A 65,389-nucleotide genomic window follows, 5' to 3' on the forward strand; every position below is an offset into this window, starting at 1 on the left:
TGAACCACGCACACAATGACTGTACTGTATGTACAGTGAGTCCAACATGTGCGATTTGTGCATGAACAATAGCCACTTTTCCATGAAAATGCCGGGAACTGTTTCCTATATATAGGTTGTAGGATAGATAATATTTCCCATGTTACATGGGAAATGATACAGTGTTTAGGATGTTTGGTTACCCTAGCATCTGCTAATGCATATTGACAGTTTTTCCATATTGAGAGCTTGGGCTGAAGTCTTACAACCACTGATCTTACTTTATAGGCACCGATCCTGTAAGCTTTCCTCCTGCAGTAATCTTGCATAGTTTGAATTTCATTTAATACACCATATTTCCTGCTCCTGCTTCCCAAAGAATTTCAAAGCAGTATGCCAAACATACTAAACAACACGTGGATACCCAGAATTGTATCTCCCCTCTATTAGTTATGATCAACACCAACAGGCAAAAGTATAGACCAATATGCAGACAGTTTGGGGAAGCTGCTATTGAAAGAACCGTTTGGTATAAGACTAAATTGATGATGGCATTGATGAAAGAACTATCTCCTGAAATCAGATATACTACAAAATTTTGTAATTCAAAAAGTGAGCTGACTATGTTCAACAGACTACAGTTTTACATTTTATGTATGGATTTTTCTAAGGGTGAAAGACTAATGAGAACTTAATTCAGAGGATAGACACAGGACTCTATTATCAACATACTACAAAATATATTACAAAGTCAGACATGGAAGTCACTGAAAACACAAAGAGGCTACATTCTCGTTTTTTCTAAGCATTTTCTTATTTCACAAAAAAACCCCAAACAAACCTTAAACTAAACCAAAACCCCAAACACCTATTCAGAGAGTGCTAGTCTGTGGTCCTGTTCTGGCCTAAAACCCTGCGGAGTCTTCTGTAAAACAGTAAGCTACAGTAAAGTGTAAAACAGTATAGGGGGTATACAATGATAACCCCAACACGCTGATTCCACAAGGTACTGATTTTTATGCAGTATTTTAATCCTGGCAAAACTTGCCACTACTCTGTTCTACTCCCCCAAACCCCTTTCTATATCTATCTTTTACCAAAGAGAAAATTAACACAGTAAATGGTGAATATGAAACAACTGTGAGACAAGTTAAAGATGCCTATTTAAGGACAAGGGGAAGGAGTGGGGTATACTATGGAAAAGAGATACAGTAATTCATAATAATTTGATTTGCTTTTTGCAGTAACAGACTCTGACATTTGTAATTCAAATGAGCCCATGAAAATGAACCTAGATACAAACAAAGCAAAATCATTGCCCTTTACTGTGGCTGTTACTGGATGTCTACTACCTATAACATATAAGCATACTCACAGGAACACAAAGGATTCTGACACGTGATAAAGGTCATGTTTTCCACTCCATCCAGAGCAAAATCTGAATATTAGAAGCTCAGCTTCTTTCTATGAGCTGTCTGAAAAGACATAAGGCATTTAACCCGGAGATTTTATGTACTACCTTTATAATTTTTGTGTATAGTACTCAATCGAAGCTCAGCACACCATAAACCTAACTTTCATCAGTGAGCTCTAAAAGGCGGAGAAGAGTTATTACCTTTATTTTACAGGTGAGATCCTAAGGCACAGAGAAGCCACGGCCTACCTCCTCAAAGGGAACTTAAGACACATCAGTGGGACTTAGATGTCTAAATTATTTTGAAGGCCCAAGATCACACTAGAAGTCATTAAAAAGAAATCAGGCCTAATGCAAAATGGTCCTTCTCAAAAAGGTGCTGAAAACCTCAGCTGAAAAACTGCATTGTGTATTGCATTAAAAAGAAGTTTCGGTCTGAAGACGACCTAATTCGATGAACGGATGGCACATGGTACAACATTCTTGCAGGAAAATGGACTTTTTCCAGTCAAACCACAGGGGAAGAGCAAACATGCATAGAAAAAGGACTGTATGCACCTGTATACAGTTGCCAGTTGGTTTTTTTTATCAGTTGGGACTATACTTTCTTTACTGTGTATATAATAGTCAAAATGCTATGTATACTAATGGAGATAAATAAACAGTACTTGCAGATGACAGCCATACCAGAAGTAGACATTTGTTGAGATAAGTATCTATGTTGTACATTGTCCTGCACTGCACCGTTAAGAGGAGGCACTATAAAATCCTTCTATAGACCTTAATGTCTTGAAAGCCTCTAGTTCCTGAATAAACAACAGTTGTAAATGCAATCTCATATTCCCCTCTGAAAATCTATCTACGATCTTCCATTCCATACCATATTTTGTGCACCTCAGGCTCGCAGGGATGGTTACTGGTATCCTATTTTAGATTTCTGGACAGAGAAACATCTGTGGCTTGCCGTTTGCTTCGGTGATAAAATGTAACAGTCCATTAGACAGGATTGACGTTCACCTTTTACTCTACTTTTAAAATCTTGTAGCAGAAGCCATAAAAAGAAACAGTGTCTTACACTGCCTCCTCAGAGTTGCCTGCTCCTAGGCCTGCCGGGCCTGCAAGTTCCCCCCCTGTCCGGTGTGAGGAGGCAGCAGCGTCCCCAAGGGAAGAGCGAGGGCGGGAAGAGGGCAAGTAGCTGGGCCAGGAGAGAGATGTGTAAGGAACTGCAGTTTTCTCCAGGGAGTATAAGGGGAAAAAAAAAAACCCAAACACATGGGAACTGCTGTATGGGCAGGTCGAGCAGATCCTCAAGGCATGTGAACCCCCGCCTCCCCGGTTATTTTTGCTCGGGGACTCCACCAGAAGACGTGTCAGCTGCTCCTTGCGCCAGCTGTTTCCTCAGGGACACCTCGGACTTTCCCCCTGCTACCTCGGCCCGACCCCCGGCCCAGCCCTCCCGAGGGCACTCCTTCAACCCTCTTCCCCGGCCCGCTGCCTCAGGGCTCCCCCCTGCTGCGCGCTGCGGGCACAAGGCCGGGCCGGGCCGGGGAGGCCGGGAGGGCCGCGCCGCCCGCGGCGGGAGCCGTGACAACACAACCGCCTTAACGCTGCCCCGGGGCCCGCCAGCGGCGCGGGGCGGCGGCAGGGCTCTGCCTGCAGACTTTTCTCCTCACGCTCTCGCCAGGCGCCGCCGGGAACCCGCCCGGCCCATGACACGGCGAGCGGCGGCAGACAGGTGTCTGCCGGGGCGGGCGGCGAGCGGGAAGAAATCGCCGCGCCTCCTCAGAAGGCGGCGGCGGCATCCTTCCCTCGGGGGCAGCGGCGAGGAGGAGACCGATAGCGGAGGCCGATAGCGCATGCCGCCGCCCCTGCCGGCCGGCACTCGACCCCCACCGTCGGGGAGCACCGATGCCCGCTCCGCTCCGCGCACACGGCGGCCCCTCCTGAGCGGCGGCGGCAGCGGCGGCAGCAGAACCGGCTGCCCTAGCGCGCATGCTCGGCGCGGGCGCCATTTTGGTGGGGCCGGGAGTTATCCAGCGAGAGCGGCGGCGGAGCTCGCTGGGCCCGGCTCGGAGGCAGCGGCGAGTGGGTGCTCGCTGCAGAGATGGCTAACATCGCGGTGCAGAGGATCAAGCGGGAGTTCAAGGAGGTGCTGAAGAGCGAGGAGGTTAGAGCCTCTCCCCCCCCCCCACGCCCCCCTCCCCCTGCGTCCCGCCGCCACCCTTTCCCGTGTGTGTGTATGTGAGTGAGTGTGGGCAGCGGGGGAAGGTGCGGGCGCCCCGCCGGCCTGCGCGGGGACCCCGCTTCCCCCTCGGCCCCACCTCCCCGCGCTGGGGGTGGGCCCGTCCCACGGCCTCGGGGAGGGGAATGGCGATTCCCGGGGAGACGGGACCCGCCAGCCGCCGGGAGGGGGGGGAGGAGGGGGGCCGCGGAGCCCCTCCCCCAGCGGGCAGCGGGAGCCGCCGGCGGTACGAGGAGGGGAGCGGGGCCGGCGGGCCGGGCCCAGGAAGTGCAGTGGCGGCGGCGGGGGGGCGCGGCCCGAGGAGGCCGGGCAGGCGGGCCCTCGGCGGGGGTCCCCGCCGCCCGCGGCGGGCGGCCGGAGCCCGGGAGCGCGCTGCCAGGCCGGAGGGTGCGGGGCGGGGCGGGGCCTGCCCGGCGCGGGGCGCCCGCGGCCCCCGGCCCGCGCCCTCCCGCGGCCCGCCGCACGCGCCTGAGTGCCGCCGCCCGCGCGCGGCCGGGCCCACGCGCCTCTCCGCCGGGGAGAGGCTTCTCCGAGCGGGCCGGGGGGTGATGAAGCGAATCGGTGAGGCTGAGATGGGGGGGACGTGATCTCGCACGTCCCCTTTAAGTCACCCCTCCGGTCAGCCAGTGCCTGAGGCCGAGAGTGTGGTTTTATTTATTATTTTTTTCAAAGGGTTGCAAGTAAACCCCTGTTCGTTTAGGTTACTTTAATACAGAACTTCCTTTATCCCACGGCAGGCTTACTCCCCTTCAGGTGGGTGCTTTTAAAGCCTCACTCGTTTCAGTCATGGTACCTCATTTTCTGAACTGTACGTTCTGAGGTACGTGGTGGTCAGTAAGAGAAGCTGGCTGCTTTCAGGGGGACATTAAAGAAGTTCTGATCAGTTTGGGGGAATGTACGGCAGCGTTTGCAGGGTTGCATCAGTACAGCCTTTGCTGTGTCTGTATCCGAGTTGGTGGACGTCAGCCAGATAGGTTTTAATGGTTGTGTCGTCATTGTCGTCCTACTTGGGATGATGTTGCAGGTTAGATGCTTGTGAGATGTTAATGTGAATATGTAACTCTTAAAGCTGTCTTTTTAGAAATCTGGACATATTCACAGAGAAAAAATAGAGAGGATAATTTTTGATACATACTAATGACTGAAGGAAGATATGTTTGAGGTAGCAGTAGTTGATGTGCTTTTAAATTGTGTGCTAACAGCATTGTTGCTATGCAGCTTGAACTAGCCCCTAGAAAAATGTAAGGGCCTTGTTTTACAGCTGCTTTCAGACCCCAGGCTGATTTTGTATTTGCTGTGCAATAGCTTGGCAGAATTGCATGTAAACTAAGAGAAATTTCTAGGTGGATACCATTATACCAAAGCTAGAAAATCTAGACCTTGTACCCCATATAACCAGCTGATATTGTGGGAACAAAGAAGTCTTTATTTGAAAGTGCTGTCTAAAGGCTTCAAGACCCTTTCCCTTTGCTTTATGTAGAAAAAAACCAAACGTTAACTTACATAGGTTTTGGGGGAGATCCATGCTAAATTTTCTTACTGTAAAGGTTGGATCTAGTGAGCACACTTTTCACTATTCCCGTTTGTTTAGTTTATACATTGAAGGGCTCAGTACAGAATGTTGGAAATAAATAACATTATTAAATAGGCTTTAAGCTGCCTAAAGCGTCCCAGAAATAAGATCACAATTCTTATGAAACTAAAATTATGGAATTTTAAAGTTACAATACAGAAGAGTTTGATATTTCTTCTGTTTCCTGCCATTAGCAAGCTACATATGAGTGTTATACTGATATAGCAGTATGTATAAAACTACTCTTTACAGAATATACTATCTCCCCTGTCTTGAATGCAAAACTTAAGCATTACTCAATGGTTGTCTAAGTTGCAAGCAAAGTTTTTTGTGAATGTTTGTACATTCAAAGGCAGTCAAACTACGGTGTTAGTACTACTGAGCATGAAAACATGGAGTGAGATGGTGAATGGAGCTATAACTAAATACTACAAATCACAGAGAAAAAAAATGTGGGTTTTTTTTCTGTGATTTGTGTACTAAAATGATTATTAAACTTTGTTTCTTTAAAAAAAACCCAACCTTTTTCATGAATAGTGATGCTAAATATGTCATTTAGAAGTTTTAAGTCCCTCTCTGAAGGCAAAGTGGTTCACATTATCTGCACTTATATTATTCTTGATTTGATGGTTTGATCTACACCTGAACATGAAGAGCATCCCCCCTGCTTCCTTGCAGATGCACTATGAGCACAAATGCCTGGGGGAGGGGGCAGGCACACTTGGAAAAAGTACATAGGAAGTTTGTTCTCTGTCATCTTCTACTGCTCACCTTTGGGCTGAAATAGAGTGGTGGAACCAGAAATATTTTTAAAAGGGGAAGTATGTATTGGAAGCACCAAATTTCACTTCTAAATATCTGTGAAGAAAGAGTTCTGAAAAGGGTGTTTATCCTTGCTATGGACAAGGATCTATGGATCCTTGGACAAGGATGCTATGGATCCTTGCTATGCGTATGACTAAATATACTTTTCATATTACTTAGCGCTTTCTGTTTCCTTGACTTAAATGACATTTCTGGAAAATCACTAAAATGTGAATTTTAGACTGTCTTGTGGTCTGGCTTACAGATAAGAGGTGAAGGATTTTTAATATTTTTTTTTAAGTTGAGTCTGGGGCTTCTTGTGTATTTGTGTATTTTGAAAAAGCATTTAAAGTCTTTTAACACTTTAGCAACAGAAGCGTTTTTGCTCTGCTTGCTTTATTATTTCTAGTTTTAGTAAAAGCTCTACACATTGACTTAAGAAATGGGATATTGTGTATTTAACAGAGATCTTTGTAACTTTGTATCTCTTTAATATTTGAAGGAAATAGATGAATCTAACAACAATTTCTTTGTCAGGAGTGCTCTCCAAAGTATGATTTAAATAAAACTTTTTACCTTTGTGTGTGGAAAAAGCTTTAAAATTCTAAGGTACATGAGGTGCTGCATCTTTAACAAAGATGAAGCTGTTAAGTTAGTCTAGGGAGTAACTTGACTGGTTAAATATGTGTTAAGGGTACTGTACTATGCTTGTATTAAAATTCTAAAATGAATAAGCAGTACATGAAATCAGATCATACTCCGAATCCTAGTCTAGGCAAGGCATCAGTTGCTCCACTTTATCTCTTTTCTTGTTCTGTCATTTCATTAATCTGTTATCCTGTTGGTTTTACGGGCTGAAATTCTGTATGAGGCTGCAGCATGATGGAGAAACCAATAAATAGGTGGAGGGAGAATAGTATCCCACTTTTGATAAGTGGGAGGAGGCTTTGGTGAAGGTTAGCTGGTATTACTTCAGAATAGAGTTACTGGAATGCTGCAGTGGGTGACCAAATCCTTACCCGCTCTCTGTTTATAAGCAGCTGTCTTATGAGAGGAAGAATCTGTCTAGCATTTAACAATGAATAGAAACATGTTGAAAAATCTTGTGGTCACTTAGAGTGATGCTGAGAAGCGGTTGTACTTCATCAGGTATATTAAACAATGTGTGACTTACTTTCATATTTTAGTAGAGCACTGGTGTTATGCTTTAAAGAAATTGTGTTATGATAGCATTGAAGGATTCAATGATTAATTGGCCATCCAGTTTCTTTTATCATGTAGAAATGTAAGGTGTTTTCAGGCCATCTGTAAGTCAGAGGCTGATAGATGCCTTATAGTGAAACCACTGCTATGGTACTGAAGGTAACACACTGGGGAAACATAGCTTCCTCCTAGCAAAAAGAGAGTTGCTGGTATCTCTACCACAAAATGTTCTTGTCTTACGATTATCAAGAGGCAGGGGTTTATCTGCGTGGGAGGTAAACCCTGATAGAGCTGAGAATAAATTAAACTGAACTGCAGTTATGGAATATGAATATCTGCATGAGCAGATATCTGAAGTAGCAGTTAAAATTTGTAACTTGCTTGAATCCAAAATAGCATACAAGCAGAGACAGTAGGTTAATGGCAAAATTTGAAGTACTTAATTTCCGAGAAGGAAGTGGGTATTTGTCTTGGAGTCTGCTATGTGTTTTTGTGATTTACAGGAGAAAGGAAGAAGGGAAAAGTAATGGTAGCCTGCCATACAGTGTCCCTTCTTAGGCTTTTAGAGTTTTAGTGAGTAGCTCTGCTGTTTGCTTTTATCATTGCCTGTAGTGGTCTTGTGATTTGTGTCAGTTCATAGTAAGATGCTAAGTGGCATCTCTGAAATTTTCTTGCTATTTGGAAAAGCCGTAAGCATTTAATCTTCAGGCTTAGAAAAACTTCATTACTTTGGTTTGTTTATATTTGGGCAGTCTTGGGTGCTAGAAGTTGAATTCACTAAGATGGAAACTTTTAGTAGTAATTGTGCTTTAGTGTAATTAGAAGGGCTTGTTGGAAATTGTGGATGCTTGTTTTTCTTCCCATTTATCATGTAGAACCAATGCAGATAGATAAGAATGAGATGTCTTCTATTATGGCTCCTGAATCAGCAACAGATTTTTTTAAAACAGTGTCATTTTCTGCTAATACATATGCTTAACATTTGATTCATAAGAATAGTCTCACTGAAGTCAGTAGAGGTTTAGTGAGTGCAGTGTGAATAAAGCTAGAACTTGCCTAGTTAATTAAAAGGCGTAAAGTTAAAAAAGGCACTAAGTTAAAAAAGGCATAAAGATGAGAACTTCTAAACCGACTCTTGTGGTTTAACCCCAGCCAGCAACTAAGCACCATGCAGCCACTTGCTCTTTCCTCCCCCCTCCCAGCGGGATGGGGGAGGGAATCAAAAGAAGTAAAACTTGTGGGTTGAGATAAGAACAGTTTAATAACTAAAGTAAAATAAAATATAATAATAATAATAAAAAATATAATAATAATAGTAATGAAAGGGAATATAACAAAAAAAAAAAAAGAGAGAGAGAGAAATAAAAACCAAGAAAAGACAAGTGATGCACAGTGCAACTGCTCACCACCCATGGACCAATGCCCGAGCAGCGATCAGCCCCTCCTGGCCGACTCCCCCCAGTTTATATACTGAACATGACATGATGTTCTATGGTATGGAATATCCCTTTGGCTAGTTTGGGTCAGCTATGCTCCCTCCCAGCTTCTTGTAGACCTGCTTGCTGGCAGAGCATGGGAAACTGAAAAATCCTTAACTTAGGATAAGCGCTACTTAGCAACAGCTAAAACATCAGTGTGTTATCAACATTATTCTCACACTAAATCCAAAACACACTGTACCAGCTACTAAGAAGAAAATTAACTCTATTCCAGCTGAAACCAGGACACTGACATTATTATATTGGTACCAATCTCTGTTCAGCCGCTCGGAAGGCTTGCACATGATAAAAAAGTGGTGGGGATGGGAGGTGTCAGTGCATTAGAGTGCAGGGCTGCTATGCAAAGGGATCTTAGTAGGCTGGAGAAATGAATGGGCTGACAGGAGCCTTTTGAAGTTCAACAGAGGTAGGTAGCAAGTCCTGCATCTGGAAGGAAATAATGCCATGCATCAGTACATACAGACTGGAGACTGACTAGAAACAAAGCAGGCTAGCAGAAAAAGACCTGCATTACCTAGCGGAGAGCAAGGTGAACATGATTCAGCAGTGCTCTTGTGGCAAAGAAGTCCAACCACATACTGGATTGCATTAGCAAGAATGTAGTCAGTGGTTTGTAAGAAGTGATTCTTCACTTCTGTTCTGTGCTTATGAGAGCATATTTGGTGTACTGTGTCCAGTTTTGGGCTTTCCAGTGTATGACACTGATATACTGGAGTGAGCCAAGCTGAACACCGTCAAGGTGGTTAAGGGGCTGGAGTACATGATGTGTGAGGAGAGGGTTAGAGAACTGTTCAAAGGGACATCTTCCTGTCATCCACAAACACCTAACGTGAGGCGCTGAAGAAGAGCCAGACTTGTTTCAGAAGTGCATGGGGATAGGGTGAGAGGCAACAGACGCAAGCTGGAACATGGGAAATTCTAAGTAGACACTGGGGAAAAAAAATTATCATGATGGTTGTCAGACATTTAAACAGATTGACCAGTGAGATTGTGGAATCTCTATCCTTGGAGATATTAAAAACTCCCAAGTTCTTGAGCAACCTGCTCTCATTGGACCTGCTTTGAACAGGAGGTAGGACTAGAGGCCACCCAGGTGTCTCTTCCTACATGATTCTATACTTCTAGTATAATTTTGTTTTTTCATTACTGTGTTTTTTCTGTTTGTGAAAGAAAACATACAGACAGAGGCTCCAACTCTGTTGCCACACCTGGTAAAACTTTCCCCTGTAAACAAATTGAAGAATTTTAAAGTAAACTTTTTAGTTCAGATGTTTCCACTATTGTAAGACAATAATGAATCCTCTTCCTCTTTAAATCAGAGGCTGGGTTTTTCTGGTAGATGCAAAGCTGTGAGGGTATTTAGGTTGAACAATTTCTGTGTTGGAACCCTGAAGGTAGAACAGATATGAGATCCATAATGCTTCTTTAAGCTGCATTTCTTTGAAATGTGAAGATTATCTTAACTTTAAAATAGTTGTTTGTGAGATCCTTTGTACATTGCCAAAAAGAACTTTGTCTACTATGTATTTCAAGCCATGCCTATGATTTTAGGCAAGACAAGGTTTAGACCAGTTTCCTAATTATTATATAAAAGGATACTGAAATGCCATTACTATGCATCTGGTTTCCCTAATTCTGTCTATGGTGTGTTTGGTTATATCTTCCAGTTTGTACTGGAAAATAATGCAGAATGGATCTGTAGATCTTTGCCTTCAAATGAGTTTGTCTGTAAGTCACTTTTTTGGTAACTAAAGAATAGTTGACTCAAAACAAAATGCATTTACTAGGAAGTTTTAAGAAAACTGCTTATTATTCTCACTTCTAAGGTGATCTCTTTGAATTATTAGTTTACTTGTAGTTTTATGTCTGTTTATCTGAACCATGTGGCTGTTTTTCAAGTTCTATGAATATAATACCGTTGCACTTTTAAGATCAGTATTGCGTAGATACTAATAAGCACTAGTATTATGAATATTACTTAAATCTGTGACTTGAAATACTTAACATATAATGTTAGTGTTCATTTGACTAGACCTATGAGTTGGCCAAGTATTGGTAGTGGGAATATTTGTACAGGAAAGACAAAGTCTATTGCTCATTCCTGTATTCAGTTAGTGGCATTTTTTCATGTTAACATGTATCCAGTTCAGTCCAGATCTCTAGTGAATGGTCTACATATCAGTTGGCAGAATCCTAAAGATTTTGGGAGTAAGTGGAAAACAGAAAAAAACTTTGTCTCCATTGGAGTCAGGCTCATTTGGTTGTCTCTGGTAATCTCTTAAAAACCTGAGGAAAGAGAGCAGTCACTGGTTACAGGACTGGGTTAGTCAGTTTAGGATTAGGGGTTAGGCCACAGCTACCAGATGGTACCCTCTGACCACAACTCTTTGTGGACCTAAGGGGGATACTAGGAATTAGCCCATCCTTTAATCTTCCCAGTCTCCCATTCATTCTTCTATGCTTGTTTCCAGGAGTTTGGCTTTAGTAGGAAAGAAGTGTACAAGTCCCAAGGTTAGTTCACTTTATGAAATTTAAATAAAGTTAACGTTTTATCATAGTAGATTTGTGTAACTATAAACTGCAAGAAAGTGCTGGTTAACAGTCCAATCCTGAGTTGTCTAATGGTCTTTCAGTTGCATTAAACTTGTTAAACTAGTGCAAGTACTTAGTGTAGTTCTTTAATTTTTTTACCTGTTAAATGGTTTCTAGCTTGTTTCATAATCCTGGTAAGGATTGTTGTTGTTACTATACTTCATCACTTTTACACTAATAACTGCTGCTGGCATTAAATTGAGAAAATGCTTTTGGTTAAACCTAATCATTAATATGCAGACTACTTTTTGTCTCTGACAAACTAGGTAAAAATTTGCTGCAATTTAGATAAGGAAAATAAGCAATTTAGTTCTTTTATGGCAAAGAGTGTGAATTTTGAGAGGTAGTATTCCATAAGGCACTCTAGGGATGTAGTCCACTTTTGCACTCCTGACTTACCTAGCACTTTCCCTTCAGATTATATCAGTGTTAATACTTGTAATGTTTGAACTGAGAGCACTTGAATATGCTTGCCATGAGTATTTCATAAAATAGTATCTGCATGATAAATAAAGTACCTCTGTGAGCAGCAAAAATAACCTTGTTTGAGGACCAGATCTGTGTCTGTTATTCTAGTATGTTGTAACAGAATTGTACTAAGGCCATGGATTGCTCCTCTCTAGTCTTCAAAGTGTCTGCACAGGAGAGCAATGTTATGAATATCCCTGACTACAGAAGAAGCTTCATTCAGCGCTTATGCTTTATTGGACACCATAAAACTCAGTTGTATGGTATAACTCCAGTTTGGCTATGCTTATGTCTAAGAGAGCTGAGCTCATACTGTGTATCATTCTTCTGTTGGAATGCTAATAGGGCCTATCCTGTCTACCTTTGTCTGTTGTCATGAGACATGAAGGAAATGAATTCGTGTTCATTATTTCATCATTTCTATTCGTTATTAACCAGTAAGATAAACAGTTGATTGGGAAAGACTAGTGATTGTTTAAGTCTAGTTAGTTTAGAATATGAAGGTTTAAGGTGACATGCCTTCAGATTCTAAATATGTTTGTACAGTGTTTTATGAGGAGGGGGCAGAAACAAACCCACAAATGCATTAGTACATGTTTTACTTAAATAGGTAGTTTAGTTCAAGCAAAACATATATCACTTTTTATTTTTAGCTGAAAGTGAGCTGTGAGAAAGTCGTCTTAAGTTTTTGCCATGTTAGGATGTGTTTAAGTACAGGAGGCTATTATGAAATAAGGTAGCATATACAAATGGAAATCATGGTAGCTGTTTTGTATTTGCTTCCTTTCTGCAAACTCTTAGAACCTTCATGGTGTTTAGGTAAGCACTTCCACTTTGGAATAAGGGTGTCCATATGGGAAGCTAGTACAGAAAAACTGTTCTGAGCTATTTCTGCAAGTCTTCAGTCTCTGGGACTGTGAGTGAATTAGCACAATTGATTTAAAATGAGCTGAATCCTGTTGATTCCTTCATACATAGAATTACTAGCAACCAAGTAGGGTAGACTTACAGAATTGACTGCAGAATCTGCATCAAATGGTTTTTGTGTTTATAGAATGATTAATTCAAAGTATGGTTCAAACTGATTATTAAAGCATACTTTTATCTGCATGGTTTTTCAGTTGTTTTGCGTCAAAGACAGAACTGTGCATAAAAAGATAAGGAAAATGCATCTTGCATTCCTGCAAAATTGCTTGTCCATTTAGGCTTTCGTGAACAGGGTTATCTGAAACAGGAGTCCCTTACACTGTGCCCATTCTGATGTTGAGTATCTCAGTGGCACTCAGATTAGGTTTGGGCAGCTCCTGCCCATGTTTAATGCTCCTAGGTACTGTAAATATCTTGTGTAGTTAGACATAGCCTATGACTGTGTAGGGATACTTACACCAGCATGGGAGTGTAAGTATGCTGTTATGTACGCAGCTTTCATGGCATAGCTTTACCAGTTTAACCACACTATCCCTTAGTGAGACAAGCAATGATTGTATAACTGCACTTAGGGCTTATGCCAGCATAGCTGTGTCAGTTACACCTCTGCGTGTCCGTGACTGACGCAACAATTTTGTCAGAAATAGTTTAGACACTAGAGCTGAAGTTTCAAAATTCTTTTAAGTTGTCCTAAGGTAGTGCCAAGAAGCAGTGTCACGTTCCTCCTGCAGCCTGGTCTCCTCTTCCAGTGTCACGTTCCTCCTGCAGTCTCGTCTCCTCTTCCCACTTTTGTGCTCCTTCTCTTACTTGCAATGTTTGTGGTGAATCAAATTAGGGAGTTGGGTTAAAATTAAGGAACCTTCTTACTAAGATAGTTTTAATTCATATGTTTGCTGTGCAGTTGTATGAACACTTGCACAAAATCCTGTCCCCTCCTTTACATTAGTTCTACCAGGACCAGGAGGAAAGTAGGACCTTGGCAGCTGTTAGACTGGCTTAAGTTGCCATGGAAATACAGTCTTATGTTTTTTGGTAGAGTGATGTTTTAACAGTGTAACATTAGCGAGAATAGGTATTTAGATACCTTAAATAAAAAAAGTTTAGTAAAACTTGGTGATGTTCCAGGTCTAACTCTTGCAAAATGAAGATGTTTTTAATATTTGAGATGTTTTGTGTTCTGACAGGAAAAAAAATCCCTCTCAGTATTGCTCTCATATGTAAACATGTGTAATAATACAGAATTTTAAGGTTGGCATGGGTTTACTCCCTTGTTAAGACATTATTTTATTAAAGAATCTTATCAAGATGCATTTAATATGTATAACTGTGATAAATATGGAAATTCTAGTCTGAGTCCATTACCATTACTATAGAATTCACACAGTATAAATATTTGTAGCTCCTTAGATATATTAAAATACAAGTTACATATTAGTAACATAGTATATTGATCAGTAAATGAAAAAATTAGTATGCAAAAATAATGTCACAGTTTTACTAAAACAAGCATAACTCTAGAAAATACGTCTGAAGACAGTGAGATGAAATAGAATGTGAAATGTGGAGAACTTCAAGACTGAAATTGATAGTAGGGTCAAAGAACGTGGGAGCGTTTTAAGAAAATGCATTTCTCTGTATTGACCTTTTATTATCTAGGGGAACTGCTCTTTATTGTGCCTCAGACAGACTTGTTTTCTCTCTTCTCCTTGCCCTGCCCCAAACATCTGATTGTTGCACAGTTGCTCTGTGCAGTGAAGGTCAGCTCTCTCTGAGAATGCAAATGTGATCTGCTGATCTCAACTGATAGTGCAGTGTGTATACTTCATAGTCGTGACTGTGGTAATTATGTGACATTTCTGCTTTTCTTCTTAATAACAACAAGCTCAGGCTCTGGAGATGCACTTGATTCTGGGTCTTAAGCTGGAGTGTTTCTGAAGGAATACTGCCAAAATATTGAACTATTATTTGCTCTTGCTTTGGTAGCTCCTTGTGACTGGGGCGGGGGGGAATCAACAATTTTACAGACCTCAATATTTTTGAAGTTGAATTTGCCATTTTGCTGCAGGACAGTGTCCTGTACTTTGCTTCCTAGTAGAGTGATATATCCTGCCTTTTTGCTGTTTTCCCATTTCTTGCAAAAGAGTGAGCTAAGTGGATGCAATGTACTTATCCTGAGCTACTCTGAGGTAACAACACGTTAAGAAGGTAGAGTGTTGGTTTCAAAAGAAGTAAGGCCAGGGAGATGAGAGGAGAGGCTGGCAGCTGACTTCCTAGACAGCAGCCTTAGAGGTGAGCTTTTGTTAGGATCCTCTCTTTCTGGCACACCAGTGAAGGGGATGGAGCTGAATCACTTGGACTAAGTTGAGAGAGTTAATGGTAATGTAGCAAAAGATTATAAGAAAACAACATGGCAATTGTGGCAAAACAAAATTACCTTAAATACTTACCCACAGATTTGCATGGGATTGGTAAATAGGATAAGAATGAACTTGGTTTTGTTTTTTAAGTTATTAAGTCATTGTTTAATGGAGTAAACTGCTACTGAAAAGTTGGAGTTTTCTGCTCAACACTTATTGACTCACAGTACTCACGGCCTTTTGCAAAAGTAGCATATGGATTTCATTATGATAGTTGATCAGATGATCGTTTTCTATAACTCTCTTGAGATATGTTCATGCCAGATTTTGGTGTATAGTAGGACTGTTGTGGTAGAATATAAAATGGGGGGCAGGGTAAGAAGAGTTTTATGAGACACTAGTAACTTTGTAGTACCATAGATTAATTTTGCTAGCATGGCTTCAGACTAGGGTGAAGTATTTCTTACTTAATTTGGCTTATTAAATATCGATCCTTATAGCATCAGGATAAAATGTTTGTATGTTCAAAAGTACCTACTTTACATTTGTAAATCGCAGCTGTATTAAAGAAGTAACTAAATTTTTATTAATTTTAGGTAGGTTAAAAAGTATTTACTGCCAGTTTACCTCATAGAGTAATCAAAAAATAATTTAAAAATTCTCTTTGAAAGGTAAATAAAAAAAGTAATTTTTCTTGTTGGTGTGATTCAGAAATAATTAGTGATAGAAAACATTTTATTTTAAATGCACACCCTCTCTCACAACCTAGTGGACTTTGTCCTAGGTTGGGAAAATTCTGGAGAAATTTTTCAAATTTATTCCTTAATCTTTGCTGAAATCTTGGCAGGTACATTCTTTAACATTTTTGTCACTTATTAAAACTTTTCCTTAATGTGTAAGTTGCTAGTCCTAAACCACTGAATGGTTACAGAGTTTTAATACTTAGCTGCTTTTATTGCAACTAGACTTGTTTATCTATACACATAATTTATCATTTATATGTGTGTCTTTTCAGGTTAGGGTTTTTCCTGTTGTTTTTTATATATGTATGTTTCTAGAGTTTTCTATGAGTTATTTTCTGTAAAACCAAAGTAAATTAACAGAAAATAGTAGTAGTTTATCTGTTACAGAGTATGTTCCCCTTAAGATGGAGGAAAGTCATGTTACAGGATGTATAAAATCACAGACTGCAGATAGTGAATTGCTGTATGGAATAGCAGGATTTTGTGGTGTGGTTTTTGCTTTTTTTGGGGGGGGGGTGTGTCCCCCCCCCCCCCCCCCCCCCCCCCCGAGTTACTCAGAAATAACCATTGGGTTTTGAATTCCAAATCTAATTCTGTTTAAAGTAGGGTGTTTTTCAGTTCTTGTGTGTGTGTTGTATTTTGTTTTTATAAATCCTTATTTACCATCTCAACATTTATATCCAAAGATACCTGATACGAATTTTGCACGTGGTATCTGAATACGTAGGGTGAAACAGATACACTTGGAACATACAAGTAATAAATCATTTTGACACTACTTTATTCTTTTTAAGAAAGTGATGTGCTGAATTGAAGCTATTGATATTGCTAATAAACAGAATTTCTTCTCCTTTTTTGTTCTGACCACAACAGTTTAAAACATAGTATGTATACTAATGGATGCATAGTGGAGATTTTGGCCTGTTACATTTCTTTAGAGTAATTTTATTATGCAGGGATCAAAGGTCTAATGTTAAGATAATGTCATGGGGGGGAGTAAGTAGAGCTAGTTGGTTGTAGAATAACCTCACTCAAAATTTCTTTTTTGTATGCCATCAGTTGGTATTAAGTTTTGTAGCCATGGCTGACGTGGAAACATGAGGGATTTTTTGGGTTTTTGGGTTTGGGTTTTTTTCCTTCCACTCAGGAGGGTTCAACATAGATGTCTGTCATGGTTTAACCCCAGCCGGCAACTAAGCACCACGCAGCCGCTCACTCGCTGCTCCCCTGCCCCAGTGGGGTGGGGGAGAGAATCAGAAAAAAGTAAAACTCATGGGTTGAGATAAAGACAGTTTAATAGAACAGAATGGATTAAATGACAATAATAATAATAATAATAATAATAGAATATACAAAACAAGTGATGCACAATGCAGTTGCTCACCACTCGCTGACCGATGCCCAGTTAGTTCTCAAGCAGTGATCTGCCCCTCCTGGCCAACTCCCTCCAGTTTCTATACTGGGCATGATGTCACATGGTATAGAATACCCCTTTTGGCCAGTTTGGGTCAGCTGCCCTGGCTGTGTCCCCTCCCAACGTCTTGTGCCCCTCCAGCCTTCTTGCTGGCTGGGCATGAGAAGCTGAAAAATCCTTGACTTAGTCTGAACACTACTGAGCAACAACTGAAGACATCAGTGTGTTATCAACATTCTCCTCATACTGAATCCAAGATATAACACTATACCAGCTACTAGAAAGAAAATTAACTCTATCCCAGCTGAAGCTAGGACAACGTCAAAAACTGCTGGCCATGTAGTAATAACAAAAGAAAAATATTTAAAAACATCTTATTCTTGCATTTTTGGTTAAACCTACCAGTATCTATCCATACATTAACAGCTCTGATAATAGGCATTTTTACGCTGATTACTTGATTTTTTGATAGCCTACTTATCAAAATAGCTGTAGAATTTGGAGGTTTTTTAGGAAGCATAAAAAATTCCGATGCACTTTTAATTCCTACTTCTAAAAAAAAAAAAAGCCATTTCATCTGCTGTCAGTCTTCAGGAAATAGACTTATCTCAAGATCGAACTTGGAATATGGTGGTTTGGTTTTTTTTTGGTAAACGTAGTAAAGAGTATTTTGTACTTGGGAAAGAAATGTTTAGAAGAACAGTGCAATTTTTATCATCTTGTCTTAATGTGCTCCTGTGATGTTGATATGTTATAGTTTTGTCTTGGCTCTCTTTTTGCCTCTTATCTTCTGTGAAGGAAAACTTGATTTTTTTTTTTTTTTTTTTTTTTTTTTTAAAGAGTGGAGGTACTGGACTAATGAAGAGGATAATAGGCCATGAATAACACATAAATAAAAGAGTTTTTTAAAGGCAGATTGGAGAAGAAAGAAGGAGATAGCATGGAAGGCTCAGGAGAAAGGGTTGATTAACTGCAGAAAGAAGGCAGACCCCTCTAATGAGGGACTCCTCGTTAAGGCCTGTAGAGTATGATGAATAAAAAGAACAGAAGAGCTGCTTGTCTGCTGAGAGTAATATTACAGGGTCCAGAGCTGCTCTCTAAAAGGATTTTAGTGGAAGTGGAGATGATGTGTGTGATAAAGCCTTCACAGTGGCAGAACTTACTCTTCAAAGTTTCTGCTGGAGTGGATTGTGTGTTCTATACAAGGAAGATATTCAGATATAAAACTAGACAGTGTAGTTCTGGATTATTTTTTTTTTAAAGAGGAGGCAGGCAAAGACAAATCAAAATATTATCAATCAGTAACTACTGTGATAAATGTGATTGAGTGTCCAGTCTTCAGGAGATGCTCACAGGATGACTCTTCATGAAGGATTGATTCCTTTGGGTTTCTTTTTAGAGATAAGGCTTTTGTAATGGATGAAAGTGCCTTATATGCATCTTCCCCAACTTTTCTGCCTCATGCTTAGTTTAATCTCAACGCTTGGTTTTAATCTCCACAAGGCAGAAGAAAATTGAATAAGCATGACTATAGCAATGCATAAAGAGTCTCACCAGTTGTGATCGTCTAAAAGACAACAAATCTTTTGACTAGAGCCCTAGTGTGAAGCAGGGGATGCATTTAAGAAGAAAAAAAGGCTATGCATAATCCAACTAGAATATGAAGGAAAAAAGATGAGGGAATGGCATCATGCATTGTGTAATATGTTGCATTAATGCTCCTTTATCTTTTTTTTTTTTTTTTTTCAGTCTTGATCAAAATCATTTTCAGGTGTGGTGATGGGAAGTTCTGCTGGTATAGTGTTTGACTTTTAGATTCCTAGAAAAGGATTTTGGTGTTGGTGGAGTGTTTTCATGTTGGTGAGAAATGCTGGTAGGAATTGTATTGTTACAGAATTTAACTTCTTTGAGATTATGGAAATAAATGTTGCTAGTGATGTCATGACTCATATTTCAGGAATTGCTAGCCCAGTGATTTAGTCACCAAATTGTTACTGAATCAACAGGAGGTGATCCTATTTTAGACTTGGTATGGAAACGTAATGAGGTCTTTGTAGAAGAACTGCTTCTGGAAAATCAACTTGAGTTGTGAGATCACAAGTTGATTCATAAATTCTGTGCTAAGATCATTGGTGTCAGAGGCATGCTTTTGGAGAACTCTGGTAACATTTTAGAGACAGCTCAGTTGATCATGGTGGAGGCCAGGGATTTATTCTGTTAGAGCTGCTACAATTAAGTAATTTTATGCTATGTGATCCTCATTAAGGGGAAATATTGTAGGAAAACACTCCAGATTTAATTGGATGAATAATCAGTACAGTTAAATATTAGTTATTGCTCCAGGGATGAAGGAAGAAGCAAGAATTGGCAAGGTCAAGCTGAGTTGCACCTTGAAAAAGTCTTATCAGAATAGTGTGGAAAAGGTTCTTCAGCTATGTAAATAAAAAAATGCATTTGTTTTATGGAGGGCATGGTAGAATTTAAGCATGAACCTGAAATTAAGTTAATCCTTACGCTGAAACAGTGTAATACAGCCTGCCATTTTTCCTCAAGGTTCTATACAAAGGAAATAAGGGTATGGAGCTGTAGTAATAAAAGCAGTCATCTCATATGGGGGAACCAGAATCACTGACTCTTGAAAGAAACTGGGTTTAGCAATAGGGTGTTTGTTTGTTCTGCCAAATTTATGGAGTCAGGAAGGATTTGTTGTGAAAAACAGCTAGTGTGGTACTAATTGAAATTGAATATGAAGGTGAATATCCAGGCTGACAGTGTGCAGCGTGCTGAAGAAAAACAAAATGCTAAGTAGAAAATTAAGCAAGCTGCAGCATGGGTTAACCATAGATTGTATCATTGAAATTTGTCCCTTTTGCTGTTGCTTTAGTCCTCAAGGTGGAAAGTGGTGGGTTTACTTGCAAAGAACAAGAACTCCTGCAGTCAACTTGAGTTTACCAGGTGAAGCTGACACCTTACTAGTTGACAGAGCGAGAGCAGGAGAACCTGAATGACTGCATTACCTGAGCAGGTAGTTTTGGTGACTCGTTAACTGTATTGGTTATTTAAACCAATGTGCTGCTTTGTGATCTAAGAGGTAACACACAGGGGCAGTACCTCTGAGAAGGCACAGTGCAGTCACTGAAGAGGACAAAAACTTCTATAGGAAGCCTTGGTGGGACACTGTTGCTTGATCTAAGCCTCGTGCCTTACTGCCACAGAAGGCGACAAATTTGATCTTAGGTTATGCTGGTTGTGATGTATTTTCAGTGAGTGCAACAGAGTGTTCGTGGCACTGATCCTGAGACTTCCATCTAAATTAGTTTATGAGGGCTAGTTAAGTGATCGTGGGATGTAGAGTGGAGAAATTTAAAAAATAAAAACCCAGTGTGGCAAGATTAGAATTTCAGCTTGTTTAGAGCAAAATTAATGCTGAAAAGGGAAATAGGTATAAATACCGTATATTTTGTGAGGGCAATACTAGAGATACAAAGAAACTTGTTGAAGCTGGGAAACAATGCTGTCACAGGCGGGCATAAATAGATTGATTATAACTTTACCTAAACTGTAGTTTAGAAAGCTTTTAACAATTGTGAGGTTGTGGAATGAGCTGCCAGTTGGAATAGTGAGAGCAAAAAACGTAAAAGGGGGGGGGGGGGTTGGAAAGCTTGCAAGAGGAATGTGTTGCCTATGATCAAGTTTGGATTTGCAGAGGGAATTTCTTACAGTGCCTGGCTGTTGGGGAGGGCTGTCTTGCTGGGATGGGCTGTCCTGCTGCTGCTCAGTATTATGGAAACAAAGCTTTGAAAGAAAACTGTTTCAGTTGCTCTCTGGTCAGGCAACTTATATGAACAGTAGCAGGAAAGAAAATAAATCTAAAATATGTTTTAAAAAGTAATTTAATCAGTTCTATTAACTTCCTTTCTCTGATATCTTAGCTAAGGTCATGAAAGATGACACAAGATCTGATGCTGAGCTTTATCTATAAACTATGTTTTTATTTTTACATTAGTAAACCAGAACCATTACATTTAGTATTTAACTGGCTTTTGACTTTGGGGGTGCACGGTGCGTTCTTAATTTGTAGTGTGGTTGAATCTTTGTATTTTGAAGTGTAGTACTTGGCATCAACTATGCAGTTGCAGATGCTGCCTCATTTGTGTTGGTTGAAGGGTTTTTACCCAAGTTTTAAAGACAAATGTGTGTAAATAGAGACATAAAAAAAAGCTCTCAAATCACCATTGGATTAATTTAGTCTAACTTGTAATTAGGGTCTTTGGCATGGTGAAGCTTTTACTTAAACTTTGATCTTTCTTTGTATCGGTGAGCATCTGTAGTCAGAAGAGCACCCTCTTTGGTGCAGGGGGACTGAATCCATAGAACATTTGGAAATGTTTCTTCTTTTCCTTCTTTTCAGGAAGGAAATAGAGGTGATCTCCCAGCTGTTGTTCAGTGAATTCTGCATCCTTAAGGGTTCACATCATTGGTAGATCCAAGAACCAATTGATGGCAACCATCAGCTTTATCTGACTTAACTCCTCTGTCATAGCTGTCAGCAACCAGGTTTACTCTGAGGAAGAAGAGAAGCGCAGCTGTACAGGGCTTTTTGGTGTAGAACTAGTTGAAACAATTTAAAAAGATTTGGGAAGATGATACAAGTTCTTGAAAAAAATAACATAGGATTCAAGAAATCTGTGTTGCAGTCAGCGAGCATGGTATACAGAAGTAGCAGAATGGACAAACCTGTAATTACTTACCTCTAAATACTTTGTGGTATATCTTTCTAAAAGGAGATTCTGCTTTGCATCCCCCCCCCCCCCCGAAAAGTTACTGGCTGGAAGATCTGTGTGATTTTCACTAACATTGCTCTCTGGACTTGAAAAGCAAGTTCAACGGAATGAGTAGCTCTGGCTAAACACTTCTGAGAATCAGGTTCTAGAAAACATATGGTTTTTTCAGTATCAAAATACAGTGTTTTTCTGTTGTAAGCAAGTTGATGTGGAGTGTGAAAATGTTGAGGAGGTGACAATGAAATTCAAGTGTATAAATAAATTGTACCTTACGCCTAAATATTAAAGATAAACATGATCTTAAGCAAGACTACAGTGTTCTGTTTAGATCATTGTATTGTTTAAAAATAGTGAGCACTCCATTTGGGGAAGTGTTTGTGTATTCCAGTGAAGGTTACAATCATGTCTATTATTAATTAAATTGCTCTAAACAAGAAAAAAAACAATGTATAACTCGGTCAATTTAATCTTGTAGTTTAAGATATGTGGAATTAATAGCTGATTTGAAAGCTTGTAGTCTTTTTAAAATGTATTCAGCTTAAAAATATAACTTTAGATATTATATTGCTGGGTTGCTTTGCTTATTTTAATGATAGTATAAATAATATTACTGAAGTTTCTAATGCTTCACAAATAGTCTATTTTCAATGAAATAAAATTCCAACTGGAAGATAGCTGTTCACTTTAGGTTACTATATATTTTAAATTTTTATTTATATATATTTTTTAAAACTATTCTAAAAATTTAAAATACCATATTTGGGGGGGAAATCTGTATGTCAAATGCTTACTTACAATTCTTTTTCTCTGTTTATTTTTAAGACGAGCAAAAATCAAATTAAAGTAGATCTTGTAGATGAGAATTTTACAGAACTAAGAGGAGAAATAGCAGGACCTCCGGACACACCATATGAAGGCAAGTAACGTTTTTGTGTATGCAGTCATTGTACATTTCAAATCATGTGTCTTGAGATGCTTTGTTTGTAAAATTAATTTACAGCATAAAAATGTAGAGCTAAGTGTTTTAAAATAGTCTGATTTTTTAAAAAAATACAAATTTTAAGCTTGAAAAATATTTAAATTCAACTTCTGTGTTGCCTGAAGACAGATCTGTTCTACAGTAGGACAGAATAACCCATATCTAAGGTTAATTTACAGGTATAAGCTGTGCAGTGTAATTGGTATAATTCTCACTTTCAGTTGTTTGTTTACCATCTTGAAAGTTTAAGCTCCTGTCGTGGTTTAACCCCAGCCAGCAACTAAGCACCACGCAGCCGCTCACTCACTCCCCACCCAGTGGGAGGGGGGGGAGAAAATCGGGAAAAGGAGTAAAACTTGTGGGTTGAGATAAGAACAGTTTAATAACAGAAAAGAAGAAACTAATAATAATAATGATAACACTAATAAAATCACAACAGTAATAATAAAAGGATTGGAATATACAAATGATGCACAGTGCAATTGCTCACCACCCGCCGATCGACACCCAGTTAGATCCTGAGCAGCGATCCACCCCCTAGGCCAACTCACTCCAGTTTCTATACTGGGCATGATGTCACATGGTATGGGATACCCCTTTGACCAGTTTGGGTCAGCTGCCCTGGCTGTGTTCCCTTCCAACTTCTTGTGCCCCTCCAGCCTTCTCGCTGGCTGGGCATGAGAAGCTGAAAAATCCTTGACTTTAGTCTAAACTCTACTCAGCAACAACTGAAGACATCAGTGTGTTATCAACATTCTTCTCATACTGAACCCAAAACATAGCACTATACCAGTTACTAGGAAGACAATTAATTCTATCCCAGCTGAAACCAGGACAGCTCCTTAGCCATGAAACATCAAAAAACTGTGCTTCAGAATCTAATGTAACTGTACATGTATTTCTGTGATCTAATGTGGTGGTCATTCAAAAACACGTTGTATTTTTCTATCTCAAGGAGAGATGCCATTGCAAGTTAAATTTGGGATTAATCTCGGGCATCCATGTGTCCCAATATTTCTCTCTCTTCAATAATTACGCCTTAGTGACTTTCTTGTTTATTAAAGCTGGTATCAGTAATTGTGCAGCTCTTCAATCTGTAAAAAGCAAGATAACTTACTACATGTATTAGCTTCTGTTAGAGCTTCTATAGCATAATTCATCAGAGATACCAAATTACTCAATAGTGCTGGTACTTGTAAACTTTCTGTTTGCGGATGATATATGGAGCTGGCAAGGAACTTGTTAAAGTTCCTCGATGATAAATGAGGATGTTTGGTTTTAGGTTTGGTTGGTTTTTTAAAAAATTTTTGGTTACTTTTAAATGGTGTTTTATTCAAATTTTCCATGACAGGTATCTACTTGGAATTGAATTTGAACTTCCAGTAAAGAAAAAAAAAGTCTCAAGGAATGTTACAGGCAAATAAATTGTTTGTTGGAAACTAAAACAGTTTTCCAAGTTTTCAGTTGCTCTAGTTGCTCCATGCATTGGAGCTAAGAGTGGGACTTGAGTATTGTCCAGAGACCAGACGCCTGCCGTTTGTCATTATTTTGAAAAATAAATTCTCATCAAGTGGGGAAAATACCTGAAAATTGTTGTGTAGGTATAGGTGTATACGTACTTGAGAGTGTTAGTGGCTACTGATGAAAATCTGGTTGTTGCATCTTCACTAAGGAGGACATCCCTTGTGATTTCTTCTCTGGGCTAGGAGCTGCTGGTGCAGCAGCATTGAACTTGAGAGCAGGCAGTCTCCCTAATGCTCGCTCCCCCACACCCCCTCCCTGCTGGGGCCCAGGGCAGGTAAAGGATGAGGAAACAGCCTAACAGAGGTTGACATTGGAGAGTATTGGGCAGGTGTGGAAGGTGTCAGAAGCTGAGAAGAAAGGAAATGAGCCTGGAAGGGAGAGGACAGAAGAGTAGAAGCATCTGTACTGGTAAGGATGCTCCCATCCAGAACTTGAGACCCAGAGTTCCTCTGCTGTCTAGCAAATAATGGTGGTTGCATCCCCCCTGCCGCCCCTTCCCCCATGTGTCTCTATCCTCATCTCATCAGCCACTAGTGTTTAGTTGATAGAAGATAATGTCTGGAACGAAGGTAGTTTCTTCCAGTTATAATACGTGCCTTCAATTTAAAAGGAGAGCTATGCTGTGGACCTAAAATACATAGTCGTGCTGGTGATGTATTTGGAAGTGGATCGTTCTGTTTAGTGTAATAGTCCCTTTGCAAATATAGTTGGTCTTGTAAAACCAAGTGTTACATACAGATGTTAAGATGTTGCAAAATTAAGTAATTGGATGCTAGGAAGCATCTGAAAGGCACAGGGAGGGTGTTGTTTTGGGGGTCTTTGGTTTTTCTTCTGCTCAAACAGAATTAATCCTCTTTGGGTGAGTTGGTTTGTCACAGCTTGCCTTCCCCCCCCCCCCCCCCCCTTTCCTGGTCAGCATTATCTCCACTTATAGAATGACCTTTTTTCGAGAATGTATTGAGAGTTACTTGAAATGAAAGATGTATTGATGTGTCACAAAAGTTAAAAACTGTATAGCAGTTCATGAAGAGGGTAAAAAAAGATTTGAATGCCTGTTTGCAGAACTGGGTTCTGTGTGATGCTCAATAATTCAGCTAGACCAAAATTTCAAAAGCTGAGCACTGTGTGTTCACATATTCAGCATACCCTACTAATGAAAATCAGCAATATGTGTTTAGTGCAGAATTTATTCATGTGAAATGCATGCATGCATACTTACATACATATGAGTACATTTAATGATGAGGATATAGTGAATATCCCTTTTGGGGGGCTAAAACTATTATGTATTCTGATCTCATGGAAAAGCAATGTGATCGTATGCTTACTTTAATCTAGAAGGCATATGCACCAAGGAGTAAAACAAAAGTTACCGGCAGTCCAATTTCTGGCGTTTCCTGACACTTTGAGTAATGTACTTTGGAATGTTAATATTTCTATAACATAGTTTTATGCATTTATTCCCTTATGTAATTACAAAGGGCTTGCCAGTGTGTGTAGTTTCCATTTTATGACTAATGCAGTAATGCATGCTGCATAATTACTGACTGGTCTCCTGTCATCTATAATCTGAACAATGACACAGCAAGAAGTGCTTTATGAAGAAATGCTAATTAATGCAGTAGTTCAGGTCAGACAATTCCATGATACAGGAGGGAATGCTAGGACCATTGCTAAGTGAAAGAGCAGCAATATTTATTGTTGACCACAGTTGGTGAGGTATCTGAAAGCAAACTGCTGCTGCAAAATTCTTTTATGTGGTGTCGGGATATTGGTTTAAGTATGACTGAGAGGAAGAATGCCGTCTATTGTTGGTAAATTTTACAGCTTTTATTTTTCTGTCAGTAGTGCCAACTCATATTGATCAATTTTCAGAATATTGCAAGACACAGCTTCAGCTGAAACATGTTTGCATCCCACATCAAAACATGTATGTTTGGAGAGAGGACCTTTGAAAGTCTAGATTAATGGCTCCTGGGTTTTACTTGATTCAAGAGCTTTTCAATAGATAGGTTGGGTTTTGGGTTCTTTTTGGTTTTTTTTTTTTTTAAACCCTGTGTAACCATGGTATTAATTTCAGGCCAAGTTTGCATGTGAGCCACAGTAAGTGCAAAATTTATAATAGGGTATTTCTTCAAGGAAAATAGTTAAAACTTGCTCTAACTCTATTGTGAGACATATGCTCCACTAGGAGTACAGAAGGAATATTCTGCCATTACTGTTTAATTTGATCTCAAGTATTAAATAGCTATGAAAAAGCCATACATATGTATACTCCTTAAAAAAAAAAAATCCACAGAAATATTGGAATGCAGATGTTAGTATGTTAGTCACTTGCATTTTAAATGTAGTTTTAAGGAAATTAATATCCATATTTGTTCAGTTTAAGTCTTCAAGCCTATATTTTTAGTTGTAAACTTCAGTGCACGACAACAATCTGTATAAATAATATTACCAACTCATTAGTGCCTGCAGTTTTAAAATCTTTTGGACTTGTACATTCCAGGTGGAAAAAATTGGTGGCTGAATAGCCTGTTATGCAGAAGGCTGTAATAGTCTGTCTTTTAAAGGCAAGTTTTAATGGTAAGCAGAAGAAATGGTAATACCTAAGGATAGGTTTTATATTACCTTACTAAATGGTGTGGCAGTAAGATCATACAGGGACTGATGAATTTTTGCAATCCAGGAACAGTGTAATTGTTCTGTTTCTTAGGAAAAATTGCTGCTGAATTATGCTTCAATTCAGACAAAAAGAAAAGCAAACTTAAGGTCTGTTGTTAATGTATGTGTTTTCAAAAATATTTCGCCTGTGCTGTCCTGTAAACAGACAAGCAAACAACTTAGACATTAACTATTATAATTTTGGATTTATTGGCCTTTCTTCTATTGTATTTTCTGTTAAATCTTCTCAAGTTACTGTAGTATTAAGTGAGAAAAAACAGCTGTAGAAAGTAGTGTAAAATACCAAACTAATATTAACTGGTTTCAGGTGTAGTGTATTAGACTGAATTACATTTTAAAAGTGAGAGGTTTTAGTAGCTGCCAAACTGCATTTTGGCACAGATAAAAAGGTGCTATAGACTATAACTGTTCAGAGTATTCCTTTGAGGTTTTTTTCCCTACATGTGAATCTTGCTGCCTATACTGAGACTACTTGAGAGCTGGTTTTGTATAGTGATTTGCAACAGAATAACTCACTCTTGAAATCCCAAAGGAAATAGATTGCAGATGCTTCCACTTTAATTCAAAGAAATTTATAAATTGTAACAAAGTATATTGAGGGAGGGAAAAGGTTTGTTTCTGGAAAAACAGCAGTAGGATGAGGAAAAAAAACTGTGAGTAGAAATGCTTTCAGTTTCTATAAAAATTAAATGTCTAAATTGGTGTGTATGTTTTGTTATACTCTGTTCTTTTTGTCATTAAACTGCCTGGCAAATGAGCTTCAGTGGGCAGGCAGAGGTAGTTTGAAATTGCTTCAGAAGACGTAAGTTGATAGTAAACTTGAATGTTAACAAAACTATAATTGAAATAGACATAGGTAGTGACACTGTAACAGGGAGAGAAAAATGAGAAATGTTTAGAAAAGGGCAGTAGAAGGTGGTTCTGTCCACCAAGCTCATACTATCTGTTATGGCATGCTGTAATCCTGCAAACTATATTAATAGTACTAGTGTGTCAAAGTGTTTGCAGATTTGGAATAGAAGTAACTACTTCAGACAGTAATGCAGAACATAGTGGAAGTAACATTAGAGCCTCTTTCTTTTGTTTGTTTTTTTTTTGGTTTTTTTTGTTGAAGTGTGGGAACTTTTCTTAAATGACTTAGATGAACATTCTTCAGTTCCAGAAAGTTTAAAATGAAATACAGTTAATTTCAATTGTGTAATCTGAAGAAAATTTATTGGCATGAGGTCTCAGAAAAGAGTCAAAATAATGTAATATGCCACGTTCAGCCTATTATTTCATCTGTTTGGGGGATATTTGGTTCATATTTTGGTATATTTTACTAAAATAGAGCATGGAAATTACAGTGTTTGAAACAAGAAACTATAGGAGAATGTACACATTAAATATACTTAAGAAATACAGATTCCGATTTACACAAGCAAATATGACTTCATTAGATTGACTTTATATGCATTTATTTATAAAAATATATGAAATCTAGAAGTATCTTCCAGCTAATACTTCTGAATAAATGTGAATTACTTGAAAATCTGTCCATTCAGAAACATAAGCTTTATTATTGTGAAATACTAAGCTTGAGTAATGTTCTTTTGTTTTAATTTCTTCTAACTTAATTTCTAACTGCAGGTGGAAGGTATCAACTAGAGATAAAAATTCCAGAAACATATCCGTTTAATCCTCCTAAGGTACTGTAAACACTTTTTTTGATAAAATAATTCAGCGAACAAGTTGATTTTGAGTATTCTTATTTATTTGCTTGCGTATGTAGTCTCTTTGTAGTAGCCATCTTCCATTTTTTTAGTCTCCTCTAGACAGGCACTGGAGCTGTCGTCTTTAGGTAGAAATAATGCAGGATGCATAGCTGTATCCAATCAGAAATACACTCTGATTATTCCTTAAAGTCCAAACTGGCAAATTCTGGGACAAGCTTGTGCCTTATTATTGACCCTCATGTCATTTCTTTTTGGCAAGATAAATACAGTTTTCAGATAGCCATACTCTCTACATCAAGTAAAACTGTCTTCCCCCCCCTTCTCAGTATCACTGAAGAAATGCTGTAATAGACAATTATTGATTCTTTTAACTTCTTGGGCTCCCTAAGTTACATTTAGTAGAGTCTTGGGTCTAACCTACCAAGTTTCTAGTAATAATTAGTGAGGTGTACAGTTGTGTGACTTGAAGAACCAATAGAGAAATATAATGGTCTTACCGCAACTCTGTTGAAGGAATTCATAAAATGTGCACATGGATGAGATGAGAAATGGCTGTGGTAAAGTCGCTCATACATTTTTCACAACTTACTGCCCTTTCAACTTTACTGTATCTTTCTAGCACTTTAAATTTGTGATTCCACTTCCCTCCAAAATGGATCAATTTCAATAGTGTTCTCCTCAGCCATGTACAGCTGGAACTGTATATTCCTGTGCCCTGATTTAGTCCCTTCTTCAGTGGCTTTTGATGAATCAGCAGACTCCTGAGTTGTCTGACTCAGCTTCTTGATTGGTTTTCTGTTTGTTTGAAAGATGTCTTTGAACTAAGAACGTGTCCTAGATCCTGATTATGTTCATCCTGGTATGTAATACTGGGGAAGAAGAGGAAGGGAGAGGTGCCAGTAGCTCATAGCTCCTTGGCTCTTGTCCTTTGAATGACTTCCTTGAGGCTGGAATGAAAGACACGGAAAGTCTTAATGAAATGTCTGTTGGTTTCAGTTCTTTCATCTGCATGTGTTCTGGCAGGAGCTAAAATGAGAGCTGAAACAGGTTGTAGACACTGAAAGATGGGTCTGTGGACTGTGGTTTAATTGCTGCTTTAGGGCTTGGTGGTTTCCATTTCCAAAGCTTATAGACAGCTGTTAGAAGCTCAGTGCACTGTAGCATAGTACTGCTTATTCTGGAGTCTGTAGTCTTGAATTGGAGGCCTTTTGCTTGTGTCTAGTCCTGCATTTCATCTGAAAGATTTCTTTATCTTGTTCAGTATGTGCTTTGACAGCCATTGTTAGTTGTCATTCGCTGTGAGAAACTACCTAGTATTTACATGGCTTTTTACATTTTCAAAGTGATTTAGAGAGTTGAGCTAGTTAATAAGTGGCTCAGCTGACATGATCTCTTATTTTCTGTCCTGGAAAGCAGAACTGTTATGGTCTTGCCTATTTATACACCATGATTGCACTGATTTTATTATAGCCCTGTATGTACATTCTTTTGCGGTAGTGCCTGACAAATAATGTGTTCGCTCCACTGATGCACTGATTTGCTTGCAGATCGGGGCAAAAGTTGAAAGATTGCTGCTATATGTAAAATGTTTGCCAGGAGTTTGGGATGAGGAGGTAGAGATGAGAAACAGAGAGACAGGTCAAAGTCACTAGAAGGCAGTTAAAGTGCAACCTGAAACAAGGGGTTTGAAGAGAATGAAGAAGTTTCTAAAGGCACGCATATATTCCTTTCAGAGGACAGCTTTGGGTTTTCAGACTTGTAAAAGAAAATGCTGCTTTTAACTTTCTCAGTGTCTTTTTTAAAAAAAAAAAACAACAAACTGATTTTATTTATGCTTTGTGAGTGTGAATACGCTTTAGTGTAAAAATAGGGACATGATCAATGCATGAATGCTGGGACTAGATCCTTTCAACAGCAAAGAAAAATAATTGTAATCTAGTTAGGTTTTGGTTTGTTGAAAAGCTTTCTGCATATGGGTAGTGAGACTGCGTGGTTGTAGAAGTAGTAGTATCCACTAAGGAAATTTTTATAATGCTTCTGTAGCTACTAACAATTTAGCTGAACAGTGAGATCCAATGCCTATGTTAAGAGTTCAGGGACTTGGTTCAGTTTATTAAAAGTGGACTTTCTAGCATTTACAATGTTGGAAGCTTTAAGTCTGTATTTGACCATCTGCTTACATCAAAACACTGGTACTGCTGGAGGATATTTCTAAATGGCTGTGTGATGCAAGGATGTACACGCATACAGTGTATGGGAGAGCAGTTAGGGATGAGTTTGGTGTCCTCAAACAGGCAGTAGTCTGTCCTTGAGTAAAGCAAGACACTGTCTAACAAATGGCCTTGCAAACTTGAAGCCTCCTGAAATAAGTGGTGTCAAATATCTTAGTTCTGTATTTTAGCTTGATACTTCCTAAATTAGTATTTCTTTAAAATATTATTAGAAATGGTGCATTTTAAATGTTTATGTAATATACTGCAATTAATAACCATTTTTGTTTTCAAAAATTGTCTTGTCTTCTAGGTGCGGTTTATCACCAAAATATGGCATCCTAATATTAGCTCAGTCACTGGGGCCATTTGTTTGGATATTCTGAAAGATCAATGGTAAGATTCCGTATGGATTTAAATGTGCAAAATTGAATATACCAGTGTCCTCAATAGGAGGCAACAGCTCATGTTGCTTTTCACTTTGCATTTGTAATTTGAGATGTCCTTAAAGCTTACAATGTTACAGTATAGTATTTTGAGTTGAAGGTGCAAATGAAATGATTGGGTGGTAATTTTGGGAAGTATTAAGAAGATATTATATGCATAGAGAGCTTTTCAAAAAATTTTTACACTGGGGTTAGGGTGAACATTTCGTTGTTGATGTTTTGGGTGTTTTTGTAGGAGTTTAATTTTTTAATTTATTTAGTTCTTTTCCATTTAATAAATGCTATCTATTGCCTCCTGAATTTTGTCCTTTCAGCCTCCTGAGGTGTAAGCAGAAAAAACCCCAAGTGCTTATCTTCATTCTGATTCTTGACTTCTGCTTCCAAATAAAAAATGGTTCTGACAGAGCTAAAACAATGTATGAAGTGAGTCTGAGAGTATAGAAGGTAACAGGTCAGCAATAGGAAAGGGAGAAGAATAGACTGGCCGTACTGATTTTGTCTCATAGTTAACACTGATAAAACTTGATTTGCACCTCTGCCATTTGCCTTTTAGTTGCTGGTCAGTTCCTGACTTTTGATTACTTAATGTTACTGTAAAAGTTTTAATAGCCAAAAATCTGTGGAATAGACCTGTAAGTGTCAAACTGTTAACAGCTGAACTCATTGTTGATTTGTTTTTGCAAGTGATAACTTTTCATGTGGTTTGAAGATCATTTGCACCAATTGTATGGTAGACATGATATCTAACATGAATGGAATTCATCTTTGTTATTTTCCTCCATGTTTGCCCCAAAAGTAAGACTCTAATTCCCCAGCAAATAATATCTAATCCATACAAGCTTCAAATGCTTGTAAATTCAACAACTTCATCAAGACTGCTATTGGCCAAGCAGACATCAGTTGGGTTTGAAAGAGAAACTCTAGAGCAAAAAGCTTGAATTGAGGTCTTGCAGGTGACACATCCAGTGTATTCATCTTTTACAGTGAGAAGATTATGCAAATCATGTGGCACAGGATAGTGTAAATTACTAAAACAAAATCATAATAATCATAAGTTATTGTCTTGTTCATTTCTGGAACTGCATATTTTTTTCTTACAGTCTCAAAGCACTTGATACTCTTTCAGGCAGTAGAATCTTTCAACATACATGCTGTGGTACATGGTATAATTTTTCTATCAGTAAAGCTAGTGCACTTTCGTACCTGCATGTAGTTATTCATACCACCCTACAATTATATTGGACATTAATGACTCTCTGCAAGTACAGTTTCCTGAGAGATCATACTCTAAACCAGATTAGTGAATGGGCATGAGGTTGGCTGGTTGGTTTGTGTTGGGATTTTTTTTTTTAAATTTTGGTTGTTTGGTTTTGGGTTGTTTGGGTTTTTTGGCAAAACAAATTTTGGAGGGTGTTTTTAATGGGGATCACTTCACGATTTGAACTAGAGCACATAAACCTGCTCTCCCAGCTAGGCTTATTTCACTTGGGACAAGGCTTAAGTAGTGAGGATATGGGAAGGCAAAAACTCTTTATTTCTGGCAGCAAAGGTACTTAACATGGAACTGCATGCCAGTGTCATTAACACTCCCCTGGGAAGAATTTATCCAAAGTTTTTAAGCTTGGGTTTGTTTTTTTCTTCCATCTTTTGGTACTGTTTTATGCACTGTCTAATGGCTTTACTCATAGTATAAAGGTCTGTGGCTTTTAACAAGTGTCTTCAAGGATAATCTTTCCGTACTGAAGCCCCTAAACATCATGTTTCTCAAAAACAATACTTATCTAGCATTTTCCCCTAGAAGCTTTGAGGAAAGACAGTCCCTAGCAGAAGTCATGCTTATTTATTGCATTCTGAATTAAAACCAAAGTAATTTAACAGCTGCTTTTTTTAACATTTTCTTGTTATCTTTGTATTACTTTAATATATTCCCTAATTAGTATTTTCTGTGGAGAAGGATGGATGATCTTGCTTCTGTAGCAATGGACTGGGATTCAGGAGACCGCATTTTGGTTTCCAGCCCTGGGACAGGTCTTCTGTTGTCTTTCAGCATTGCCAAACATTGTGACTTGAAATAGTCTCACAAAATTCAGTCACATCCCAAAACTGCCGCTTTAAGAGTGAAGCAGTTAATAGCTTTAAGATGAAAGTTTCTGGCCTTTTCAGTGGCTGATCAAGCTAAAAAATATAAAATACCAAAAGGCAACAAAGACCTAAAGAAATCATGACCTTCAATTTTTTTTTTTTTTTTGTCAAAACCATTGAGATTTGGAAGGGAAGAACAGGAGAGGAGATTTGACTTCTGTTCTTGTAATCTTTGAAAGTTAGGTCTTGCACAGATAACTTAATCTGTGTCTTAGTTCTGCCTGACGAAAAAAAAACATTAATACCTTCCTTCACCAAGATGTATACAAAATAGAAGTATTGGAACAAGAACTTGCCTTCTGTGTATTTAAACTGGCTGGCACATGGAGCATCAGTATTATGCCACTTACATACTGTTAAACTCTTCCTTTGAAACACTGTCTTCATCTGGAAGCGCTAAGGAAAGAATTTCACAGAACTTGGTGGTGGTGGTAGACGGAGGCTTCCTGTATACTATAATCCCTTTTCAAATAATTCTTAATGTAGTGATCCCTTCATTTTCTAGTGGTGCTCTTTGTAAGTTTTGTTTGTTTTTTAATCATAAAATGGTAAATGAAAATCACTTAAGCATTGTTGAAGTGCTTTTCAAAGCCTCTGGTCCTTTTGAGAAGAGGAAACTTGTGGCTACCTCCATCCTTTCTTGTTTGAAGGATTTCAGTATTGTCATAGATAACGCTTTTTTCTGAGTAGCTTCCTAAAACTTCCTAAGCCATATGAATGGTTAATATTGTTTAAATAAGTTGTTTATTGTTCTTCAGTATATGCTGGTTTAGTTGTTTAAACTGAGAAATGCCCGTGTCACCATGTTTAAGTTTTCTGCACATGTAGGTTGAACAATGGTTTGAATAAAATGATAGCTTCATTAGAAAGCAAACAAAAAACCCAAGCAATGCCTCCCCAACCTTGATAATTTAATGGATTTCACCAGGTATTCAAAGCTAAATGGGACAAATGCAATTCTGAGATATTCTAATGGCTGTGTTCTAGAAAATATATTTAGTTTTACAGTCTCTCTTGTCAAATCTTTTAGTAACAAGCTCTGTTTCTGAAGTGTCACTTCATTGACTTGTAATGTTCTTAACTGAGTAATGCTCTTCTTGTTGCTGTGTTTAAATGTAAGTCTTAAAAACACAGATATGCATTGGAATTTCAGTGAGGTCAGTGGGAGCTGAAGGACAGAATTTGGGCCTGTGGGACTTAGGATTTCTTAGAGTTAATAAATGATAAAATACTCATATATGGTGAATACAAATACAAAGATTTTAATGTGTTTGTATATTAAAAAAAAAAGTGTCTTCCCTACTTACCCATCCCATGATAATGATTTTCTATTCTAATGAGCATAGTTGAGATATTGTTCTGCATATTGGCAGGAGATTTTATCAGTTTGCTAAGTAATGTCTTTAAATGATTATTTTTTTTTTAATGAGTTTAATGAAATTTTTTCTCCACAGTATATGCTTGATGCTGAAATTCTTGGCAGATGTGGATTTTCATCATGTTTAGATTTGTAAATACCTGTTATGCCAGTTTGTTTGCAAAACAGCTACTGTTTGCTGGTAGAATTAAAATAGGGATATGACTTTGTAGAAGGAATACTGTTTATACTGATCTGATATGACTTTTGTTATGTGGTTTCACTTACTGTAGCCTATATTTATCTTCCAGGCTAGTATTCTGTCTCAAAATTTTATTCTTAAATATAAAATGAATCTAATACTGTTCATTGAAACCTGAGAACTGAATTACTTGAAAGCTGTTCTGCATAAATCCCTCAAGCAGTGATTATTGAGCAAATGTGTTGTGGCTGTATGTTTGGCTACAAAAAACTCTTGGCTGTTGTGGTTTTGACCATCAAAATAAAGAATAATAAGAATTTTTTTTCATAGTGGCTGTACTGGAGGATTCACACTTCAGTTTTAGTTGAGATGCAGAAATCATTATTATAAGAGAGAATACAATTTTAATAGATAACATAAGCAACAGCCAGCTTGTAGTAATCATCTTCTTGGGCATCTAAAACTGCTGGGTTTTGAGGAGCACTGAGCCTCTTTAAAGCTTTGAGAAAAATGCAGAGAATATTAACATTGTTTGAGGGAACTCTTTAGCAAACAGGCTGTCTTTCCCCCCCCTGCACTATGTCAAAGCTATTCTATTACTCTCTTTTATTTCTTTGCCTAATGGGTGCCCAGTCTTGTATTTCTCCTGTAAATAGTGACTATACAATGGGCTTCCACTCAAAGGCCTTATTCATTTCCTCCCTCCTTCCAGATTCCATAAGCCCTTGGTACAAGTTCCCAGAGCTTTTCTCTTAGATTAACAAGCTTAGTTATTTCACAAATGGAATAAATATTGCAGATTATTTTTTAAAATAAAAATAAATACATTAAAAAAATTGTTCCCAGTGGCCATGTTTGGTTGACAGAGTGGAGCAGCAATCTGCTGGCTACAGCTGTTCCTGTTGTTCTCCTGGGTTACCTCTTGGAGTAACTAGAGAGATTGTTTCCGGAGAGGAATATATAGAATACAAGTAAAAACTTCCTAAATGGAAAATTACTTAGCCTTTAAAAATGAAGAATTAAAACTGGCAGTGTTTCATAATCCTCTTAGGACTCTTTCAGCTCATCGAAAGGTAAGAGATTTCTTACCTCAGGCATTCTGGGCACAGCTGGCTTGCCGTGCTTTTTTATGTTAGCACTATATTCACCCCAACTAGGGGTGTTCTTTTTTTTAATGGAAATGCCCCAAGATATTACCTAAAAAAAAAAAAAAAAAAAAAAAAGTGTAAGTGAATAAAATATATATCAGCTTTCTTTATTCTGATTCACTCCAAGTTTCCCTTGATGTTTAACAGCTGTAATGCCAATAGAAAGCCTGTTTTTTGGTTAGGATGTCTGGAGTGGAGGCTTTTAGTCTGAAGTTCTCAGAGGGACAGTGCTTCCCTGTAGTGACCCCTCTGCAGCTCACTGGTAGATGTTACTGGCCTTTCCTCCCATTTTGTAGACGTCAAACTTGCAAGCCTGCATAGTGGCTAAGCAGCATTTTGGGATGGGGGTGGGAGTCAAGGGTTATTGTAAACTTCAGGAGAAAACAGGAGCCAGTAATGTCATGGAACAAAGGCAATGTAATGTCATGTGCAAGGTGATTAGGATGCTGGGATGTAGGAAGTTTTACCTGCAAAACTCATGATATAAGCTGCCTGCTTTTTATTTATCATTGGTCAGACTTCCATCGGAGTAATGTACCCACTTTGAGTGTTGTATTCCAAGAAAGATGGGAACCATAGGAAAAATCCAGAGTAAAATAGCAAGAATGATGGTCTAAGCAAATACAACCTATAATGAAAGATTGGAAAGCCATTTTAGCATGCAGAATATCAAGCATGGTGAAGCATTGAAATAGATTTTCCAAGAAACTTGTGAGGCTCCAGTTAAGAACAGATTAGACAGAAGTCTGTCAGGAATGATAAAAACCCTTGCCTTTGGCAAGGAGGAGAGAAAAAACTTAAAACCCCAAGCAGGCAGCTAGCTTGAGTTACCAAAGGGAATTGCTTGAACTCCATGAGATGTGCATAAATCCACACCTAGAAATAAACTTCAAATATAAGAAGAGTTGGAAATATTTTTTTTTTCAGGATTCTATTCTGGAAAAATAAACCCTTGAGGAGCACCTGAAAATGCAGAAGACATGTATCTTTCCACTGGAAGTTCATTTTAAGAGAAATACAACTTTTTTTGTAGCACAATCTTCTCTAGCTTGTGGGAATGTCACGTGGGGGGTGTGTGTTGGGTTTTTGCAATTTGTGCCCCTATCAGCATAGATTTTCCTCCACAATTGATGGTGAGAATTGGTTTTGGTCTTTGCTGATGAAGAACGGGTCCTGCCTTACTAGTGTCTGTAAATGTAGTTCTGGGCAGTCATTTCCATTCACTTTATTCTCCCAAAAGAAGGTAACGGGAAGGAAGAAGACCTTTTTAAGGTACTTGGGGAAATGAGAATCTGTTTTTAGCTGTCCCTCCAGTTTCTTCTGGGAATCTTAATTTATGTCTGAAAAATTAAGACTAAGCTACTTAGAAAATAACAAGACTTTTTTACTTTCTTTGATCAGGAAAGCTATTGGTCTCTTAAAAGTAAAAAATGTTACATGAGCATACAATAGTTACATGAAGTATGTCAGATTTTCTTTACCTTTAATCACAAACTTTAATTTTCTTTTTTTTAATATAAACAGTAGCTGAAGCTGTAACAGGTTTTCTTTTATGATTTAAGGATACCTCTTCTTTAAACATTTGCGTCCAATGAAGACTTTGTCTTATTATGCATGAGATGTGAAAGCCATTTTGAGATGTGAGGCTTGAAAATAAGTTGTAAACTACATTTTTAAACCTTTTTACATATGTGGCTTAACTAGTCTTGTCTATAAACTTATTATTTTAGAGTTTGAGTTCTCTGAGCATATAGCCATCTGTATATCCAAATGGATGAGGTATTTATTTTTATTACTCATTTTGAAATTGGAATGTCAGAACAGAAGTTCAAGTCCCAGTATGCTTTATATAAAAATGTACAAACGTAACAGATGAACAGGGACTGAAAGGGTCTAGCAGTCTTGAAAGCCAGAGACAGCTGGAGCCAGCACAGAACTTGTGTTCTAGGCGTCCATGGCACCTTTGGTCCTTAGTAATGCCCCCTGCTCCCCAAGGTATATTTTCCACTTTTAGAAGGTACAGTGTAAATGGAAGTAAATTGCATGTAGAAGCAGCACAAGTGGCCGCGACCCCTTTCATGTCATTTTCTCTACTTTAAATAATGGCAGTATTTTCAGATGTCTCTGAAGTAGAAGGATTTCTGTAAAGGAAAGTGCAGAACAGCTTTTATTTGGTGAAAGTAACTACACCATCAGTTACAGTTGATAGATATTTCATGTTTTTAAAGTCTGTCATTAAAACTACAGTAAATAGCATAATAAAATTACTTAAGTGGGGAAAAAAGACTTTAGGTTTTATAGCGTGTGGTGGATGTGGTAGTTCCTGAAATTCACTGCATAAAAATAAAAATGGGTAAATTCATTCGAGCATAGTAAGGCCTGAAAGACTTGGCATTTAGGTGTCACAGAATGCTGGAATAGTAAACATGCTGCATTACATTTACTTAATGTTAGCAGATACCACAGTGACTTACGTCATCAATGCATACATTAAACAGATTAATTTCAAGACAGTATAAACCAGTAGAGATCACAAAGAACAGGAAATTATAAGAGTGAAATAGAGTAAGTACATGTAAAGCAAAAATATTTCTATGTTCTTTCAGTGAGGTTTTTGTGTGTGTGATTTAGGTGTGGAAAAATGATGCTTTTTTGTACTCTTCAGTTTACTATGTTAGCTAGGCTGTCATCACGCAACTGGGGATGTTTCAGTAACTAGGTGTTCTTTATCTTATTAAATATAATCTTACTAGTTAATCCCCAGCTTTGTTAAAGAAACATTCTTTGGCTTGGAAGAAACATTCAGCTTGGAACCTGAAATCCTTAAATTTAACTGGAAGAGAATCTGAAATTCTAAAGAAAAAAAAAATGTTTAGTTAAGAAGGAATAGGTTTGGAAAAGGAGGCTTATATGTTGTGAAGGTTTTGTGATTTGTCAGAATTCAGATCTAAAAGCATGAGGGTTTTTTGAAGATGTAAGTCTGCAAAGTTCAGCTTGAGGGACTTCAAGCTGATGTGGCAGTTGGAATGAGACAATATGTGCTAATTAAAATCTCTGTCGCTTGGGATGTTTCTCACTTGCATTTTGATGTACAACACTGCACTGTGAAAGCTCAGTGGTGATTATCAAGCTAAAAAAAAGTAAGTTTCTAGGAAAAATCTTCTAGAATTAGAAACAATTAGGGAAGAATGCTGTATTTGGATGGTTAGTGACATAGCAGGAAAGCTGTAAATGTGAGCATCTAGGAATATAATATTCATGTATCACAAATGTAGCTCTGACATTTTACCAGCACCTGTTCTCTGTTCGTCGGTACACTCTGCTAGAGTACCTCAATGCAGTGCCTCAGTGCTGGAAAATACATAAATTTCTGAAATCTGAGACTGGAAATAAACTTGCAGACTGTTTCCTTTTGATTCTGGACCATCAGGTCAAACTCTTCCCCATGCACTGTAACAGACACTCTGCATTTACTTGCAGTCTTCTGAAAAGAAGAAACTATTTTCTGTTGATTGAAAATTGAACAGTTTGTCGGTAAGAAATTGGATGCCTGTGTTTCACAACTTTCCTCTGGCATCTCATGTGCTATAACCATTTTGCTCAAATCTAAGATGTCACATTTTCCCTGCTTACTTTTCTACTAGTACTTAAGCAGAGTAAGCATTTTTGTGTGTTAGCTTGAACATCTGTCTTTGCCACAACAATTAAAAGTCTACTTAACTCTTCGAATCATCTGAAATACCGAAATGTCACAGATTCTGTGGGGTCCTTATTTGGTTTCCAGTGTGTGCCAGCTGAAATGGTAGATCAGAGATGGTATTCATGATCAAAATCTAATTAAACTGTATATTTTAAATGTTACAACTTTCCAGACTTACAGTGTATAACAATTTCATACTTTTACTTTTCTGAGTGTTTATTGACTTCTATAAACATACTTGGTTTTCCTTACTAAATTATTGAAATCAGTATTCTAAATATACTTTGAGAACAGGATAAATGATGAGAACTTAGAACCTTAGAAGTTCTAACTCTAGAACTATGCTACCTTCAACAGGGTTTTTCTACAGGGGCAAAAGAGTGAGTTTAAAGCACCATCATGACTACAGAATGTTTTCCTGCTTCTGACAGTCATGTTGGGTTGAAATGAGAGGAAGCTGAGATAATATTTTCAATTGCACATTCTGTACTAGCCAAACCTTTTTATTTTTATGGTAGTAATTCGCTATGTAAGTTGTTAAATTTTATTGAAAAATGTCACATTAAAACTGATGCAATGTGAAAGATATCTAATGTATAAAATTCCTTATCTGTTACAAGTGTTTGAAATATAGGTCACTATTTCTGTATATGCTATTTCACTATGAAGAGTGCCAGCAGAGGGAGCACACGTGGGCTACCAGTTCAGTACCTACAGTTCAGTACCTAGACCTTATGCAAGGTGCTGTTACTGGTAGTAAGGAAGGACGACACAAACTTCAAATTGACTGCTTTTTTTTTTTCTTTTTTTTTTTTTTTTTTTTTCTTCCCCAGATGAAATGAATTCTGTTAAGTGGGCATGGTCAAATGTGTAGGTCAGTCAAGGACTGTATTTTCCAAAGGCTTAAGAAAGCATTGTTAATAAGAAAGTCCACATTTAAAACCCTATTTAAATATATATATATATATTGAATGGTATTCTAATACCTATAAGCTGCAGCAGTTTAAAATTATGATTCTTAGACTTACAATCTGTATGTGTACTCTTATATCATCTGTTATACTAGTGCAGTAGCAAGGATGAGTACAGGTGTGGGATTTGGTATAGTCATTTTCAAATTTTTAATTTTAGGGCAGCAGCAATGACTCTAAGAACAGTGTTGTTATCGCTGCAAGCATTGTTGGCAGCTGCAGAACCAGATGATCCACAAGATGCAGTAGTGGCAAACCAGGTAAGATACTCAGTTGACTGTGAATTTGTAACACTTTTGTAACCTTGCTAACTCAGATTAGGTCCCAAACCTCGGGGGAGATAAAGATTTTAAAGAATATATTGGAAAATTGCCATACACTAAGTGAATTACTATGGTGTTTTGTGCTCTCTACGGTTTGGATTCCAGAGTAAGCAGCAGTTATTTTACAGTGTCAGGAGGTTTATTTTGTTAGTTTTGTTTCTTATTTAGCTTGTCAGAAATGTCAGAAGGTAACAGCATAGTAAAATGAATTCCAGTATAACTTGCCTTTTAAAATCAAAGGCTTCTAGTATAAGAAAAACAATGTTGTATTGGTTTAAAATGAGTTTTAACTTGATGGTGTTCATTGGATTTGGCTTGGTGTGTAGCTCCTCTTCCAGATTAATACGAATATTGTTGAGCATTGTATTTGTTTCATGTCAAAATTGTATGAATAGTGACTTTAGATAAATTACTGTTGCATTTAATCCTGAGGAGTAATTTATCTGAATGAAGCATCCTATGTATTTTACCTTTGCAAGTACTTGGGATAAATATTTTAATCACTGGTTGAATTGGTGTCAGTAGAATTCTGTAATCGGCAGGGTTTGTTACTTTTCAGACAGTAGTAGTAACTTATAAAAAGTAATAACAATAAAATGTCAACTGGATCTTATGCCATACCAGGACCGACATGGTTCTATTTAAAGTGTTGATGAAAGATAGGAACAGTCATTCCATAACTTAATAGTCTGACAATTTTCAACAAAGTCCCAAGTATGTGCGTTTTGTTTTCCTTTTTACTCTGGGGAGAGAGAGAGGAGGAGAAAGAGAAGGCTTGGCTTCCCCACTGACTGGTAGTAAGGGTATATTTCAGTAACAAAAGACAAAGCAAGTAGAAGGCTCTTCCAGCATCTATATCTCCTATAAGTCAGGACCCTCCGGGATAGGGTGGCAAAGCGTGCACTCCTTCCCTCTCAAAATCTGTGTAGGATGATAGATAAACTGCTTATCAAACCTCTCAGGATTTGGAGGGAAACATGGAGATCAGAGGTAGCCCAGTGCACTACTGGGTGAGGGAGAGCTGTTTGCTACTAGTATACTCAGGAGTAAGTACAGAAGGCTTTCTCGTGGGATTCTGCAATACTGTGAGGCTGCTCTGAACAAATGTCCCCGAACAGTTCTGTCAGACTGAATTGCTCTATGCAGGGAGAATTGTTGTAAAGGGCAGCAAGGCCACCAGGCATGTCCCTGCACCGTTTTTTTTCTTGCCAGATGCATGCCCTTGCTGTCACACTCTCTCTTTATTAAACAAAACCAGTTTTTCCTTTTTTACAAAGAATAAAAATAGTGTTTCCTGTTCTGGCCCCAGTGGTAGATTTTTATGTGGGAATCGTAACAGTCTCGTAGAAGCATTTGAGCTGGAAAGAGTTTTTTCTCAGGCAAAAAACTTCATGAGACTTCCTAGATTCTGAAGAGCAATTTTCCAGGCTGCCTCTCAGGTGCTTGTGGGGATGTGTCCAGTGGGACTGTGGCATGGCTGATGCAGGGAGGATTCAGTTTCTCCTGTTCCTTGCAAATACCTGCATGAAAACTGTACTGGGGTTTGGCCTTTAGTTACAAGCATGTGTATGTAACTAGAAAGTGATTATAACATCTTTGAGAGATGTGGTGGTAAACACCCAGTTCCTTCCTGTGTTTTATTTGGTGGTGGTGTCTTTCTTAGTTTGTTTGGTGGTGGTGGTGGTTTTGTTTTTTGTTTTTTTTTTTTTTTTTTCCAAAACAAAAATTCACCAGGAGTTAGTTACCCTCCACATTCATTTTTCATTATGTTACTTTACTAAACTATGTGTTAGACTACTAAGCTGTCCAGGTAAATGTCAGTGTCCTACAAACTCTTGAGCTGAATCCCAGGGAGAACACAGGGAGAAATCCTGTTTGAATAATGGTAGTATTTTGAGACACCAGCTGTCTGGTGTCAAAACTACTTCAACTAGTTGCTGGTTTTTTAAGTACAGCAACATTAACTGCCTCAGATTCCTGATATAGAGACATGAGTAAAAGGTGCCTTAGGCTTTTCTCAATTCAGTGAAAAGCTAGATTATTTACGGATACCTAAGTAAAGGAATTTTATTTATAGAACACTGAAAGCTAGTTCTGAATAAAATGCAGTTATGACTAATCCTTTGCACTTCAGCTAGTTGCTTTCTAGGCTTGGCAGTGTTCTCAAAAACATAAAAAAAAAAACAGTAAAAAAATTGGGGGAAGTTCTCTTAAGAACAGAAGAATGTAGTACTTCAGGATGCTGCTGATGCTTAACTTAATCCTTCCTCTTTTCTAGTCATTACAACCAAATAAATTTATTACAGACCATTGTATTTATAACACAGTGAGTTATTTCCGACAATAGATTGTCTCCCATGTTTGTTTTAATGCCATTAATAATTGGATAGTAAATACGCAAATTACTTCATGTGGAGCAGAATTAGTGGGAAGTGTACAAAGAACACAATGCACTGTAGTTGGTCTGTGTTGCTGTAGGAGAGGTAGGATGAAATGTACAGCAGTAAAAAGTACTGTATTCACTTTGACAGTGCTTTATAGATTTAATGCATCTAAATATTTGAATAATATATTTCCCAATATGTTGTCTTACTATTTAATGGTAAAATTTATTATATATTTAAAGATGGGAATACCTACTTTTTTAAAGTGTAATGACTAAAGGAAAGAGTCTTGGGGTTTTTTTTGTTTTTTTATATAAAAAAACCTTAACTTGATGTTACATATAAAAGTTGCTAAAATAGGAAGCTCATCTTGCTTTTCTGAGTACAATTTATCACAGATGACCCACTTTCTTGGCTTTTGAGTTCTTGGCGGAGGCTGAAAACTCTCTGTGATAAGGTCCATTCTGTTGTCTAATAGAAAACTTGTTAGTGATGAGATTGGTGCAAAACAATATTTACAAACCCTGCATGACTTTTTTTCTTGTAAATAATAGCTTGCATGAAAAGAGTTGCAGCATCCTAGCATTTTGCACATGCTCACCCATTTTTCAGCCCTTCTTTTGTCATATATGCTATCAATATCCTTATTCTCAGGAGGAAGCCTTGTAGTAAAATGTCAGCCCTGACTGAAAAACTGCAGACCTACTTGCAGTGTATAAAACCAGACATATTTTTAAGTGATTAGAGAAATACATTAGATTAGTATGCAGTATGTACATTCAGGAGATGTTAATATAGGGATAATTTGTGCTCTGCCATACTGAATATAAATTTTCAGTAGCTGTGCTAAATATAGCTGCTTTACTTTTGATCAGTGCAATTGAGAGCACTACCTGATTGTGCACAGGAAATACGTATAGTGCATAATTTAACCTAAAGGCAAACACATTAAATCAAATGCTTGCATAGGTTTACTCTATGTGTAATCCTCACCTCCAAATTTCATTTAAAAAATAGCAGTATGATCAGTGTGAAAAACTGTTGAAGATTATAGAAAGAATGATGGATTGGAATCTGCCATATCATCTTGCTTTTTGGTTGGATTGCTGAGTTGATTTAACTTTCCCCTTCTCCCCCCTCTCTCTTTTGTGTAGTACAAACAAAATCCAGAAATGTTTAAACAGACAGCTCGACTTTGGGCACATGTGTATGCTGGAGCACCAGTTTCTAGTCCAGAATACACCAAAAAAATAGAAAACCTTTGTGCTATGGGCTTTGATAGGGTAAGTATATATAACTTAAGTATTTTTTCAGTAGTGGCAGGGCAAGTGTAAGTGTATAAATACAGGGAGTCATTAGTATACTAAAGCAGACTTGTTACTTCCATGACCTTTTGTAGGTCTAATCGTTCTGTTTTGCTAATTATTTTTAAGAATCAGAGTTTTAAAATACTATGTTATTAGTAAATCTTGTGAGCTGCCTGTGCCTTTTTTGAAACAATTTTTCTATAAATTATTAGTTAGGATTTAACAAATGGTAAACTAACATGTTCTGATTAGTCTGTGAACTTTTCATTCCGCTTCTTAGAGTTGCCAGTTCACACACTGAAAATATTATTGCTTTTGTTTTCTCATTGCAGAATGCAGTAATAGTGGCCTTGTCTTCAAAATCATGGGATGTAGAGACTGCAACAGAATTACTCCTGAGTAACTGAGCCATGTAGAGAAAGCTGCTTCAGTAGTCCAGCTTGCCCCTTCTGGAGGAGCATCACCATCTGTTATTTTTAGGATTCTATATAGATTCTCTTTTAAAACTGGCACTCTTGCCTGATGATGCTATCTAGGCACTATTGGAGACTGAAAAAACCGCTCTGTAAATAAAGCTAATTAAACGTCTGTGTAAATTTAAAAAGGGGAAATACTTTAATTTTTTTTCTTACTAAATATTGTAAAAATTCTTTGAGCTCAGCTAAAATAATGGGGGAAAAACATGCCTACTTTAGTGTTTAGCAGTGTGACGAAGACTAGCAGGAACTTGCTTCAGGATTTTGATTTAGTAATTCAGAAAGCAACATTTTTGAGTGTTAGTCATCAAAATTGTTGGTGCCACTCATCACAGCTATCTTACTGTTTTTAACATGGATCCTATGTGCCTGTGGATTGACCTATATTTGCATGCTTGTACTTAATAGACATATTAGGTAGGGTCGCTGAAGAGAGCACCATTGAAATACTCGAGTGTTCTTGTAACTTTTTTTTCCTGAAAGACTTTCAAGACTTACCCAAAGTTCCAAATGGTGACCTATTCAGAACCGATTTCTTTCTAGCTTATTAATTGGGAAACCTGATTCTCCTCTCCCTTACATCATACAGCTGAAAATCCTCACTAGGTTATGTTTCATCACCTGTGGGTATTGTGTGTGCCATTTACAGTAGTCTAGGTTCCCCTTTAAAAAACATATTTTGAGTTATCAGTAATGATTTTCATCCATCATGTTTTCTACACAATCTTGTAAGGAGTATGTCTTGATATAGCACAAAAAGATGGAGCTGGTTTTCTTTACTTTTTTTTTTTGTTTGTTTGTCTAAAATAGTTGTAAAATGTCCTTTAGTATGTTCTGGATAATATGATTTCACTGGGTTTGAAGGAGAAAAAAGCTGATTCGCTAGCATACTGAGAATTAAAAAAATTTTTCTTTGAGTACTTGATATGATGCAATCAGCTGTTTTTTGCAGCGGTTTTTTAGCTTTATTTTGGGCTTCAATTTAAGGATTGCTTACCAGGTACTTTAAAATTCATCCTTGCTTGCATTTTTCTCTAGTTGACACATGGAGGCTGTGTTGGTGTTTTTACTGTACATACTTCAAATGCACATAGAAGTAGAAGTGTGTTCTCAATTTAGCTTTCTTTTGGATTGATGTTTCTGATAAACGAGAACTGAAATCTTATCTTGGCTTGTACATACAGTCAGTCTTTTTATTCGCATTAAAATGACATTTCATCCTGAGTGCAAAAGCTTGAAAATTATTAGTTTTGCAACTTCAAACACTAGTACATCTATTTAAAGAGAGCTGTAATGTCTTTGTGAATATGATGCTAACTTTTGAGAATATATCTGACAAGGAAGTTCAGAGAAATCCTGAGACTAGAGAGTGGGGATTGTGGATAACGGAGTACTGTATAAGTCATCTTTTTCCATGACTTTTTTCTCCTAAACTGTGGATTAATGGGGTGGGGAAATAGATGTCTGTCTGGTTTTTTTCTGGAGTTAATGAAGTACAAGGTGAAATAGTTTCACACTTCATGGACAGTCTGTTTATAACCCATACTAGAGGAAATCAGGAACATTATTGTATCTGTTAAATATCTGGAGCATAGTGGTAGAGGAACAGAACCAGAAAATAGAGCTGTAGAGACCTAGCTAGTTTAGGGATGTTCCCTATACTGCTCTGTCTGATGTGTCCAAACTTAAAATATTTCAGGCCACAGACAGTAAATACTTCGAACTCATATCGGTGCAATACTAAATGCATTTGCTTAGTCTTTATACTTACTGCTTTATAAGGTGTAGTCAGTGATCCGTTTTCTTGGGTTTTCTTGAGTTAGTGTAAATCATTTGCAATGATGCCAAAGGAAATGAGTTGTTTTTGTCTTTCCTTATATTTATTTATTTTTTTTTAACAAGAAGCTGCTACTGTTCGGCTGGTTTGCTAGGTGAAAACCAGGGACGGTAGGAAACTATGGCAAGATGCCACTTGTGTTAATCACAAGTTGCTGTCTTTTCTGTTATACAGGCTAAGAACTTCTTGATTACATCAACACCTTTTTTTTTTCTTTTTTTTTTTTTTTTTTTTTACCCTGGTGGTAATTATAAATTACTGACTACTTTCCCTTGTTCTTCGCTGCTATTTATCAAAAGAAAGAAACTTGGAAATCATTGTCGGGGACATAAAACTTCTCAGTTACGGGCTTCTGAACGCATCTTTTGATAAGATTAGTCTCCTAAGAACAGCAGGTTTTTCCAACAGTATGTAAAGGGATAAAGGAAGCCGGGGGGAGGGGGAGAAAAGAGGAAATGGTTCTTAGGTGAGCATGGTCACCTCTGAAACAATGCCCTGTTACGTTTTACTTCTCTCATGAGTTACCTCATTTTCTTATCTACTGAAAAACGCTCGTCTTCCCCTTTCCCCTTATGTATAGATGTTGGATACTGGTTTTTGCCCTTCATCCATGTGCTTGGTAGCAAAGATGTCTTGGTGCTAGCTCAGGTGCTGGCAGGAGAGAAGCTTCTCCAGAAGTGAGCTGGGAAGGAAACATGACCCAGCATTAAGGAGACATCTGTGGTCTGAAGTCCCTCTGAATTTTGACATGTGAGTCCTTTATAAGGAATGTTTTTGTATTCTTGGTAATTAACAGAGTTGAATATAGGGATAATGTTGTAGGAGGTTAGTTTAACTGCAGCTGGGGCTGAGCCCTAGGAATTTTGCTGTTAGTGTTCAGTTTATCATTGTGAGTTTGTACATACAAAATGGTAGTTCTGTTTTCTGTATGACTGAACATTGCTATATTCAGGGCCCTGTGCATTCACAGATGTGGACTTGCCATGCAGTCCACTCCAGCTGTGGACTCAGGCTGCACATTTACCATTTTCTTACAACAAGAACATAAAACATGGGTACAGTTGCTTTCTAAGTACAAATAAATCCTGCATTGTCTTCCTCTATCATGTAAGAAGACAGCTTGAAACAGTAATTTTGAAGTCTAAATGGCCCCATTTTTCTGAACAAGGTATTAGTAATGACGCTTACCGATTGCCAGAGCATCAGTCGCATTTCACTGCTGAACGTTTTAACATGCATCCAGCAAAGTGGTTTATCCCTTGTTTGTTTTGTTGGTGGGGAACAAGAAACTCCTCTCTCATCCAGTTCCTCAAAAAGTAAAGTACAGCTTTGTTCAAAGGTAAAGAAATGCCCTTTCCTGTTGCCAAAAGCCTCCATTTTCTCGTGAGTGCCAAAAGCCCCGACTGTATCCTACCCCCACTTGCCAAATTCACAGCTTCCTCCTTTTGCTTCTGTGAACAAGCTGTGTTCTCAGTATGACAAACTGGTACATTTTGGAGACAAAAACTTAGGAACATATCCTTCTGGAAGGATGTGGCACTTAGTGCTATTCATTCTGCATATTCCAAACTTCGCTTTTTTTAAAAAAAAAAAAAAAAAAGCTTGCCACAGAGTACATGGGGCCTTGACTATAATTGCTCAGATAAATACTGCTGAACCAATTAGGTACTAATGGTGCAGGAATATGTCTTGGTTTTGTTTAATTATCATTGTATTTAACTGTTTTCCAAGTAAGTTAGTATTGGAACACTGACATAAGGAATATAGGATCTTTTTTTGTTGTTGTCTGAAAGGAGGAATTAAATAGCCAGAAAGAAGCTTACCTTGTAATGCCAAAACTGCATTATATGGTGTGGGTAACAAAAACATTTAAACTATGCAAATTGAAGCTTAACAGCTGTGAATCAGGCTAGGCACTTCAGAGCATATGGATTGCTTATTTAATCGGGGAAGGGAGAAGGGGAGGGGGGGAAAATCAAAACACAGTTTCAAGCAAGAGTTCTTGTTTACTGCATTGGTCATATACTGTGAAGGTGAAGTGTTCCATTTTCAGCACAAGGGGAAACCTAACTGTGTGCATGTCCCTTGTTTCCTTCCTAAATACCAACAAAAGCTAGCTTAGGCTTGGAGGCTTGCCCAAAGGGGGAAACATTAAATAATTTAGCAGTGAAAGTTACTGTCTGTTGGTGAGCAGACACAACGAGAAGATGAGGTGTCCTCTCCTGCTATGTTTTGTTGATAGAGTTGGTGAGAGGCATCTCGATGAGCGTGGCCACTGATTTGTGATCAGGTGGTTGGTTTTGTATGGTTTTGATGAGCAATTGGCTCAACAATAGATAGCAAAAGTGCATTTCATCATACTGTCTGTTGCGTCACAGAACTAAAGTGTGAAAGTAAAGATGCTTATTGGGTGCCTAAAGCTTTTTCTGGGAAGACCATATAAATGTTTTCACTGTTACTGTCCACATTTTCCAGGCACAGCTTTCTCCTATGGCTAGGCAAAGTTTTCTGATCTATTCCAAACCCATCAATAAATCATGAAGCTTGCTCTTCCCATTTGTGGTGTTAGTGTCATCAGCTGATTCATCATTAGACTCGCAAGACCAACTGTCGTTAATGCATTTTGCTTCTTGCTTGGTTATTCCAGCTGCAGTGCTCTGTAGGTAGCAATTTGACTTCAGATTTGTTCCCACTGGACAAACTCTTGAAAATCATTTGCACTGTACTGTGATGTGATGATGTTCCTTCTCTGCTGTTACCTGCTTTGTAGGCATCAAAATAGCTAGCCGATCGCTTATGGTGCTGAGCCATTCATTGATAATGTAAGTTAAGATATATGACTCGACAGACGAGGAAATGTACTGTGAAAATGCTGTACTTGTCCATTTTACGATTTGCGGCAACTGCTGGTGCTCTGTTGTGGTGTCTGAAGGAGGCTGCCATCATACGAATGCTGATGTCAACTGTTGAAGAACCCTGCTTTTCACTTACCTTTTCCATCCTAAATTCTGACTTTTCTAATTAAAAAAAAAAAAAATTTACCAATAAAAAACATTGCAGGAGGTTGGTTCCTGAGCATCAGACTTCCTGTACAGGAGGAGCGGGTGGGCTGGAATGCAGCATCAGTGTTTTTTGTCTTGAAAATAAAAACTACACAAACACTTTTGTACACAAATGATTTTTTAAATAAACACACATTTTAAAAGATGTTGATTTTCACTGGGAATGCTTAACAATAAATGCATGTTTCCCTGAAAACAGTTTTCATTTTATTTCTGGTAATTCAAATTGTTCTGAGATTACAGGGTATATTGCCTCCATGTCAGTAACGAGAGAGAGGAAGGGACAGTCATTTTCATGATGCACATTAAAAATTTTTGAAGAAGAAAACTGTGTAAATATAAGCTGTGTAATGAAAGTGTGTGTTATTTCAACTAGGATTGTCTCATGTGATACCAAGAAAAAAAGTTGGTAATTCATGGAGGAAAAAGTTTTCTTTTGGATTTTTCCAGAACCACTCATGTTCATCTCGTCTTTGTGCATTTTAAACTACGTACTTCATATAAACTTATTTGGGGACGTGGCAGCCTGTTGGGTAGTAACACTGCCCTGTTTCTCAGCTGTAGAAAAAAATCCAGTAGAGATGATGACTGTGGATTTGTTTGCCACCACCAATACATACTATTAACTTTTTTGGCGTTTGTCAACATTTGTTAAATGGAGTAAAGCAGTTTGAAAGCTAGCGTCTGCCCAGCTGAAGCTATCAGCAGTGAGTTTGCTGTGAAGCTGGTTGTAATATTCTGTTTCGGATCTATGTCCCTTCTTCAGGTGTGTGTTTGTCCATGGGTGGGTTTTACAGGTTTCCAGGCAGGCTCTACCAGATGCAATAGTGCTGCACAGTTTTACAGTGTTAAAACAGCGGTGTAAGGGGGATTTTTTGGTGGTTGTTTTGTTTAAATTTACTATCACCAAGAGCTATGTTCTATTGTGGTACCTTGTTCATTAAGAGGGAGAGGGAGCACTCCCCAGTCACTCTGCTGCAGCTGGGGGCTTCTTCTCTTTGCCTGCCCATTAATTTAGAAAAATTTAAACAAAAAATCCATATTCCCATGTTCTTGTAGTTAAGACACTACTATGACGTGAGTAACTGAGAGCTGCTTTATACTGAAATACTTGCAAAGTTGTCCAACAGCCTTGTCGTTTCTTCCAGCACCCCAAAACTGGAAGCGAGTTCACAGCTGAAATGGACCAATAGCGCTTACTGGCTCGACTCCTCCTGTACTTAATTTTCTGTTTCAATAGCTGTAATGCTGACACGTTTAGCTCTCAGGCAGGTAACTCTGATACTGCCAATACAGCACATCCAGGATTTTAAATTGTTTTAAGGTCAAGTCTGGATCTGGAGCACTCGTGTCTGGTATAATGTCAAATAAATTACATTGCTTCACTTAGTGGCTGCTTTGTGTTGAAATACATGAAGTTTTTAGGTGGGTTTGTGACAGCCTGGTGTAAAATAAAGGGTAATTGGCTGGGATGGTGAGGAAAAAATGAGTCTGAAGTTGCTGGGGGGGAAGGTGGGAGAGAAGCTGTTTTGTACTGATGTTATCTGGGCCACAGGACCCCTTAGCAACCCGAGTCCTTGGCGTAGAGCCGCCTTTGTTTGCAAGCGTGGTGCAGGGCACGGGCTTGCGACCCCTTGCTCTTACGGTGGGTGGGAAAAGGGACTGTGCACAGCCAGCGCCTTGCTTTCCCTCCCCTGGTCCCTTCCTCTGTCTTTCCCAAAATGATTCTTCTCCCAGCTGGCAGTTTAAGAACATGATAGGCGGCAAGGCAAGGCTCCTGCTGATCCTGTTGGAGAGGTTTGGGAAGTTGCCCGCAGCTGAGCCATGTTACTGGATCATGGGATCAGCCCTTGCCTGTTTCGGGGCAAAGCCAGCTGTCCCAATTTTAAACAACTACCCACTGCCTGGGTGCGGAGTTGGGTATGAGGGTGGCTTCCTTGAAGGAGGAACACCTTGCTGGTCACAGCCCAAAAAAGAGGTGAGCCTGTTACACTCCAAGGTGGATATCAGTTCAAAAAGCACACCTAGACCTGGCAAGTCCCATTTCATGCTGCAGTCAGGAATTTGCCTGGTAAATAAGCTTTTTTTTTTTTTTTTTTAACAAAGAGTGAGCACTGGAAATTGTGTCGTTGCCAAAGGTTTAAATTTCCCTCAGTGCAAGGCTGAAGAACCACCAGACATGGAGTGTGTCCCAGGTGTTCCTCGAAGTGGTGGTGAACATGTCTTCATGTCACTGTGAGAAGCTGTGTTGGAAGTGAGGTGGTTGATCTGTGTAGAAAGTGGTTTAAAGGATCCAAAGCTGTCAGTTCAAATGGAATGAAAACCCCTCGCGTTTATGCCTTTTACTGTTGAAGAGGAAGCTCTGAGAAGTGAATCCTGTGTGTGAACTTCAGAGGCGAATGACCTGCTGGGATGGGGGAAGGGGGAGGGATGTTCTCCCTCTTTTGCTTGGCATGCGCATTCCTGGTTATAGCATCTTCCATATTCAAGTCCTGCAATGGTCTGAACCACATCAAAGCTGCCAGGAGTAAACTGTCTCTAGGCCATACTTGTCAGAAGAGAGTTATTTGGAAGTAGACACGTATGAACAAAGTAGGGAGTTATCAAAGTTCACCAAGTCAGATGACGCCAAGGTGGGGAAAAAAAGAAAAAAAACCAAAGCCAAAAGGTTCTTAAGAACAAAGAGGGAGAGAGTTATTCTTTGTATTGTTGTGCCGTTCTCCTCACCTGTGCAGAGTTCAGCAAGGCGAAGTGCAGAGTCCTGCACCTGCGGAGGAACAACCCCAGGCACCAGTATGTGCTGGGGCAACTGGAAAGCAGCTTGGCAGAAAAGGACCTGGGGGATGGGGACCTGGACCAAGTCGAACGTGAGGCACCACCCTGCCCTTGTGGCAAAGGCAGCAAACAGTATCCTGGGCTGTTAGGCAAAGTGTTGCCAGCAGGTCAAGGGAGGCGATTCTGCCCCTCTGCTCGGCCCCGGAGAGGCCGCGCACAGCTGGTGTGCTGGGTCCGGATCCGCTGGGCTGGGCCGGAGGCAGACTGCTGTCTGCCCACGCGATCCTGGACTCGGGGGATCTGTGTCTGTCAATGTCTCTGCAAAAGAAGGAAATAAACAGCCACAAAAGGGCCACAGCCTGTAGGTGTGAAATGACACAGCCCTCTTGATAGCAAAAAAAAGGTTTAAATTAAAAAAAAAAAAAAAAAAAAAAGGTGTTTCGGCTTAAAGGTACGATGTTTTAGAAAGAAAGCAGCTCAATGATGCCGAATCAAATGAAATTCTGGTATCCTCTTGGCCAACTGCTTTGGGCAGCTTCCAAAACCATCCTCAGGAAAATATGCATGCAAGGAGAAGCTGTAAGAGCAGGAACCCTCCCTTGCTCCCCTGGCAGAAGCAACGAGTGTCCTCGACGTGTGGTGCAACTCCCTGGACAGAGGGTGGCGGGGAGAGGGGGCTTGGGCACAACAGGGTAAGTAAGTAAGTAAATGGTCTTTTGGAGGAAGAACACATTACCAGGGCTGTTAAGGGATCTCAAGGCTGAAGAGTGACCAAATAACAAACGCGACTTGAGCTTTTGAGATCTGAACAAGATGGCAAGTCTGTCTTACTAAATCTAATAGGAAGGCCCCTACGCCTGTGATCTTAGCTCTGGGGGTGGAGGGTGCTCTCAAAAATGGCCAAACAGTATCTAATACCTGGTGGTTGCATGGGAAAGGGTTGTGTTGGTCAGACGCAACGTGCTTGGAGAAAGCGTGTAAGGAGATGGAGCGAGGCGGTGGGGGACGAAGTGGTGCCACAGCACTGGTGGTGCCTGTCCCCCTCCCCACGGGCACGCGAAAAGCCTCAGGGAGCAGCAGCCTGCCGCCAGCCTGGGGGAGGACGATGAGTCGAGCAGGTGGACGCAGTGCCGGGCGTTTCTCTGTGGCCACGTCACGTGCAAGGGACATGATCTCAGGCTGGCATTAGTGGGTGAGGCATAAGTTTGGCCTGGAAACAGGAACGTTTTCCTGGGGCCCCTTCCAGCCCTCTGCTCCCCTGGAAGAGGCACCTCTTCGTGTTTCTGCTGTGGGTCGGGTCAGGTTTGTGCCCCCAACACGAGTTGGAGGTTCGGGACTGGGGGTCTCAACCAGGCGCCCGGCCATTCAGGTGGCTGCGATGCCGAGGCGCACGCTAAGAGTACCTGTGGCTTAGAGAGTAAGCACTCGCCTGTTCAGGCCCTTAAAAACACGCCGAGGCGCATGGCGGGAGTTAGGTGCTTCTCTGCCCCGAGTCACTTGCGAAGGCGGCACCGGGCTCTTCCTCTCTGCAAGGAGACGAAGCGGGCCAGACGTCCCTCCCGTCCAGCACCGCGACCCCAGCCAGCCCCACAGCCGGGGCCGTCCCAGGCAGCGTCGGGCTGCAGACCCAGACAAGCCCCTGGCCGGGGTGGCCGCAGGGCGAGCCCGGCACCTCCGCACTACGCGTCCCCGCAGCGCCGCTCTCGCCGGTCCACAGCATCCCGCCATCTCAGCTCCGCTACTCCAAAAGCTTCTGCCAACGCGCGCAGCCGCTTGCACGTTAAGGAAGCTGCTGCCAGCCTGAACTGTAATAAAATAAATATATTGGTTTAATTATTTTTTTTAAGTAGGTCAAAGCTCCCGCCATTATCCTACTTAGAAGGATTTCGGTAACATCTGCTGTGTCAGTGTATTGGCAGGGTCAGTGCCTGAAGGTTCCAGGAGATTATACAAAAAAGCCCTTGTGTTATTCCCACATGCCGTCCTTACTAGATCTGAGTGCCATCGGCACGTTGAACTTGGTGTTACAAACTACTGTTGTGGCAAAAAAACCCAGGACCGGCAGGAAAAGAAAATGAGAAGGAATAGCTCCTACTGTGACGTGAAGCTCCTGACGAAACTTTGTATATAGCAGACCAAGTTCAAGTAATGCTCAATGGAAACAATCAATCAATCATCAACGTTTTAGAGGACTCGGAGCCAAATGCTCAAATAAATCAATCAACCATCCATTTCTCTAGGGATGTACCTCCAAGCACAACTTGATGTGTGTTCATTGAGAAGAGCCTGGCTCCATTTGTTTATCCTCTCCCATTTACATATTTGTACACATTGATACGCTATAATGGATGACCTTACCAGGAAGATGTCTTTGAAGCTTGGAGAGCCAGAGAGGTGACCATGTCTACCTCACAGTCAAGACAACAGGACTGTAAATGCCACCATGATCTGGTATGTACAGAAACCAGAAAGGATTAAAAATACACACTACTTCTTTTGGGTGGGGGAATGCTGGATCTCCTGGGATAGCTTTTAATAGCCCAGATGACCAGAAAATTTCCCTAAAGCATTTAGAAATTTTGCCATTCAGTGCACGTCGACAGACTCTCAGGCAGCTCCCCGAGATGACTATGTGGCTCGTAGACTGGGTGGCATTACAGTAACATACAGGTTACCAGAGCCAGAATCTGCATGGTAGGTGTGCTGTGAGAAACTACTCCCCAGTTGATGAAGGGAGCAAGTAACAGCAGCAACCTGTGTTGAATTAGGGAGGACACCTGCTCTGAACACAGAGCATCCTTGTGGGAAAAGCCAAGTTTAAAATCTTGTTACTAAAGCAGAACCTGATAAACCGTGAATGCATCCCCCTCAGAAGCATCGGAAGTTTATCACAGCACGGAGCCCTCTTTCTCCCCAAATCTTTTTATGCTAGAAGCTAAGCTCACGTAGAGGAAAGCGAGAAGGTAACACGATGTGCAAGCATGGATGGATACAGCAAAGAGGGCCTTGAAGAACAGCCGGGAAGCAATGTACTGCGGCTGGAAGGTTGAGAAAAGGGGATGGGAAAGGGCACTAAGGGAAGGTACAGAAATCCTGCAGTCGTGCCCACTCCCAGGGTCTGCAGAGTGGCTTCCTTGTCCATGTCCCAGCCCGAATCCTGTCCTAGTGTAATGGCATGAGGAAGGATGAACAGCAATTACTGCTACGACCATCCAGAATGATTTACCCAGACCAGATTGTGCTCTCCTTTCGTGGGAACACTCAGGGATGGAAGCAGCCAAGAGATGATGGCATGAATTACTTGGACAGTGACAACCTCTCCTGATTTCACAGAAAATGGAGAAGAGCATAGCTGTGGGCAGCAGGGAGCAGTGCAGTGTCCGTGCGGGGCACCCTGCACGTGCTCTGGAGATGGCACGTAAACCTCCTGAGAGAAGACTGATGGCTCAGACCTCTGCCACTAGTGTAAGCCCACACCACTTCTGGTTTGGGGACAGTACCGAGATGGACAATGCAGAGGCACCTGAATATACAGCAAAGCAAATTTGAGTTTTCACTCGTACTGCAGGGCAAAATATTCTGAGCATCCCAGATTTCCTTGCAGTAGGGTGCCAGACTACATGCCCACCGCCCAGCCACATGCTGGCTGTTGCAACTATGCCATGCCAAGGTAAGAAATCAGATTATCGTCTATGAAGTTTCTAGAGCACACAGAGATAACCCATCTGCTTTACAGCAATTGGACCCCACGCCAAAGCAACTCAGCCATAACCGCCCGCCACCTCTTGCTTCAGCAGCTTTGGTGCACCAGGGTCAACATACACCAATCTCCACTTCCAGGACAATGAGAGGAGAATTAAACTCCTGAACTTAAGGAGCAAAACATGTATTTCTTGTTCTGGAGCACGCCTGCCTTGCAGCATTAGGAACACACATCTGAGCTCTTGTGGCTGGTGAAATAACAGTCCTGTTGTGGGAGGAGGACGCTCAGTGTACGCAAAGCTATTTGGTCATGCTGCTTGCCTCAGCTGACAAGCTGCTGAGACTACACTGCTGCCAGCGTGATTCAGTGAATTACAAATTAGCTCAGATAACTTCTGTGCTCCCACTGAAAAGCAGACATGTCTCCCGATGGCTGTCCCCCCTCACCAAGTAACACAGGACTCAGCTGCGCTGCCCATCTGTGTTGCCCCTGGACGTCTCAGCTCTGCTGACTGTGGATCTAGCTGCACAGCTGGTGATGAATCCACCAGGTTCAAAGTTGAACGGCTTCTTAGAATCACAGAATCATTTCTTGCCAAAGCTAAAGGGATCAACATGAGTGCTGACTCTTCCTCCTGTTGGCTCGCAACACCCAGCCGTTGCACTGTCAGACAGTTCCCTGATAGAAGTTTGTCATGACTTTCGCTAGGCAGAGAGAAGATGCTCTGCTGCAGGTCAGACAGTCTTTCCATCAGGTTAGCAGGACTTCTTCCAAGGCGATGGTACGATGACTGCACGCTGCCTGTTGCAGGCAGCAATTCCAGTAACTCTTTGCGTGCAGTTTGCGTCAAGCACCCGTGAGTGACACCAAGGAACGCACTCACATAGTCTGTAGGCACACGTGATGCCGGCTGGGTTCAGGCGCAACGCTGCTCCTACCAAATTACTGGAGCGAGCATGGCTGCTGCTTCGGCTTTTGTAGCCCGAGTGAGGGGGAGGTTATCTGAACTGGAACAAGCCTGAACCAACCTTTTGCTGTGGTCCCACTCGTTTCTTTACAAGCAGCTGCAAATGCCAAAAACTTGCTCATTTCCTTTCAGACCACAGAAAATAAGGCCTGGAACTTGCCTTGAGTGAGAGATGTTCCTACTCTGAATTAAAGTATTCTAGTAAGTCAGGTTTGTGAAAGCAGTCATCCTGCGGGTCACCACAGTGACTTGGTGCTAAGGAATCTTGGATGGGAGCCGTGGGACTGGCCACCTTCACAGCTAGAAGATCACAGAGTGTGAGATTGAAGGGAGAAACTGGGTCGCTCACCCCCTTTGGTCTCTCATGTGGTAAAACTACAGAAATAAGAAATTTTGGATCCACTCTCCTGACCCAGGCTGTGCAGCAGCGAAGGGAGAGGCTGTCAGCCACCGCCTCTGCTTCTGCACCAGGACTTCCAAGTCCTGCTCCTGAGGAAGTCCAGTCTTGTGTGCTGCCTTCCAGGAAGCAAGGTAAATGGATCCAGGGAATGTCGGGCTTAACTCTTTAAGGAAAGGAAGCTGCTGTTGGTCTTTGAAGTTCAGAAGTATTTTATCTTACTATTTCAGCTTCCCTCTGACTGTTTTGAGTACCTGGGGTACTCATCAGCAGGATGATTCCCTCCTTGTCAGAAATTTAAGCAGGGGAAGGCTTGAAGGGACACATCAAGTGCTGCTGTACAGGACTTTGCTAATTGCTGTTTAACACCTTGCTATTCCCTGTGCAAACCTATTCCTGCACTGAAATACAATTCCTTGGGCTGAGACCAACTACTCTGTGAGTAATGCTTGGTTATCAGCTCTGCACACCTGCAGCCTGGCTGGCACATAGACTTCATGGTCCAGCTGCTTTCGTTTGGACTATTTCCTTGAGCATCAATTTGGGACTTGATTTCCACGCAGAAACCTATTACTGCTGATAAATATAATAATGGACCACACATGCAAGTGAACTAGGATCCACATGGATGACCTCTTGAAGCAAATTTCCTGCGTATTGCAAATGTTTGGTGACCCCAAATCTTTTCAGATCTTTAGAGGAGACAGTTCAGCTGTGATAGCCCCATCAGTTAACTTGAAACTCAAGAGCCAGTCTGATGTTGAACTTGGTCCAACAACATGTGCTAAGTATCTCATGGCTGGAAATACATTTTAGATAAGGATTTGTTATTTATCAGTTCTGAAAATTTAAAGGCTTGTCAGCATGTGCAGAAAAGATTTGTAATGTGTATTATTTTTCCTGTTTAAGATTGCTCTAGAAAACATTATTATTTTGTCTAAAACAACTATTCAGATTTAATTTTGTTGAGCGGTAGAGGTTTAATTTAGTACATTACAAAGTATGTTCTCAGAACAGCCTTCCTGTCTTAACTGTTATGAAAGCTGTGCAGTCCAGGCATCAGAGGACACAAAGAAACAGAAATAAATGTATGTCCGCTAAGAAACAAAGCCACACTTTTATGAAGATGGGAACTTAAAGATGATGATAACTTAGCTCTATGTAACTGAACGTGAAACCTCAGCACCTTTAAATCCTACACTGCATAAAAGCCATAAAGACTGGGTTTTATCGGGCTTCCTTTTATTCTTTATCACACATTAACAAGTGAAAAACTGAACATCAGTTTTCTTATTACAATGAGAGAATCCCCATTCTTATGTAAAATATTTAAAAACTCATAGATGGCCAAGTACAAAGCCCCCACCCTCTTTCTTTGGAATAATTTGCCTTCAATTCCACAGTTTTATATTGATTACTCTTTAATAGATTTTATTTTTAAAGCATCAGAAGAAGTACTAGCAATGCATAAATTATGTATGTATAAAACTTATGCCTGTACTTCTCTGTATTTGTTATAAAGGCTGACAGTTCACAACTACTTGCCATCACAAGCGAGACTGCTGAAATGAGCCCTGGCCTTAGGGGATACTGTTCTTACAGAAAGACATCCATCGCTGAGGCAACTCTGAGCTGTACCACGGGTGCTCTCAGGATTTTGGCAAGGGAGTAGTGGGGGGCAGGCAGAGAAATTCTGTGTGTAGCCTTCTCTGGGGCAAGTTCTGAAAAGAAACCAGTGGGCCACCACTAGACCTTTTCTATAGTTTGTATGCTGCATTTTTGCTCAGCCAATTATGCCCAGCATTAAGTTGTTGCATGAATGTACTGATTTTCTTTGACTATACTGATAATCAACATACAGAAGTAACTCAAATGTCCCCTTAAAAAAAACAGAAGAAAAAAACTCTACATAACTGTTTGTAGAAAGCCAACTGAAAACCCTGCGCTGCGCATGGCACCGAACCTCCAGAAACCCCTTCCAACCTAAATTATTCTGATGATTCCTTGAGTAGCTTGACATTAACTGATTAAAAACTGACCAAAAAAGAAAAGGGAGAAAACCCAACAAACCCCAACAATCATCCACTTCACAAAAATCAAAGCTTTTGGAAATAATTCTGAATATTTGCAAGATTTGTCAAGTCCAGATTTCAAATCATTGTTAGAAGCACACCACTAGGTACCAGAGCTCATTTCTAAAAGAGAGTTTGTTTTTTTAGGTAGCACCTAAAAGCTTCCAACAAAAACATTTTAAATTTGGTTTAAACCAAAATACTGTAACTTTTGCATGAGAGAAATATTGGACCAGAACACTGAAAAGAAACTGCATTATGATCAGTAAATCCATCTTGTGAAATTATTTTAGTTTTAGAAATCAAAACCCTGATGGAAGTGTAATTAAATGCTTTTAAAATCTCCCAGTCTCCCTCTGTCAAAAGCATTTCAAATCCTTCTAGTCAAAGCACTGCAGATTGCTTTAGAAAAAAGAGTTGCATATACTGCTTTGTGAAGAGAGTCCGATTTTCTCTGTTACAGAGGAAAAATAACTGTTACACCAGTTAAACACTCGATAAGGCAGACTTAGTCATTATTCTACAGCACACAACTGCACCCTACCCATTTTAGGAAAGCAAGTAATCTTTATCTAATGTCAACAGTATCCAGCTCTTCTACAATGAATCAAGGGATTTCAGGACAATTTGCAGAAGAGAAATGGGGAACTGAGGCACAGGGAAACAAAGTGAACTGTTCACTGTCACTCTGCAGACCAAACTCCTTCTTCCCATACAACTTGACAAGATAAAGCACTAATTTCACCTAAAAAACCCCTATCTTTTAAACTATGTAACTGTCTGCATTATAACTTCTTTGCTCCATACAATATTTCTATGAACATCCAAGACCATGCACAGATATAGCAAGTAGTTTTCTGTGAAAGAAAATTAAAAAAAAAAAAAAAAAAAAAAAAATTAAAAAGACTGCCACATGACACCTAGAAGCGTTTATTTTATGCAACAAACTTAAATATGATCATGTGTACATAAAAGTGTACACTGTATCTATGCTGAACAATGCCAGGAAACATAATATTGATGCAACAATCTTCTAAAATAAACATTAAAAAATGAGCCTGGACAGGAAGACAAAATGCAAAACAGACTTACTTCCAATCAGCACAATGCTTAAAATTGAGAGCAATCCTAAACATTTCCAACTTTCCTTACAAAGCTGCCAAAGTCCAACTATTTTTAAAAATTGATTTTTTTTTTCTTTACATCAATAATAAAAATCTGGTGACAAACATTATAAAATCAAATGCTGGACTGTCTTTACTCCTTTAAAATTTAGAATATTCCAACAGAACCGCAGGAGTAAAAACACTTAAAAGTGATATATGTTTTTATAAAACAAACATCAATATGTACATTTATTGCAAATTATATTAAACTAAAATGGAGGGAAAATTAAAAAATGAAATGTCTACTTGCGAATTAATAATAATTTTAAGTGATTACTTTCCCACTCTGATAAAAATCAGAAAGCAACATTTATAAAATTGCCACCACATGACTTTTCATAGCAGGGAACTGAAATCTGTACATCTTATTTTTGCAGAAAAGTAGGCAGGCAGAAAGAATTATACATAAAACAGTCTCCAAAAGTAAAGCAAAAAAATTTTTTTGTGATTTTTTTTTTTCCTCTCCTCTAGTCTTGTTTAAAATCCATTCAGTAGACTTCTACTTTTTCTGTGAAACATGGGAATACCTGGCTCTAGAATCATAAATTTGCAATGTCAGTGTAAGGACCTCCTCTGACTTTCTTTAAAAAAAAAAAAAAAAAAAAAAAAAATGCAGCATGAAAATTAATGGTGTAAATACACTTTTAAACTCCAGAATGCAGGAACTGGAACCAAGTGTTAAGCAATTTGCTTAATTATTGACTTTTCATAAAAAAAGTCTCTGGGGAAATAAGTACAGATGCTTTTAGCCTCTTTCTCAAGAGTTTCTGCTTTACATTTCCATTGAGAAGGATTAATTTCACGTGAAAGGGAAGCATAGTTTTCCTTCTGGTTTCAGAGCTGAAAGCTGTGTGTTTTGAAGTAATTTCAGTTCCTGTACAGGAAATTTCTGAATCCTAGTTTTTGCAGAAGCTTGGAGCATGCCTTTATTTGGCCTTCATTTCCTCCCTTTTCAAGCAAGTTTTCTTTTTACCTTTTTGGGGAGGGAGAAAAGGAAATAAAAGTTAATTGTAAGGACATGGAAATTACAACTGATTCTGAATCAAAATCCTACTTATATATTTTACATTTTAGCTTTTACACTCTTTATACTGTGATTCTTCCAATTCCATCTTGTATCTTCTCAACAATTACATAATTAATTGAATATAACTGAAATTCCTTATTGTATAGCACAAATTCCTGATAATCTTGGAAATTCACAAGTTGAATAATAATAATAATTCCATAACCAAGTAATGGTTTTTCAGCATAAACAGAAATACATTTATCCATAGCTTTCACTGGAATCAGAGAACAAGAATGGTAACTTGCTCTAATTAATTGTATTTAATTACCCAGGTTTCTAAAAATAGCCTGTCTTACTTAAGAACAAGCACCACTTCAAATGTTTTTCAAATATTTACAGTAACTTGTACATGTCTACTTAAAAGCAAAAAACCCCTATCAGATATAGCCATTTTTACATACATTTTTCTAGAAGATAGACAAACTTATTTGATTCCTTACTGTATAAGCTACAATAAAACCCACAGAATTTTCCTATACAAGATGCCTGCTACACCTTAAGGAAGCCTCCCTCTGCTATCTCTGTATCCTCAGTATCTTCCTGGCTGCTCCCACAGGCCTTAAAAAGATCCATTGCATTTTGGGAATATTCTGGACTTGAGTCTATCTCCAACAGTGAATCTCCATCACTTCCAAGCACCTGGCTTCTGAAAAACGTTAACAAGGTTTTGGTATTTTTTCCAAGAAACACTGAGGTATTACATATTTTAAAGAAGCTGTCTGATACAGGTGGCTTATTAAAGGCTATGGATAGTGCAACTTTTTATGAAGACTTAAAGAAATCTGATGTATAAAACAAGCACTGCATGGCAGTATACATATATTACCCTCTTCAAAGACTGAACAATTTAATAGTGTATGAACCTTGCTATGAGAGGAAAAGGTAATTCTTTTTGCTCAAGGTTCTCTGTAAGATCTTCAATTTATAAAATCTCTAGCAAGAAACCATTCCAATGATTCTTTCTTCCTTTAGATTAATTTGTGATTTCTTCCAGCACACTGGTTTGCTGACCTTATCTTATTGCTCTACAACTTTGGATACTTGTGCATTAAAATTTTTATTGTATCAGATTCAGCTAAACAAGTTTCTCAGTGTTTATGCGCATTTGTCATTTGTTTATATTGGAAATAAATTATCATCCAAGAGCTGTTTCGTAGTTTACACAGTTCCAAATTCTGCTTTTGGTTTACTTAAAATATATATTATTGTTAATATTAAACAAGCACAGACCCAAAACACCAGAAAAGTATTACAGTTAGAATCATAATTTGTTCTATTTGTTAAAGATGGTTGGTTTTTAAGCCTTTGTTATCAATGAACTGAAGCAGAGCAGAGCACCTGAATTCCTGTGTACCTGGCATTAATGAATGCACTGAAACACCCTCAACTCTTTAGTTCTTTTACACAGCAATGCTAGTAAGGGGAACCAGGATGCAACAGACAAAAAAAATTTGGTGAAAACGGGTTAGATTATCCTGTTCTGACAAAACAAATTCCCTTCTCCAATTCCAGCTGCCCTGGTATTTACTTTGAATAATAGAACACAACACAATATATGTTGGACCATGGTGTTTATAAATCACTGTGATTTAGTTGTGCCCTTTAACTATGCTAGATCTGTTATAATTGTAAATTCAGGGTCTTTCTTGAGACAGGAAAGGCCCACCCCACCCATGTATTATTTTATTTATTTATTTTTACCTTTGTAGATCAATTTGCCTCTGTGCTGCTGCTGGCTTTTTTGCTGTGTCTTGCTGTTTTGGTGCTTTGGCATTACCTGCCTCTAAACTCCCTGGACTTTCTTGACTGACTGCTGCCCTTTTCCTTCCCCTGACAGGTGGTTTACTTGTTTCCTCATTTTTTGCAGTGGCACCCTGAGGTTCAGGTTTGGGTGGACGCCCTCTCCTGGTTTTTGCTGCGAGTGATGGTCCTGTTTCATCTACATTTTTTTCTTCTGGTTTTTGATGAATATTCTCAGTTCCAGATGCTGTTGCTGGTCTTTTTTTCCCACGTTCAGTGCTGTTTCCTTGTGTAGCCTGATCAGAATTAATCTCCTAGAAAATAAAAATAATGAATGTGAAGAAAAAATAGATTCCCAAAGGCAAATTCAAATTGTTACCTCCCTCCAACAGAAACATGAGTTTATAAAACAGTAAGTGTTCTTATAAAACCACATCACATGGCCTTTGGTCTTAGACCTAGTATAAAGTTTTACTAAATGGGATTTTGGACATTAACCTTGCAAAAAGATTTTCTACACTGTGCGTAAGTTTAATATCTACACCCAGTGTTTCTTTTAGTTGCTTGAAAGTGAGATTACAGTAAAACTAATAATCTCAGCTCCTCCCACGATGGTTCTTCAGGACAAGCTCCTTTTACTGCCTCTCTGCCAACTGACAGAAGAGAACCGAGGAAGAGTAGTAATGATTCTGGTACAGCAAATGATATTTACTTCAATATTTAATAATTACTGCAAATTTTGGGACCAGCCTTCAGTGAAGGTGCAGATTACTAAAGCCCTAAATGCCAGTAAAAGGAAAAAAAAAACAAAAACCCCAATGCTTGCAGGGAATAAAGGGAGTAAGACCTAGTCACAAATGAAACTTGCTGTCTTTGTGAATTCTTTGTCATGTCTGAATAGGTATGGCCTACATGGATGTTCTTCTCAAAATGCTGAACAAGGTAATGGAAGGTAATAAATTTCATGAAGCGGTGTCTGTATATGTGAAACAGAAAGGGTGGTGGCAACGTAGGTCTCTACACAGGAAAGTATTCA

At 39.2% G+C, this 65,389-nt stretch overlaps 2 protein-coding genes across 4 annotated transcripts in view; one reads left to right on the forward strand and one right to left on the reverse strand.

Moving 5' to 3' along the window:
• Nucleotides 1–3,365: 3,365 nt before the first annotated feature.
• UBE2K (ubiquitin conjugating enzyme E2 K) lies at nucleotides 3,366–51,849 on the forward strand. Of its 2 annotated transcripts, none has more exons than XM_030010852.2 (7): nucleotides 3,366–3,560; nucleotides 22,822–22,915; nucleotides 28,814–28,872; nucleotides 31,423–31,505; nucleotides 41,236–41,335; nucleotides 44,937–45,065; nucleotides 45,422–51,849. In XM_030010852.2, exons 1-7 carry the CDS (start codon nucleotides 3,498–3,500, stop codon nucleotides 45,494–45,496), a joined length of 603 nt encoding a protein of 200 aa, XP_029866712.1. In that variant the 5' UTR covers nucleotides 3,366–3,497; the 3' UTR covers nucleotides 45,497–51,849. The 2 variants fall into 2 exon arrangements, with proteins under 2 accessions (XP_029866712.1, XP_040978594.1); XM_041122660.1 differs by lacking the exon at nucleotides 3,366–3,560 and adding an exon at nucleotides 4,181–4,388.
• A 9,443-nt stretch (nucleotides 51,850–61,292) lies between these two features.
• PDS5A (PDS5 cohesin associated factor A) overlaps nucleotides 61,293–65,389 on the reverse strand; it is an 85,770-nt gene continuing 81,673 nt past the window's right edge. Inside the window, exons 32-34 of one of the 2 annotated variants that reach the window (XM_030023477.2) lie at nucleotides 64,315–64,667; nucleotides 63,109–63,259; nucleotides 61,293–62,517 (exon numbers count right to left, since the gene is read on the reverse strand). In XM_030023477.2, the coding sequence (XP_029879337.2) occupies nucleotides 62,497–62,517; nucleotides 63,109–63,259; nucleotides 64,315–64,667 (525 nt within the window). In that variant the 3' untranslated portion in view covers nucleotides 61,293–62,496. The remainder of the gene's footprint in view (nucleotides 62,518–63,108; nucleotides 63,260–64,314; nucleotides 64,668–65,389) is intronic. The other variant, XM_030023468.2, reaches the window with a different exon arrangement.

This window comes from Aquila chrysaetos, chromosome 1 (assembly GCF_900496995.4).
Source record: "Aquila chrysaetos chrysaetos chromosome 1, bAquChr1.4, whole genome shotgun sequence".
NCBI classification, from domain to species: domain Eukaryota; kingdom Metazoa; phylum Chordata; class Aves; order Accipitriformes; family Accipitridae; genus Aquila; species Aquila chrysaetos.

Excerpts from the sequence above, each read along its gene's own strand:
- UBE2K (XM_030010852.2), top strand. The coding sequence starts at position 3,498 with ATGGCTAACATCGCGGTGCAGAGGATCAAGCGGGAGTTCAAGGAGGTG. Across the intron at positions 31,506-41,235 it reads GATATTCTGAAAGATCAATG|GGCAGCAGCAATGACTCTAA; the intron begins GTAAGATTCCGT and ends TTTTAATTTTAG. Across the intron at positions 41,336-44,936 it reads ATGCAGTAGTGGCAAACCAG|TACAAACAAAATCCAGAAAT; the intron begins GTAAGATACTCA and ends TCTTTTGTGTAG.